Source organism: Empidonax traillii, unplaced genomic scaffold (assembly GCF_003031625.1).
Source record: "Empidonax traillii isolate 1590-97213 ecotype Southwest subspecies unplaced genomic scaffold, ASM303162v1 scaffold238:size1398292, whole genome shotgun sequence".
Classification (NCBI taxonomy): Eukaryota; Metazoa; Chordata; class Aves; order Passeriformes; family Tyrannidae; genus Empidonax; species Empidonax traillii.
This window is the reverse complement of record NW_020955431.1, coordinates 748606-820142: the sequence shown is the minus strand read 5'-3', so window position 1 is coordinate 820142 and position 71537 is coordinate 748606. Positions and strand designations below refer to the sequence as shown.

At 40.4% G+C, this 71537-nt stretch overlaps 2 protein-coding genes across 6 annotated transcripts in view; both read left to right on the top strand.

Annotated features, from left to right (window-relative positions):
- Positions 1-22243, top strand: part of TRIO (trio Rho guanine nucleotide exchange factor) — a 250107-nt gene extending 227864 nt beyond the window's left edge. The window contains 15 exon segments of the mRNA XM_027888455.1: positions 638-730; positions 1325-1375; positions 1596-1673; positions 2536-2727; positions 3642-3819; positions 4655-5424; positions 9563-9810; positions 10587-10725; positions 11055-11082; positions 11949-12111; positions 14137-14258; positions 16673-16751; positions 17353-17553; positions 17986-18124; positions 19680-22243. Coding sequence (XP_027744256.1) covers positions 638-730; positions 1325-1375; positions 1596-1673; positions 2536-2727; positions 3642-3819; positions 4655-5424; positions 9563-9810; positions 10587-10725; positions 11055-11082; positions 11949-12111; positions 14137-14258; positions 16673-16751; positions 17353-17553; positions 17986-18124; positions 19680-20222 — 3024 coding nt within the window. The 3' untranslated portion in view covers positions 20223-22243.
- A 12394-nt stretch (positions 22244-34637) lies between these two features.
- Positions 34638-64162, top strand: OTULINL (OTU deubiquitinase with linear linkage specificity like). Of its 5 annotated transcripts, none has more exons than XM_027888453.1 (8): positions 34638-34656; positions 54144-54303; positions 54412-54443; positions 54547-54638; positions 56813-56962; positions 57734-57862; positions 60535-60807; positions 61950-64162. In XM_027888453.1, exons 2-8 carry the CDS (start codon positions 54197-54199, stop codon positions 62127-62129), a joined length of 963 nt encoding a protein of 320 aa, XP_027744254.1. In that variant the 5' UTR covers positions 34638-34656; positions 54144-54196; the 3' UTR covers positions 62130-64162. The 5 variants fall into 5 exon arrangements, with proteins under 5 accessions (XP_027744254.1, XP_027744250.1, XP_027744251.1 ...); XM_027888449.1 differs by lacking the exon at positions 34638-34656 and adding an exon at positions 38214-38310; XM_027888450.1 differs by lacking the exon at positions 34638-34656 and adding an exon at positions 39646-39670.
- Positions 64163-71537: the final 7375 nt, after the last annotated feature.

The following is a 71537-nucleotide window of genomic DNA, read 5'->3' as shown; positions in this document are numbered from 1 at the left end:
TCTGAGAGAAGATGTGCCAGGTGAAGGGTGTGTGCAAATCATAAGCATTATCAGATCTGTTGATCAATCCAAAAACCAACCAACCAAATAGATGCAGCAGATATTATTGGTACTGTTGTAAATTATAATTTCTTGCCATTTCTGTTCTGATTTCTCAAATCTGATACAGACTCTCAGAAAGGAAAACCAAAGTTTAGGTATAAGATATCAATTAATCATTAGAGTCTTGTCCTTACTAGCCCTAGACCAGGCAGTTACCAGTGCATGTTATATGAAATGGCAGTTTTGGATGAGCAGAGATCACTGTTGAAAATAGGTTATATACAACCTGGGACTGAGAAATTACATTTCACTATGCAGTCTTGTTAAAAAAAAAAAGAGATGAAAGATGCTTGCTGATCGGAATACTTTGAAAACAAGGGTGATACAGATAAGGGGAAGGATTCCACCTTTTGCTAACTGAACATTAGATTCTGCTGTGACTTTTACCAATTTCTGGTATGGTTGCCATTATATCCTACCGAAATATCCTTTTATATGTATATATCTCTCTCCGTATACTGATATGAATACTGTGTTTTTAACTCAAAGTTCTTTATTACTGAACAAACAAAAACGTTTGTTTTACAACTCTCAGGATCTAAAGCAACGCCTGGGCCACAGACTTCAGCTCACGGACTTGCTAATAAAACCTGTGCAGAGAATTATGAAATACCAGCTGTTACTAAAGGTAAAGTGATGTAGAGATGAATGCGATGTGTTAACAGATATGTTACAGATCTATTAATAGATACGTTTTCTTTTTTTAATTATTGCTGATATTTTTCCACCCTTCTCCCAAGCAGAAGCCAGATTTGTAAGCAATGCCATATGATTATTTTATGAGAATATTCAGATCTAAGTATTGCAGTAAGTGGCTTGGGCAGAAATTTGCCGCTTCTTTTAAGAGACAAAATGTTTAGTCATGGAAATATTTAGAATTTTTACCAGTGTCATGTGAACGGGAGAAAGAACTCTCAACTGTTTTCAGATGTAAAATGATGTGAGTTGTTGGGACTGATCCCAGCCTCTCTCTCCATCTACATCTGCAACCATTTTAATATCACGTAAGTGTTTACTGAAGAGCAACTCTGTGTAACACATTTCTTGTATAAGCTAAATCCAAATGGTGACTAAATCTTAAACCAAGAAAAATAAAATTTTTCTATGTGTTTTCTGCAGTTTGTCATATTCTGACAAAGGATAGTAAATTCAGATTTTCTAAAATTCCTCTTTGCTGATTAATTAGAAAAGAAATATTACTTGGTTTTTTTTTCTTTTTCAGGACTTCCTCAAATATTCTAAAAAAGCTAATCTTGACACAACAGAACTAGAGGTACTTGAAACATTTTCTCTTAGTGACTTGATTTCTCTTAACTCTGAACTTCTCTTGTTTTGGCAGACTCACTTTCCTTTTCTGATCTTCTTGAGAATGTGATTTTAAGTGTTTACTTATTGTATTTCTATTCTAAAGCAACCATATCAAATTAAACAAAATGTTATGCTGCTAACTCGTTTGGAAAATAAAGCTTTGCCTTTTTATTTGTCTTGAACAGAAAGCTGTAGAGGTCATGTGTATAGTACCAAAACGGTGTAATGACATGATGAATGTTGGCCGCCTGCAAGGATTTGATGTAAGTTGGCTGGAGTTTTGCTTAGAGATTTTGTCAGGTTTTTTAAAAATTAATGTTTTGGGGAGAAATGAAGTAGAGTGCTACTGCATTATATGGTTAGCTGGTGCAAAAAGCAGTGAATGAAAACTCAAGTCTTAGCCCTCCAAGGACTTTTCCCTGGGAAACTTTACCTGGTGTGTCAGTCACACCAGGTAAGTCTTTCTGCAACATCTAGAAAGTGCAGGTGTTACTGCAGTTCCCTAGTTGACTAAAGGCTTGCAAAATAGTGAAGTAATCAGGTATCAGCAGGTGAGCAGCCCTGACTTCAGTAGAGTAGACAAAGGAGGAGTCACTAAGCGACCTCAGTAATGTACGTGAGGCAACCGTAATCCTTCTCCTCGTTTTGCTTTGTCTGGAAGAGCTGGAAATTGGCTGTTGAAGCAGTATGCATCATTCCAGACCACAGTCACAAGTTATACCTGCAAAGCCCTTTATGATCTGTGATGCAGGTATGAACTTGAATTCTTCCCCTATTCAGCACTCTGGAAGGCACTGGAGGAATATATAAGTAAATGCTGGAGTTACTGAGAATATAGAAATGAAAGACTTAGTGTTACAAGCCTCAAAGTGGAGTATGAATTGAAAAGAGTGGGAGTGGATTTTTTGGGGGTTTGGTTGGTTTTTTTATCTTCATGATGTTTGTTTTTTGAGAAATGGCACAAGAATGTCTTGTGTATAGGAGGAGCAATGACTATGTAATGATCAGTAACAGAAGTCAGGAAATGTAGAAAGCTACTTGGCATGAGACTCTGCTCAAAAAGATTGATTGGGGAAAGAAATGAAGAATTGCACTAAATGTGTTTCTGCTTCTCTCTGTATTTAGGGTAAAATTGTAGCCCAGGGTAAACTCCTGCTCCAGGACACATTCTTGGTTACAGACCAGGATGCGGGACTTCTGCCACGCTGCAAGGAGAGACGGGTCTTCCTGTTTGAGCAGATTGTCATTTTCAGTGAGCTGCTAGATAAAAAGAAAGGTTTCTCCATGCCCGGATTCTTGTTTAAAAACAGTATCAAGGTAACTGATGTGTGTGAGTCTTTGTGTCCCCTGCACAAACTCTGCTAAGGTAACAGTTTCTCATTCTGTGGGGAGTCACTAGTGACATCTAGATGTGCAATCATAGAGCACAGTGAGGTGTCAGTTATTTCCTGAAATTACTTCCTACGAAGTCTGTTCTCATTCTGATGATAAATGGAAAGCTTTGGATCTGATGCTACCTACATGAAGCATATGAAAAGAAGTGTTCTTGCACAAAGCTGGACAAGCGTTCACAAAGAATTTAGTTGTAAGCTCTATGCTATGTGCACAACACATTGCAAAGTAATTGCAAATAGATTTAATAACTTTTTATTTATTCTTTCTGATATTCAAATATGTAGATAATATTTGTAAGCAGTGCAACCTTCTTAGATGTGTCAGCTCTCCCTCAAACAAAAAGTGTTTTCCCCCACTTCAAGCTTTCCCTGGAAAAACACTCGATAACATTAGAGCCCAGCAGCCCTCCTCATGAAGAGTTTTGGGTGGACCCTCCTTCCCCTAATTCACCTTGGTGCTCTGCCTACCGGCTGAGCCTTCTGTTTATAGTGCTGGCTGAACAGCCTGGTCCAAGGAATTGCTGTATCCACAACTGAAGCCTTTGTTGTGGCCAGTGGTAGAGCTCCCTGGCAGGATTAGCATTTCAACTAACATGAAAGTGAGGATGATGGAGAACATTGGAGCATGCTGACCAGCTGGACACTGTTCCGGCAAGTGTGTCAGTAAACTGTACACTAATCCTTAGTTTACTGTAATCCTTCATTTCATACTATTACTTTACTGAAGGAAAGAATGGTTATCATTTGAAGATCTGACTCTAAGCTCCTAAGTAAGAAATTTTTAGAGGTAGGTTTCTCATAAAATGCACAAATAAATTATCTTTTTTTTTCATGAAGGTGAGTTGCCTTTCCCTGGAGGAAAATGTGGACAGCGATCCATGTAAATTTGCACTAACATCAAGGACAGGCGATGTCACGGAAACCTTTATTTTGCATTCTGCCAGTCCAGGAGTCCGCCAGTTATGGATCCATGAAATTAACCAAATTTTGGAAAACCAGCGCAACTTTTTAAATGGTAAATTATTTCCTTTCACTGAAAGTTCATAATTGAATGACTTGATTCTTTCCTCTGTTGTTTCTTGGATTGGAAATGTTTTGTAAGTTTTGTAAGTTTTCTTTTTCCTGAGCTAATAGAGAACAGTTGGGGGATATGTGCCGCATTTCTGCTTCAGAACAGATGCCAGCATTTATTATAAGAGTGGTAGTCTGAATTTACATGGTGTTCTCTTGGTGAAATTTTCCAAATGTTTTGTGGGAGTGAATCAAGATTGTCACCATCCGTTGAAGTGGAGAGCTTGTGTACCCCTTTTAAGCAAAGCAAACCTTTAAAGGCTAAACCCAAGTGGAATTTTAAGCATCTATTCAGAATATGTTTTGCTTGTGTTATTTTGGTGGTCATTGTTGTCACATCTTATTGGGGCAACATTCAGATTCTGCAGGAGAAAAGTAGAAGGTGGTAGTGACTGTTGTGACACTAGAGGGTTCTTGCTGCGTTTTCATATCTATCAGTTGTTGCCCCAATATAGATTTTTTTAAAAGAGTTATAGTGAAGAGAATTTGGAGTCACACCTGTTTTTTCCAAGCTTGGCTGCTGACCAACAATGTGATCCTAGAGGAAAACTTTTCTTCCTAGTTTCAGATTCTTGATCTTTAATATAGGCAAATGTAGCAGGTCATGAAGGTGAGCTGTAGAAAAGTGAGTTGAGGTCTATGGCATGACCACCATTGCTAAGGAAATTTATTTGAACAGCACTTCCCTTTTTGCCAGTAAACATGTCTGTTTTAAACTGTTCCTCTTGCTTTTCCTGCCCTCTCTCCCCCTGATCTCCTCCCTCCCGCCCCCATTGCAGCCTTGACGTCCCCGATCGAGTACCAGAGGAACCACAGCAGTGGTGGAGGCGGCAGCGGGAGCAGCAGTGGTAACAGCAGCGGCCCCAGCAGCTGTAGTGGCATCCCCAGCTCCAGCCGTAGCCGGCCATCCCGGATCCCCCAGCCTGTCAGACACCATTCCCCAGTCCTGGTCTCCTCTGCAGCCTCGGCCCAAGCAGAGGCAGACAAGATGTCAGGTATGTCCATTCACAATCACTCCCTGCCACACTACAACACCTCCTTAGAAATTGGCCTGAGCCAGCCAGACAGGCACCCTCCCAGTGCAGAGCCGGATGGTCCTCAGAGAGAAGCTGAACAGATTCCCAAGATGAAAGTTATTGAAAGTCCCAGGAAGACAGCAGGAAACATTTCTGGCTCAGCTGATGGAGCCCAGAAAGACTCACGTGGAAGCTCAGAGGACAGTCGAACAAGAAACAGCATAGGATCACTGACGCTTGGGAAGCCAAGGCCAGGAGCCATCTCACCAATGAACTCTCCTCTCTCCACGACTTTCCCTTCTCCTTTTGGCAAGGAAACCTTTCCACCCAGCAGCCCCCTGCAGAAGGGCTCCTTTTGGAGCTCCATCCCAGCATCCCCTGCCAGCCGCCCTGGCTCCTTCACTTTCCCTGGGGACAATGACTCCCTCCAGCGGCAGGTCCACCGCCACTCTTCACACAGCAAGGACACAGACCGCATGAGCACATGCTCCTCGACCAGCGAGCAGTCAGTTCACTCCACCCAGAGTAATGGGGTAAGAGCGGAGCACCTCTGTCCTGCGAGCTCTTCTAAAACCTTCCCATGCTCCCTTTCTGTGCGTTGCCATCATTCTCCATACTAACTTCTGGCTCTCGAGTGCTGTACTGCTCTGAAATAATCAACTGTTCAAATATCTTCTGCACATTAAAAAAAACAAGAGTGTCTACCTCTCTGTGTATGTATACATACGAACATAGCTATGTATACAGACACAAAAGCGACTGCTAACGTTAGATGCAACTTCTGCCTCTGCTGAAAACATAGGTCACTAAGCTGATAACTACTAACTCGCTGTCCTTGCTTTTCTCGTCTCTAATTTGAAGGCACATAATTAACATGCTGAAGCGTGGCGGCCAGAGCACCTTGGGGTATGCGTTGCGCCAGCACACTTAAACCTGACTTCAAGATTTTGGCAGATTGCCTTGGGGCTTTTTTCCCTTTCACGCACAAATTCGCCACCATTGTTCTGTTGAGTTTTGACTTCGTGGAGACGTCTTCAGTCCCTGGGCCGCTTGATTTTTAATTTTTTATTAATTTATTTCCCTCCCCTCCTTTCAGCTTTAGTTGTTGTACAAAATTCTCTTTTTAAATCTGTGTTTGATCAAGGAAGCTTTCTCCAATCCACTCAAAATAGACCAACAAAACCTAGCTAAAGTAATCTTCCTTCTGCTACAATCAAAACAAATACCCGCTCCACTTGTCTTTTCTCCTTTGTAAGAAGAACTGGTTTAGGGTATCTGGAGATTCAGCCTCTTAGAATGCACTTGGTGTGTTTGTGTGGAAATCTGGGTTATCAACAGAATCTACGTTACCTGTAATAACGTCCACCAGGAAAGCAACACAGCAATCACAGGGGCATGTGCACATAAAAGCAAAAATGTGGAGGCTCTTGCCATGGATGTGGTAGGCAGGTTATGGTGCCTTTCTTTTTAAATTTGCATTTGATTTTTCTCTCACTAAGTGTTGTGTTCATGAATGTTTGTTTTTCCACTCTCTCACAAATAGTATGCAATACCAATTTTGCAAATCACCTAATTTGCTGGACCTTTTTTAAATGCATGCTTATCTTTATAGAACTGTTTAACATACAATGCTTTCTTGACTTCTTAGTTCTTATACTTACTTTTATAATAGCTTCAGAAGAAAAGAATTATGCTTTGCATGTTTTGTATTTTTATCCCAATCTTCCTTCACCCTTTTTTTTTTTTTGTTTAGCTCTGTCTTGTGTTTATTTTTCATCTAGCAAAATATGATGTGATATAATGTAATATAATATCTGGGGTAATTTGAGTATTTTGCACTTAGTGCATAGTGTGTGAATCAAGATGGTGGTACTTTTTATATGCAGAGAAGACTTGCATAATATTAATTCAGGTTGTTCCATTAAAAAAAGAGAGAGGGAAAGATGGGCTGGCACTGAGTTTGCAAAACATTTGGATTTTGATACTATCTCAGCAAAGACAACATTGGTTGGTTTTATCTCACTGTTAGAGGTAATCATGGAATGCATACTTCCGCTTCACAACTGTCTTTTAGTTTGGTAATTGAGATGGACCATAAGTCCTCATTTATAACCTCATTTATAGACCTATGAGCAAGATTTCACACCACACTGAACAAGGTAGAGAAAATAGGTTGTGAAGGTTTATTTTGATTTAACCACTTGTGTGTGTATATTTACATGTGCATATGGTTATGGTTGATTACTTACTGAAAGTTACTTCTAAGAAGAAGAAAATGGAGTAGGTTTTGCTAATTGAGGAATATGGGAGGAATTTTTTGTATTTTATTTGTAGCTCCTCCTCTAATCCCATAGTTGAGGTCAGTGATGACCAGCAGAACTTGAAGCAGAAAAACATTAACTGTGCAAGAATAATGACTTCATTGCAAGGCAGAAGAGAAGGCTACCTTTCTGTGGTGAGAATGAATGCTGGTATAAACACATTCTCAAGAACATTTGTCATTTAATAGTTACCAGACACTTGTTTATTTAACAGATTTAACTGTCCTTGTTGAAAACAAGAAATATTTAGAGTTTAATGTGATCCTTCAAGACTTAAATGTTGAAAAGGAATACTATGTAGCTGAAAGGCCATTGTTTCAGTTACACAAAATCTGCTGCATGCTAAGAAGCAGTTATGACCAGGAATAGTGTGTGGGGCAAGGTTTGATGCTTAGGTTGAGATTGCATCTTCTCTTTGTCTCTCCCTGTAAATGTAACAGGAGGAGTTAACAAAAGCAGCTTTTTTGAATAGAGTTGTTTTTCATCTAGGTAAAAGAATATAGAAAGTTATAATTTAATTTAAATAATGACTGAAAATTAAATTATTTTGTTTGGTTTGGCTATGCCCAGTTTGCCTGAATTGTGGAAAGGGCTTGCAAATACAAAAGGGCATGCAGGCAGTCCTCTAAACTAGAAAAAACAAACTCTCCTGCTGGAAATGCAGCATCTGAAATTAATGTAAATATACTTTAGTATAATCCATGATAAGATCTTTCTCTCTGAAGTAGCATTTGCTTCATCATCCTAATAAGGCCAAAAAAAGGAAGACTTGAATCACTCAGTTGAATGTAACAATCCAGCTAGAATAAAATGTACAGTCACTGGAAACCCAAGCCTCAGTGTGCTGAATGTGCTATGAATGAGTAATCTGAAGCTGTTCCTTTCCAAATGTCTTGGTTTCTCAGCCAGAGTACTCATAGGGAAGCGCAGGCACAGAGAGGTGGAGTGACTTGTTCAAGACCATTAGCAGATGGGAAGAGAATGTTGTGTTAAGGCTTCCAGTGTACCACTCTGTCCACTGACACCTGCTGCATCTCCTCAACACTGAGGGGAGGAATATTTGACAGTTTAGAGAAAAAAGATTACACTGTTTAAATCTTGTGTGCCAAGCTTTCTACTAGCACATACATGGTGCTAACATGTGGTTATGCTATATAAGCAACAGGAGTCTCCCGCTATATCTGAGCACTAATTTCCTTCTTCAGCTCAGCTACTACTGAGCAATAGTGAGCCCTCACCGCTAGTGAGTGACCTGAAACAATTTGAAATAAGAACAGAGACGAAAGACAGGCACACACATACATACACACCTCATGCCACATCGTTAATTGACCATCCAGTTTGTTTTTAATTTGTTTCAAGAAGGAAATAACTTATCGAGGGAGTGGATTGTGTAATCTTGTAACAGATTTCACACTTCCATTTTTTAAACCTCATACACTGAATACATGCAAGTTGACAAAATAAGTCTTACTTTTAAAAAATAATAATTTCTAGTGAATTTATAGTCAGGACAAGGATTTTTGTTTTGAAAGTAGTATGATTACAACTGATCCACCATAATTAGCTTTCTACAAATACTTAGTGAGGATTGTACACAGTAGTTGAAAGTGTATGATGAACAGCCTACACCACTCAGCTATCATAATCACTAATCAGTCAGAAGTGATTCTGATAGTATAGTTGGCCTGTTTCAACCAAGAAATTAATAATTTCTTATTTCAGTAATTTACCTCATCCTTTGCATTTTAAGGAATAAACCTGATCATACAGATTCAACCAGAAATAAGCCATGTGGTTTTGAGACACACTGTCAAAAGCCTGTTTTGTTCTTTTGTACCTTGTCATGTTTTGTGTGCAGAAGGCTGGTGTCTGAGATCTGACAAATAGTTAGGAAAGAGTATATGTATTTTTTGTTGTAGGAATTTCCAGTGTTTATGAGCTAATGATTATGATTTTGAAACTGTAATTTTAAGACCATGAAAAACTGTCTTACATGCTTCTAAGTTTTGTTGCCTGATGAAGATGCGAGGTTCAGTGTCTAGGCTTGAAAAGAAGATGAGATCTATGTATAAACTGATTCTTAGTTAATGGAAATAATCTTAAGTAATGGGAATCAATTTATGCAGCAGTGGTATGTGAAGATATTCAAAGATCAAACTAATGCACAAGAAAATTAGACACAGGCAGCTTTAAAAGAAAAATTGTTGCTCTTTTCTTTGACTACAGTTTAAACTTTGTGGGTTATACAGGTAATGTATCAGGCCAAGAACAGTTAGTCTTCTTCATGAACTTTAAACTTGATTCTCTTTTTTTCCCCTTTCTCTCTGCTTCTGACTGACACTTGCAGAGTGAAAGTAGCAGCAGTAGCAATATCTCCACCATGCTGGTGACACACGATTACACGGCAGTGAAGGAGGATGAGATAAATGTCTACCAAGGAGAGGTCGTGCAGATTCTAGCCAGCAACCAACAGAACATGTTTTTGGTGTTCAGAGCCGCCACTGATCAGTGCCCCGCAGCTGAGGGCTGGATTCCCGGCTATGTCTTGGGGCATACCAGTGCAGTCATCATTGACAACCCTGATGGAACCATCAAGTGAGTGCCTGGGTGTGTGTAGAAGGGGAGGAGAAAGAAAATCTTCCAATTTAGGCAAGGCTTTGAACCTTTTAAACCAAAAGTTGATGTGATCATTGAGAAATAAATGAACAACAAACAGAATGAGTACTTAAGAGGTCCCTTAGCAAACTTCAAAATACAAGCTAGTAAGAAAGATCCCAGAAGCACATATTCATTATTAAAAACTTCAGTAACCCAGTCGTATGGGAAAGGAATGCCTGATCTAAGAGCATTAAATGGTTTGTTTAATAGAATGAGTTACCAGTCTAGACATCATTGTCTAGGAAAACAGGGAGGGGATGTTTGTTCAAGTGAAACAAGATTTCAGAGTTCCTAGATCTCCACTTTAGGCCACAAAGGAAATGAAAATGACTGGTTGTGCTCAGAAGACCTCTCTCAAATCTGCAATGGAAGAAATTATGTCAAAGTTCTTGGTATTGAAATTTTATATAAAGCTCCTGTAGGCTGTATTTGGTACCAACCATTGCTCAGCTTGATTGACAGTTTGTATTTTCACATAGCAAGTTTACCATTTGAGCAGTGATTTCAAGAAATACTGAAATACAGACTACATGACTAGCTTGCTTACAGTTTTAGCCAAGGATGTCATCTCTTACGTAATACTTAATGTATTTCATTTCACTATACTGTAATACATATAAGTAACATTTCGACATACTTGTCCAGTAACATTTGAAAATAGTATAGCACATAACATGAGAAAAATTGATCAAAGTTTCATGTTCTGTGTTCAGGAAGTCAACGTCTTGGCACACAGCACTCCGATTAAGGAAGAAATCTGAGAAAAAAGATAAAGACGGCAAAAGGGAAGGCAAGCTAGAAAACGGTTACCGCAAATCCCGAGAAGGACTTGCCAACAAGGTTTCTGTGAAGGTAAGTGTTACACACATGTGGTAGTTGCTGAAAGTTGTTGGGTTGGGATTTCTTTAAAAGTAACTTCTGTCAGAATTCCACAGGAAAGAATCAAAGACAACAGTGGTTTTAATGGACCTTTCTGAAAACAGGAAGGTATAATCTTTGAACCTGCAAGCATGATACAACAAAAGGATAACTGCAGAAAAGGAAAAGAGTAATGCAGAAATAATTGAATAACGTTCAGATGTTTCATGGATTTTGAACCTATCACTGTGCTTGGTTTTGTACCATTCTTTAAGTTATTATACAGTTATCAGGACATTAATTCTTAAATTTCTTCTTTTCAGCTTCTCAACCCCAATTACATTTATGATGGTAAGTTACTTTAATTTTTTAAAAGTCGCAGCCAATATAATTTGATTAAAACATTATTTGCTTGATATGAGTTATGTTGGGAACTGAGGGCATTGTATCAGAATGTACACAGGCACTTTTTGGATAAGGTAGAATGAAATAACATCATATTTATTTTTTAAGATGCAAGGAACTTTTTTTCCCCCCCCACAAATCCAAAACAACATAAAACACAAGAACCATAGTATGTGTTCTGTGTGGAGACTGTATGGAAGTTGGGCCTTGCTTAATTTGCAAAGTAAAAAGGCCAGGAGTTGGAACTGCTTTATTTTTAACCTTGCAGCCTAGGGAACGTTCAGGACCTCTCGAGTGCAGAGGCTAATCAGGACAAAGATAGTGGCCCCTTGGGGTTAGGGCCAAACTGAGTTTTTGCCTTAATACACAGAACCAAACTTTCTGAGTTTCACCTGTGGAAAAGGGAAACCACTACAGTGCTTCAGTGGATTAAGTGTTTTGTGTTCCCTTTTGCAAACTTAGCTGGATATAAAGATAGCCTAGCTGGGCACATCCTTAAATACTGTCCTGTAGAGTTTCCTCAGCTTGCCATAAACAGGGTTATTAGGTTCACCATGGTAGGTTTCACGGTTATCTGTGGCATAGCAGCAGCATTGTGTCCAAGTTCACGTAGAGGAAAGTGTAGTAGCTCTGCAGAGCCTCAGCAAGTGGCCTAACCATGGATCTGCTCCAATGGTAGGGGGATAGATACATCTTGGAAATGTAAAGTACCCTACTATTTTGTCTAATAGAAAAGAAGGAGCACAAGGAATAGAAATTAAATTAATGAATTTACTTCAGTTGACCTAATGCCATTAATTTTCTTTTTCCAGTTCCCCCAGAGTTTATAATTCCATTGAGTGAGGTAACATGTGAGACAGGAGAGACCATCGTGCTTAAGTGTAAAGTCTGTGGTCGCCCCAAGGCTTCAATTACTTGGAAAGGTCCTGATCATAACACACTGAGCAATGACGGTCATCACAGCATTTCGTACAGGTACAGTAATTTGTGCCATGTTCAACAGGAACTGCTGGAACAGTTGTATTTTCTGTCTGTTCTGGTGCAGGGCAGCTTTGGCTCTGAGGCATGAAAATAGGATTGCCCTCAGACAGAGAGGGGGATTTCACAGCTGAGATTTTCCTGAAATGTTGTGTAACTTCTGTGTAGGACTGGGGTGCCAAAATATCATATTCACTTGATTTTTAAAAACAAAAGAAAATTAATCTGTTATTTCTGATTAACTACTGCTGCAACTGTTGTTCTGTCACGCTGACCTGGTGCTTGAAACAGAACAGTATGTTGTGACATGCCAGATGCTGTGACAGTGACAGATCCTGCCAGTCCTTCATTTCCTTTATTAGCTTTCGGATCACACTACAGTAATTTGCAAAGAAAAGCCTCTGTTTCCTACTGAGGTGGCAGTGTCACTCTTTATTGTTGAAGCATGGATATTAACATTTTTGCCTGGGTTTAGCTTTGCTGTGATAGAACTTTACAGAATAACTGGTAACTCAAACACCTGATTAATAAGAGAAACTGTTATTTTGGAATGGGAAATTTTTTTAAATGTTAAATTTTTTTTTCTGAAAAAGCATTCTTTTACTCTTTTATATACAGGAAATGTTGTTTATTGAGTAACTTCAGTGTGAAGAAATATCTTATGTATGAATTATGCTCTTAATTCAGAATCAAGAGCTCTTGTATGAAAACTGGATGGCATATTATAGTGTTTTTCTTTACTTCCTGCTGCTCCTACTTTTTGTTTGGGTTTTTTGTTTGGTTGTGTTTTTTTAACAGAGTGTCAGAGTTAGTGTGATGGCTTTGCTACTGCATCCAGGGCTGTTGTGAGATGAGTAAGAGTTAGATTTGCTAGGTTTAATTCAGTGTTACTCATTCCTCTTACAGAACTATATCCAGTAAATCACGTTGTCTGTGGCTGGCAGATTTTTAGAAATAGTTATGACACGTTCTTTGAACTGGGGAAGGTGGTCATCTTCCTATGTTCCTAAAACGTACCTTCTTTTTTTCTCCTGAAACTGTGTGGCGAAGACCATGGCAAATAGTTTTTAGTTCAGTCAGTAAAATGGCTGGTAGTAACTAAGATGAATCCAAAGGAAAGCAATAAGAATGATAGAAAATCTTGAAAATATGCATTATTGTGGAAAAAAATAACACAATGTTAGAGTTGGTTTGAGCCTAGTAAAGTGTAGGTAGGACTTGCCAATTGTTGTGGTTTTGCCACGACACCAAGTACTCGTAAGAGACTGTTGCAAATTAAATGACCTGCTGTTCATGTCAGATAGTCAAAAGAGTACTAGAAATAATTTACACAGAGTAAGATTTAAGTAGACATTTAAAGACATCAAATAAAAAGTGTGATTGAAAAGTGAGAAAGATTAGGGAAGAGTCTGCAGAATCTTTGTGATGTGGTCTTACATAGCTTATTGCTGTTGCTGACCTGGAGCTCAGGGAAAACTTAAGTCCTTTTTAGTTACCTCCCATCCTCATTCTCCCAGACTCTGAGGTCTCCAAAGTTGTGAAGTGTTGAAGAGGAAGCTCCCTCTTACAAGGAGTGAATGCTCTGAAAGTACAAATGACAGATCAGCTGATATTTGCTGGGAGTTACGGATGGAAACAAACCTTTCAGAAAGAACGATGATAGACATTTGTCTTGATACAGCTTCTCATAACTTCAAGAAGGTAGAGGAAGCAGGAAGAAACAAGGAAAGCACTTGAGTTTTCAAACACAACGGAGCCTGGGGCATGCTGAGACAGAATGTCAATGAGGATGTTTTTCTAATAATCTGTAGGACATTCCAAGATACTTGATGAACACAAAGTGCTCACATTCTGAAAGACACTTTTGATATGGCAGGGACAGGGTTAGTAATGTTTGTCAAGAGAGAGATACGGGCTGGAGACTAAGAAGTATAAACAATATCAATCTAACTTTGTCTAGTTTTCATATCCTAAGGTCTGCAAAATTAATGTAAAGTTAACAGATGCCGTTGCATTTCCCAGTGACTTAGGAGAGGCTTCGCTGAAAATCATTGGCGTCACTGCAGAAGACGATGGTATCTACACGTGTATAGCTGCAAACGATATGGGTTCAGTTTCATCTTCCGCCAGTCTACGAGTTTTAGGTAGGCCTGTCTCTTTGCTTTTTTTAAAAAATGTAGTTACATTCAAAGTGTCTGGTACCCACAGAACAGTAAAAAGAAAAAACTCAGCTCTTGGGCATCCCTTTGTTAAAGCAGTATCATAACAAGCCTTTTTACCTGTGATATATTGTTTGTTTTAGCAGAAATAGAGGAAGTTTTAGAATGTAACTGATTAGAGGTTCATACATAAATTATGTACTATCACATATGCATTTACTTGGCCAATATTAGTTCAAACGCACTGATAAAATCATATTTTATCATCAGCATTCTTAGTTTAGTCTCAATGAATGTTACTGTGCTGACTTATAATTTCTGAAGTGTACAGATGAGAAAAGAGTAGCATTACTCTGTCTTTTTAATTATCCTTTACTGGAATTGTACAGCCACAATGTTTAGGAAAATATATAATGAGTTCCTGTCTTTGCATCATTGATCTACATTTAAGTTGCATGATTTCAGTACCTGAAGCGAGGCAACCTGATTGTTTGTGAGGAAACAAAAAGGAGACCTGCAAAGATGAAAAATGCCTCTGTTTTGGAGGCAGACAGCAAAGGGGAAAAAAAGATTTTAATTTTATGTGTTTGATGACATAATGATAAGCTTTGGTGCATGTTTGTATGTTTAGTTATTCTTAAGTGTTCAAGATTCTCCATTTTATAGAAACAGGTAAAACAGAGACAGAAGGATAGAAGGCTTTCTTACATGCAGGTCATAATAATTGATACTAACTGGGTCCTTTAATCCATGGAGAGGCCCATATATTTATCCATTGGTGAGAATTAATTCATAGATTTTAGCTGCAATGGCTCTGTCTCAAATTGACTCATACAAAAGAAAACAAGAGATGAAGTGCTGCCCTCTGTCTTTGTACATCTGTCCAAGCTAATATGGGGACTTCCAGTTGTCCTGTACCTCTCCTGAACAGTCTTTATTGCCTTTTTTTCCAAGAATTTTGCCGTTTTTGTAGATTGTTAAACTAGACTGTGAAAGCTGTGTCCCTTCCAAATCTCATCTGAAATTTTGGGGGGGTTATATCCAGTGCTGCCATGCTGCCTATTGGTAACCACAGTAAGTGCCTTACTGCCAATATTGAGGTGGTGATTATTCCAGGCACTTCCTGCCCACTGACCAAGACAGACAGTAGTTAAGCCCTAGGATGAATGTGCTGCAATATATAAAGGAGTCAGAAAATTGTCATCTTTAGACTAACGTTTCATGAAAAATGGTGTTACTTTTTAAGGTAGCTGTTACACTGCCAGGTCACTGTTTTTTTTCCACTGGCAGGTGTATTGTTGATTATGAGATATAGTGTAAAATGCCTTTTCTTTTTACAGTTTCTCTCACTTTGCCAAGGCTACTCATTCCTATACAGATAGTTACCACTGTACCTGAAGTAGTTCCACTATAGAATTTGTTCTGCTGCATTGGCCAGACCGCTTTGCTGTGTAATCCAGTTTGTCTTGCTGCCACCCTATGTCGTCATACAGGGATTAACAGGATGGGGTGATTCCTCTCATAGTATCTCAGCGAAGGAAACTTTCTAGTTAGGAGAGTAAAAAGCTCCTGATGGATAAGAATCACTGTGAAACTGTGTGCTTGAAGGACATCAGTTCAGAAGCCTAAAACTGATTTGACAAGAATCAAGAGTCGCGGAAGTCTTGTAGACTAAACTACTGTCTTTCAGACACAGTCTTTGGTCTTACTGACCTTATCCAAAAGCACTTACAAAGTGTTTACTTTTCCATCAAAACTAAACCAGAATTTGGTATGTCATAGTTACTCTGCAGCTAGACTCCAAAGGACAGGCAGCTGTATTTTGCTAGTCCTTCTCAGCTCTACCACTACTTTTATGAAGAAGTTCTGGCCCCAGTTTTTCTGGGACCATTCTTCCCTTCATTTCCCCCACCAATAAATGCAAAATGAAAACTCTGAAGTCTGGATCACTAAGTAAGGTTTCAACTTCAAATTTTGGAAATATTTTTTAGTCCTTCAGACTTGAACTGACTTTCCATTTGATTATATTCAGCTCTTGTGCAAAGAATAAAGAATACTCTTCTGTTGCTGTAGCAGTCATTGAAAACTATCAGTGAAGTAGTTGATTACAGAAATAATTTTCTTTCTGAGCTCCAGGAGGATGGATAATATGAGGCCTTTTTTTGAGGCCTTATGAATTGTTTTTTAATATGGACAGAGCTTCAAAAGAAAGATGATAGAGCCCAGTCTGACTGAGGCAAATTCTTCCTAAAATCTATTCCCTAACAGGATAAGAAATCCAAATATTTCTCCTTCTGCAAACATTTGAAATAACATATTTCAATGTTATAATGACAACAATTTAGTTTAAAATCTGAGTATAATAAATCTTGGATATACTGTTCTTTTTTTTTCCCTAGGTCCTGGAACTGATGGGATCATGGTAATCTGGAAAGACAACTTTGATTCCCACTACAATGAAGTGGCTGAGCTTGGCAGGTGAGTTCTGTATCTCTGTGTCAAAATACTGTCTTGTCTTTCAAAAATTAAATTCTCCTTGAAAAATACTTGTTGTATGAGCCTAAAAGGCCAGAATTGCATTGGATTAAATAGAAATGAGGAAGCAAAAGTTTTACCAGCACTAGATGGCACTGCATAAACAGAATGTAGTTAGGCTAAAGTGGTGTCATAGATTAGGAGATTTTATTTTTTTTTTTTAAATGTGCTATACAGTGACTGACACTGCTTCTCCAGTGAAGCTCTCTTAAACTTTTTTATTTAGGTTATGAAAAAAGTCTGAAAATGGGCAAAATTAGTCACATAGAAAACACAGTTGTCCAATTTAGTGGTAACCTTTGAAACTGGATATTACTCTGACTTGAGTTCTGTGCAGTTGTGATAAAACAGATCTTTGTCAGGTTTATACAGACACAATTTGTAGTAGATGCATGCACTGAAAACTCTTATGTTCAGGAATTGCTCTGTAAGGGTAGCTTATTAGAGATCTAAAGTTAGATTCTCTTGCAGTATATCTTTCAAGTGAAAGTATGTCCTCATGGCATCTCTTGGCTAATTCTGTCCTTTCAACATTGTATTCCAGGGGCAGATTTTCTGTCGTTAAGAAGTGTGACCAGAAGGGAACCAAGCGAGCAGTAGCCACTAAGTTTGTGAATAAGAAGCTGATGAAGCGAGACCAGGTTACCCATGAACTTGGAGTCATGCAGAATCTCCAGCATCCCCAGCTCATTGGCCTTATCGATACCTTTGAGACCTCCACCAACTACATACTAGTATTAGAAATGTGTGTGGACTCTTAATGTTATCTGTAAAATCTTCTGAGTTTCTGGGGCATTTATAGTGGTTTATGAATAAGGAGCTCTAAGATTTCATGGAAGTTTGAAAGCACATAAGTAAAATATTGCAGTTGTCTAACGCTGTTACTAAAACATTTAGTTTATTACTCAGAAGGAAACAAGTTGAGATATTAAATTGATATGTGGATGATTATCTTAGTCTGAAGGTCCAGCTGTTATTTTGTATCAAGTGGCTGCACAAGTAAATTAGAAATGTTGTGATCTGGTAGCTTGATATGAAATCTCCTCTTCATACCATAGTCCTTTGTCTTCTAGCTGCTGCAGGCTACAGTTGTTCCTGTAGTCTATAGCCTGTTAGGTTTTTCTTTCAGTTCTCATATATGGATTTATCCAGAATATAACCCTTGTAATTCCAACAGGGCTGACCAGGGTCGCCTTCTAGACTACATCGTGCGATGGGGAAACCTCACAGAAGGGAAGATCAGACTCTACCTGGGAGAGATTCTGGAAGCTGTGCAGTATCTTCATAACTGCAGAATAGCACATTTGGACCTAAAGGTGAGATGTGAATGGGATTCCTGGCAGTGTGCATCATTCCAGGCATAAAAATCTCCCTCTTCTAGGAAACTCACAGCTGGGAACATAGAACTGTGAATTGCTTTGAGACTGTATGAATGATACGGCTGGGGCTCCATCCCCAAATTTTTTAGATCACTCTTAGCCAGCAAAGCAGAAACTTCCAGTTCCCTGTGCTCTCTCCTTATGGCTTGCTGGCCCTGTGTGGTGCTTTCTGCTGGAAATAATTGCTGACAGGGACAGTTTTGTTTGATTTCTATTTATTTATTCATTTATTTATTTACTTTCTGATAACTTGGCAGGAGCAATCTGTTTCTTTCTCGAGAAGCATGGAGTTTGTTGCGAAAGAGACTACTTTTCCTCTCTTGCTGCAAATATGTTTCTCATCTTTGCACTTTGAGGGCTGTGATACCTATGTGAATGGTACCTGTTTTGCTTTTGTTCTATGCTTTGAACTTTACTTGAGCCACAAGGATTTGATGCATTTTAGTAGGAGAAGCTATATGACAAGTTCTTAATTTGAATATTAATTTAAAACTTACTCTTTACACTTTTCTTCATTTTTATATGAATAATAAGGAATTTTAGTATTGACAAGTCATCTTTGTAGGCAGAGTCTCTTTAGACAAATGGGGTCATGGTGAGAAAAAGCAAGAAGAGCCTGAATCTTCCCTCCGTGTAGTTCTGTTTTCCAAGCAGAACCAGTTTGGGGCCTTTATACCATGGAGACCCAAAATTTAAATTTTTTCTAGTGATATTCAGAGTTCACCAGTACTTTTTCTGGTCTCACGGTACATCCCGATAAACTAATTAAAAACTAGTTGTGCATAAGTCACTCTTACTTTGCAGAGATTACTGCTACAGCCACAGTAGCTTCAGAAATAAAACTGTAGAAATAATTCCACTCCAAATTCAGCTCACCAGTAGTGGGGCAGTTCTCTTGAAGTCATGTACATCCAGCAGGATCTGCTGCTGCCATAGTCTCCTAACAGTGCTTGTCTTCCATCTGTACAGCTGCATTCCGTTAAAGAATCGCCAAGTAAAACTGAATTCTGTTGAAAGCATCATGCAAATTCCAAAGTTTTCCAGTCTTGAAATGCAAGGGTTTTGTTGTCTCTGTCATAAAACAAGTAGATCAGTTGCTTTATTCACCCTCTGTTTGTAATTGCTGCTCTTAAAGCTTAAGTTCCCAAACACAGGTTCCCGTGAAAATTTGCAAAGCTGCTGTCATGAGCAGCTGCAGTATAACCTGGCAGAACTATACTTCCTGCAAAAACTATAGTGCCAGCAGCTAAAGCACACTGATTGCATGGTATAGTAGGCAAGAACCTGCCTGTTAGTTGGTTTGGGGGAAGCCTTGGTAAGACTGCCTCAGAGCTTTGCAGAGCAGGCCTTCAGCAGTAATCCCTGTGGCATGCAGTTCTTTGCTGTGTTGTAGAGCTGACCACACTGGTTAGGAAGCTGTTATGTTGGAGCATTAAATGTGTGTTAGACCAACTTGAAAAAAGACATTTTAACTTTTGCTTTTGTTTTCTAGCCTGAAAATATTTTGGTGGACCAGAGTTCCACTAAACCAACAATAAAACTGGCTGATTTTGGAGACGCAGTCCAGCTCAATACCACATATTATATCCACCAGTTACTTGGAAACCCAGAGTTTGCAGCTCCTGAAATTATTCTTGGAAATCCTGTTTCCCTCACTTCAGATGTTTGGAGCATTGGAGTGCTCACGTATGTCCTTCTTAGTGGCGTCTCTCCTTTCCTGGATGAAAGTGTAGAGGAAACTTGCCTGAACATTTGCCGCTTAGACTTTAGTTTCCCAGATGACTACTTCAAAGGAGTTAGCCAGAAGGCCAAAGATTTTGTATGCTTCCTACTTCAGGATGACCCAGATAAGCGTCCCTCGGCTGCACTGGCCCTCCAGGAGCAATGGCTGCAGCTAGGGAATAGCAAAAGTGCTGACAGCATTGATATATCCAGACTGACTTCATTCATTGAGCGGCGAAAACACCAGAATGATGTTCGACCCATCCGTAGCATTAAAAACTTCTTACAGAGCAGGCTCTTGCCAAGAGTTTGACCTTGCTTGAAGTTCTCTCTCATTCTCTTTCACCTGCCAATCAATCAGACCGGAGATGGACTCCTTCTGCCAATCAATCAGACTGGAGATAGACTCCTTCTGCCAATCAGCTGTTGACTTGAATTTTGAGGAAAGCAAACCCCAAGCCAACCAGCTGCTAGCGAATGTTCGTGTGCAAATGCATTCCACAGAGACCCGCGCAGGGCGGCGTGGGGGACTGGTGATGCAGACTTCACGGGGGTGGAGGACAATAGCACTGTACTCTGCAAAAAGCAGTCACAAGTGATACAGTAACAGTATTTTATTCAGGTTTCTGCAAAAAAAAAAAATAGTTTTTTTAATAAACAAGAGTTGAATTTTGCAAGTGAACTTAGCTACCGTTTTCAAGATTTATTCAAGGAAGAAATGCCTATGTTCAAAGCACTGGTGTTAAACAAAAAATCAAATCATGCCTGGAGAAGACTCACCAAAATGGCTGCCCGTTGGTACGGCCTTCATTTATAACATCTGATTTTCACTTGGTCTTAGAGCTTTCCAGTTGCCTCGGCTGTATGTATCTCACGTAGCAGTGCACTGAGATCAGACTCTGCTTTTAAGTGCATCCAACCTCAAAGTTTTTGCATACAAATAGAAGGAAATGTTTTGCTCTGATAAAATGTAGGCCTTACTTGTATATAGACTGTTACCTGCCTTCGATCTGTAATTTTTTTTTTTCCCCTCCTCTTATCCATTTTTTCCCCCCCTCCTTCCTAAATGGTGGTATACCACTGTGCGGGTCTTCAGTTTGGGTCAGTACTCACTGTCCCCCTAGAAAAGGACTTTGGGTTGGTGCCCAGCTTGCTGACCCAATTGTCAAGCAGTATACAGCAGGATGTAATACTGTAAATGCACTCATTTGGGATTTTGTTTTCTTTCATATCATGTGCAATGTTGTGGCTTTAACATTTTATGCAACTATTTATGAGGACCTCTGTTGTAACTGTAATAAATATATAGAAAAAGCACATACTTAGTACGGCGAGCTTTATGGTTTTGTTTGTGTGATTGGGGGTTCTGGGTGGGCAGGGGAGGGTGTGTTGTACCACACTGTCATTATTAGTTTAAGATGAGGCTTAGCATAGAATTTAGTCAAGACTAGTAAGTTTTAAGGATTGTTTGGAAAAAAAAAAAAAAAAAAAACAAACTGAGAGAGAGATTCGTACCCCAAATGTCAAACTGATTAAGAAGTAGGGTGACACTTTTTAAAATGTATTATTATATTTAAAATGCCAAAGTCTGACTTTCCCCAAATCAGTCTCAATACTTACTACTTTTTAGAATTTTCAAATCTGTGTTTACTTCTTTCTGTGAAATGAACAAATTAATTTTGTGCTCTTTGGTGAAGATTACATTCAGAAAGTAGTGGTCAGATGAGGAGAATTGGATACGTAATGTAATTGTCTTAGTAACTGTTTTAAAGGTTGAAGTAATATTAACGTGAGATATTTAAAAAGACAGAGATGGTTTTCTGTGCATCACTGAGTTCATATGGGTGTGTTGTCACCTATGTTTGTGTGAAATGCCATGTTTAAGGAAACCACGCCGACATCCCACAATAGTTAGATATATGGGTCTTAAGCCATAACTAGCTTGGGTTAGTTTTGAGCTTTGTGGCTTCCCCTGTATCCTATTTATTCTTTTTTGTTTGTTTTTTTGGTTTTTTTTGTAAAGTTGTACAGAAACTTTTTAAAAGAAAACAACTGACTTCAAAACTGGATGTGTATTCGTACCAACCTCATATCATTATGTTTGTGTATTATTTTCCTTTATTGTTTTAGTTAAATTTTTTGCTTTATTTTGCATGTATATTTCTTTGTACAGTTACATGTTTACACAGTATGACATGATGTAAATATTTTATTTTGCCATCAGTTACTTTGAAAAAAATTAAACATATTTGACATAATTGTCTGATCTCTTGCTTTAAGGAGTTTGACAGTTTAGGTTTGGCTATATTTTAATTGGGCTCTGTATTTTAAAAGGAAAAAGTATGTTATTTTATTGCCATGAAATTTATTTTAAATTGCAATAATGTATCTTCCCTTCATGCCTTACCAAATAATATTTGCCTTTGCTCTAAGTGCTGAGTGCTTTGTAGTGTCATGAATTCTTTTATATAAAACATGCGTAACTGTCTAACTGTGGAAATTCATTATAGTCTTTATTAGCTAATAAATTTTGACCAGCAAAGTTTTCTACCAGATGTTCCAGTTTAAAGACCAAAGGATCATATTTCAGTTTAATATTAAGCTGGGGAACAGATTTCCCACATCTTTTAGGCATTCCAGATTCATTATGAAGAAAAGTTACTTTCAGCCATAAAGATTTGGGATTTGCAACTAAACTCGTGAAGCAGAAAAGTTTTTCTTTGTGTATATTTATCTCCCTCCCTTTTCTGCTATCAGTAACCATTTGTAACTCAAAATTAAGTGAATGGTCAGGGAACAATACAGAGTGTTTATGCTTGTTGCTGCATTTTGTACATGATTATTTGTTTTGCTCTATTACCTGTCAATTGATGAAACAGTCCCTTTGTTCCACAAAATTTACTTACTGGGAGAGATGTCTTATATTGAGAGAGACAGAGGATGTTCAGGAAAGACGTATTGACAAGGGTGAGTAACTGGAAGCTTTTCACATGACAGGGGAATAAATGGTCCCATGCTTCGTGGAAGAGCTTGTATCTTTCAGTTCTCTAAAATGCTTCTTAGCTGAAGATACACTGATCAGGGGGAAAGTTACCCTACTGCTATATAGTCAGATAATGCACTTGCAGGTGTTTCAAGTAGCAGAGATGATTTCTTCCACTTTTACGTAAACAGGAGCGTGCTGTTTCTGGCCCTCTCTGTGAGCCCCGTTCCTTGGTACAGTGGAGTTTTGCACAAAAACCTGCTGTTTGTTGCGAGAACTTGCAGCTGAACAAAGCTTGAATGATGAGCTTGAGATCTTCAACTTGGATATCTCTGCTTAGAAAAAATAATGTCAGGTCCCTTTGTTTTGCCAGATTGTGTAGGTGGGGCTCCAAATGCTGCTTGGACTCAGTTGGACGCAGTTCTTGTTGACTGTCTTGTATACCACCAACCAGAATTTCAGGCTGATAGAGTGTGGAGACCAAAAGCATGGGTGAGGGCAGTTGGTATAAGGTCATTGTGGGAACACTGACTGCCATTTCCTATGCTATATAACATCATAGCTATAAAGGGTGGAAGATTCAAGGGAGATTCAGGAGAAGACTGTCTTAAGTGTTTCTTTTTGATAGCATACCCAAATCACTTCTTATTTAGGAAGAGGTTGCCAGACATTAAAGTCAGTACATGAGCCAGTAGTTTTCAAATTGAGTTTGGGAGCACAGGAATTCTCGGTTGCATGTTTGAGGAACACATTAACTTGAAGACTATTGTGCAACTGCTAAGCAGAAAGCCTGGCTAGATAACATTTTCATGGTTAGAAAAGCAGCCTAGATTGTCTTCCTAATGGGCAGAGGCCGAACACATACCTATGCTCATGTTGACCTTAAGTCATCCTCATTCTCAAATGGGACTATTAATGTGTTGATGAATAGAAGAAAAAAAAATAGTTGAGTTTTTTTTCTTACTAGTAAGTCCAAAAGTATGTTCAGGCCAGGGCACAACAGACATCCTCCAGAATGACACAGCAAAAGCATCTGGCTTCTTGAAAATATTTCAGTAACCATGCAAACCTGACTGGTAGTCAAAGATGCCTGAAAATGTAACAGGATGTTCTTTGCATGTAACGTGCTGCATGACATTGCCAAGAAAGATTAAAACCCCAATGCAGAGGGTGTCAAAGTAGGGCTAAATTAAGAACCAAGGATGGCTGACTTAAAGTTAAGCCCCATGGTTCCCAAAGATCTTAAGAGAAATGAAGTCCAGAATATACTTAACCACTGGCTGTTGCTAGTAAAACTGATGAGTAGCTGGTATTTGGTGAAGTATCTGGACAGCCAATCTTTGCTACAAACAGCAGTGTATTTGTGTGCTAGGGATTAGTGTAGGGAGTGTGAACATGTCTGATTCAGTCCAGAAAATGAGCTAAGATTTGTATACCTTTTCCATGTATGTGTAGACTCAGTGTGGAGGTGTTTCTAATTTCTCTGCTATAGGAATTCAAGTGCATATGGAGGTAGGTAGAATCAGGTAAAACCAACTTTCTGTATTTGTTTAAACAGTCTCCAGGTATTGTGGTGTTTTTGTCAGAACCACTGCTTTATCCCTCAGGCAGACAACTTTGAATTTCTTTTTTCCTAAAAAATTAAATCTTGGTGGAGGTTATACTGGAGAGTAACAGACAGATTTTGCATCTGTAGAGGTTGTGCTGCCAGTACTTTCTGCTCATTCTTATCTGCTCAAGTGGTCAAGACAAAAGGCTCTTCCTTTGTGTACTATAATGCCAAAGCATGATGATCTCTCACTGCTGCAGAGCAGCTGTTGCCCACTGTTCTCTCTCCATCCTGGCAAGCAAAAACAGATACCCAGCACCTCAGGCTTCACATGCACCTCAGGCTTCACATGCCTGGTAGTCACCTCAGCATTTCCCAGGCAACTGCACTTAGTGGTCCTCAATGTGATGCCATAACGCTGAGCATCAACACAAGAATGGGATCTCCCATTTAACTGACCTGTCAGAGGGACAAGGAGCCTGATGCACAGGAGCAGAATATACTTATCTCATGAGGTCTTTGTGCTCAAACAGGAATGCTTCTCATCTCCTCTAATTTACTCCCCTTAGCCCTACCCAAAAAGCTTTAGGGGAATGGAGGTGGAGGGACAATTGGGGATATTGAGAAGAGCAGTATGATCTCCCCCTAGTTAATGTCAGGACGGTCAACACCAAGCCTGCTAATAATAAACACCCATCAGCCAATCTATGCCTTCCAGTAAAAGAAGCCATTAGGAGCCCTAGCATGAGAGAAGGGCACCAAGCTTCTAGTTTTCTTCACGGATTGCAGGTTAAAACAATGCAATGGGCTAGAAATACATCTGAGATTTTGTACATGAACTCTTCGAGCTGTATACAGGAAAGATGATAATTTCATTATCTAATTGTCATGAGCAGTAATCTCAAAGCTGCTTTCTTCATATTTTTTCATCTTAATACGTGTGTTCTCATCTGCTGGAAGCACTCCTTTTCTTTGTTGTTCAAGGAAATCTGTAGGTGAGGTACCTCAGACTGCATCAGTTGCAGGGGATAGAGCTGCAGATCCCATCACTATGTTTGTGGTAATGTATTGGTTCTGACTGCTCAAAATTTCTGGGTTTCTGAAGGAAAGTATTTTCTATCCAAAGATGACAAATATATTGAACTATAGAAAGGATGAAATCTTAACACCAAGCAATACTTCAGTCTCTGCAGCTGAATTTTCAGCTCCCAAAAGACAAAAGTATTCTCTTCCATCATACTGAATAGTCTTCCCACAAAATTATGGCTGTTCATCTCATGGAAGAAAAGTCCATAGAGGTTTGCTTAATACATAATTATTAGAATAGCAGTAAACCATTGGTAACCATAACTTTGTGTAGCAACAGGTTATGCAGTTGAACTCTACGTTGTGTCAAGAACCCACTGAACTCTTTCTTTGATATCTCTGAAGTTTTGTTTTAAAAAAGACTATGAGCAGTTCATCTCCTCAACTTTTATGGCCTACCTTTGATTTTACAGTCTTCACTTTTCATTGGGTCATCTGTTTACCAAGCTAAAGAGTACTAGTCTATTTATTCCTCATAGGGAAGCTATTTATCATCTTAATTGCCTTTCTCTGAACCTTCCCTAGTTCCAAGTTGTATATTTTCTGTGATGGAAGGGGACAAAGCTCTGGTGGTGCATCTCCCCTCGGCCCCACAAAAAAAAAAAACAAACAAACAAACAAACAAACAAAAAAAAAAAAACCTCATACAATATATATGATACAGGTGCATCATAAATTACACAGCTGGAAAATAGCACTTTGTTCTCTATTCCTTTTCTAAAAATTCCAAGTGTTTGACTTTTGAGCTGATACTTTGTAGACTAATAAATCCTGAGATCACGTTCTCAAGCTGAGCTGCAATGGTTCGTTTAGAGCCCATGACCACACGTGTAAAACTTCAATCCCCCTTTCAACACATCCCTCATGAACAATAATTTTCTTTTGTTGAATTTTCTCATCCGCTTTACCTCCTCGACAAAGCTGAGGGAGACAATTGCCTAGACAATTAATTGCCTTAGGGAGCAATTCTTCTGGTGGAACTGAGTATGAAGATCTCTTATATTAAATAGAAGCTGATTACTGCTGCCTTCCTTCTACTATTCCCCCAGCCTAGCTCCCCTGACTTTTTCAAGAACTCTTTTTGCAGGAGTTTTCTTTCCAGCTGCTTCAACCATCAAACTCATTTCCTCTTCTTCTGAGGGAGGAAACTGTAACCTGCCTTGGACTTCATTAAGCTGAAACTCTGCACTTTCAAATTAAATGTCAAACACTGATTTTACTGAGGCTTGCACCCTCACTTTAATGAAAGGATTTATTTGGGTCTCAAGCAGGAGGCTTTTTTCTCCACTGAAATCATGCACCAGGAGTATCTCCAAACATAACTTGCAGAAATTTCACATTAAGCTTCCTGAAGATTCAACAGGCAGTAGTCAGCAACATGAATTCACTTAGCACACCCTGAACTCAGTCTCTGTGAGGGTCTGCAATCCCAAGCGTTATTCCTAATACTGAGGAAGAGCTGGCAGCAGCTAAAATCTTGCCCTTTTTTACCTTTGGGAATCTGTCTAATCACTTCTGGTCAAGTAGCAATTTACATCACGTATCTTGCCTGTTTTTACACATCTTTCTGTGTGTTTGTGAAGACCATGGGATCCCTTGAGATTGATGGTTCTTGAGGCTCTCAGACTTTCCTTTCAGTGATGCCAAGATCCACTGAGTATTTGCAGAATGATGTCATTTAATTAACCATCTCTCAAGACTGAGGGTGAAAGAATACTTCCTTCTTTGGTGATGGAGTGCTCTCCTGGGACTTGGAGGGTTCTGGTCTCTCTGCTTGCCAGAAAAACTCAAAACTGGGAATCACTGCTAGTCCCGGTTACTGGAGTTAATGCATCCGTTGGTTTGTTCTGATATTGTTGCTGTTCTTGGGAGCTTTAGATGCTACTGGCTGTTTCAAAATGGAAAACAAGAATGTCATGATATATCATGAAGCATTAAGGGGAGACTTTTAATGGGGCATCATGAAGGTAACTTGATCACCACTAGAATGTGCCTGAATGTGAAAATTACAGTGTCTGTGGAGGCTTAGAGTCATTTTTTCCAAGGATCCTTCACAAAAAAAAAAAAAAAAAGGAGGATGTAAACCTGGTGATGATTGCTGCTTTTATCCTGGTTACTGGTTGTGAATGACAACTGGGGATCTTACTTTGCTTTTCAGACCTGCATGCTCTTGTACTTCATCCCACAGCTCAGCTGTGTAATGGTTCTCCAGTCTAAAGTGAGTCTAGCCTTTCTTTTTGGAATAAGTACTAATTTTTCTAAGGGGACCTGATTTTTCACTTAATATTTAGCCATCCATTTCCTTTTCAAGACCTCCAGCTGTTTAATAGTCTGTTATTTTTTAAAATGTAAATATGATGGTCTCTATTTGATGAAGTCTGGGTATAGTATAAGTAATTTGATATGTGATACAGTACAAGGTTGCAATATAGAGATCAGCATCTCTACTGCAGAATTTATCTGCTTGCTGTAAGAGCCTCTGTTTTCTCTCATTCTGCTCTCTAGGGAATTTTTAAGAATGAAAATCCTAGCTGAGTTCCTATTACACTGGTAATCATGGATGAGACAAGCATCTGAGCTTGTAACAGCTTCACCTTTTAACAAACTTTTTTTCTTTCAGGAGCATGAGAGAGATTCTGGCCTATTAACTGTTCCTTCTAATGTTCTCTTCTTCCAACTAACTTACTGGGGTTTTTTAAGAGCTTATGCTGGGACAGTTCTCTGTGTTCTTTCTGCCAGGAGTCAAGAAATTATTGTAATTGTTTTCTTTTCCAACTAGCACATTTCTGTGGCCATGGTGTTGCTTCATAACTCACTCAAAACTTTAGCTTTTGCTTCATTATGCAGAAAATCAAACCTTTCCGGGGAATCTTCATACGTGGTGCTTACCAAAACTAAATCATCCAATGGTGTGATCCTAGGGAAGTACTTTCACTGGTTATCTGGCGATGCAGATGTAATAGGATATAATGTCCACAGTGCTAAAATACATTGGCACAGATGGATAACGTTGTGCTGTAAGGGGGGGCAGCTGCAGTGGAGTGCATGCATGCTGCAAATACTGCAAAAAGTATGAAAAGTGTATAGATTTCTTCAAGGTGTGTTGACTGCACATACAATTCTTGGTGGTTCTTTTTTCTGAATTTCACGGGTAGCAAACTAATGTCATGCATAAAATGGTATTTGCCCTTCCTTTGCTTTCTCTGTAAGTAGAAATACAGCAGTGATGAAGAGAGACACAGGTGGTTATTTGTATGCACAATGAAAGGAAACTTCACTTCCTAGGGTCTGCCTCAGGGTTGAACTATGTGGTAGTTCATAGAAAAGAAGTTAAAGCTTTTCCAAAACATGAGTTACTCATGATAACAGCATGACACGGTAACAGCATAAGCTTCTTCTTGCTGATGTCTTGGAGAAGCCAAGGGTGCTATGTCCAATTCAAGACATTCAGCAATTCAAAAAGTACTCAGGAAGGCCAAGATAGATGGAGACTGCCTGCTGTCTTTCACTTATTTCTCCCCAAACACAGAAGGGAGGTGAGTGCACTTGTCTTACTAAGATGCCACTGATAAATTAACCTCCTTAGGATTAGGCATGCACAACACTGGAGTTTAACTGTGCATCTGATCCACACCACTGCCTCAGAGTCTGGAAACCATGGCATGGTTGCCTGCACATCATCTGCCTTTTGATGTGGAACTTTACAACGAATACACAATTTCCTTGATGTCTTTTTCTCCACGCTGATACAGCGCTATTTGCTGCCTCTTTGTACTGGCTGTAAGTTCTCTGTTACTCGGTCATGACTGGCTTTAGAGGGTGCACTGCCATCCACCAACACATGAGCAATACATTGCAGCCAACTTTCAACATCTTTGGAGCAGGATGGGAGAAGAGCTGAAGAGGATGGTAAGCCCTGGAAAGGATTGGCTTGGAAACACGTTCAAACATGTAAAATAGTAATCAATATGTTTACTCTAAAAAGTATTTCCAGTAACTTCTGATAAGCTAATGGGTCTAGTGGAGGAAAGATAAGAGTGTACTGAAAATAGATGGCATCCCTCCAAAATAACTCACTGTGTAAGTTAAAAGCATTCCCCTAGAAGTATCTGCCGCTTGTCTTGGAAGGTAATGTCCCAAAGAGACTGCAGAGATAAAGTTCAGAGAGAAGAAAATACCTTTATTTGGTATTTAATAAAGATATTATGTTTGAGTAAGAATGTTCAGGTTTAGTCAGTACATGGCCGACAGGCCTATGACTCCTTTTCATCCTCCAAAGGATTTATGCATGGCTAGGGATGGCATTTGTTTGTGAAAGCAAACATTTGTTTCTGTTTGCATGCTGTGAGTTTTCCAGTTGTGCGTGGTTAGGTAAGTAGCGCAAGTACTCGATTAAAGCTGAATCTTCCTCTTGAGTTTGTAATGTTTGGTTTTGACAAATAATCAAGAAACATACTTTTCTCTGTTAGTCAGTTGCAAGGGTTGGAAGGAGTAACATTTTACAAGGCCTAAATACCATCTGTTGGTTTAAAAAAAAATGATGAGGAAATGGTTATGCTCTTTTCCATTAGTTCAGATGTGAACAGTTTCTGTCCTCCAGTGCTCCACAGAAACTCTTTATCTACTTTACAAATCTATTCCTAAATAACTTGAGTATTTTTTCTAACAATCTTGCCTTTCTGGTCTATAATTTCTATCACACATCAGTCTCTGTATTAGCAAGTGACCATTGTGATTGAAAAAAAAAAAAAAGGTAGTATTGAAACTACATGGTTATGCTGTGGAATCTAATAGTGTGAAAGCTGCAGCCGAAGTTGTAAAGGTGGGGTTTTTTCAGAGCTTTGGTATTACTGTCCTGTGTAATGTAGCGTTTTATTTTCCATGGTTAAGCTTGCTTGATGTCAAACATTGACTTTTTGCACAAGTCAGACAGAGAAGTATTAACTTCTACCACGTTACTTGAGCCTCTCCCTCTGTTGTATTTTAGAGGTGCAAGGGAAAAGCTTTCCAGTTGGATAAAAGGGCATTAGATGAAGAATACATCTCTGTGGAAATACTGGAGGTCTTCTTTAACGAAGTAGTATAAGGGTGGGTTGTCTTAAGTATCAACAGTTGTTGTATTTCTCTTTTATGCTGTGGTGCTGCCACATTGCAGCTATTTCTTGTCAATGAAGAAGTTTGGGGTTTTTTTTGTTTGGGTTGGTTTGGAGGTTTTTTTGTACATTTCTGAGTTTCTCCAGCCACTGGAAGTGAAAATGATGTTATTTCATTGTAGAGAAGTGCTATACTGAAATATGTTACCTTTAGCAGGGATCATTTTTCTAATCTTTCTGCTGGAGAACCAAATTCCCAGAACTCTGTTTGTACCACACTAGGGAGCTCTGCACCAGCTGTTTTCCCAAGCTGTCTAATTGTATTTCTCCACCTTCTTCCCTTCAGTGCAGACTTACAGCTTTCCTACAGCACTCTGTGAGAGGGAAGGTAAAAGGGCTCTTTGCTAATTATGGAACAGTTAAAAATGTCTTTCCGAGCTGCTCCTGGCAGAGGGAGTGTAGAAACACTTGTGCTGGGGGAAAAAATGAAGAGAGACAAATGGCGAATCATGAATGCTGTGTGAGAATTCATGCTCTTCTGCTGATTGCTTATCCTTACTTATGGTGGTGAACATCTGACAGACAGGAGAGGTGTATTTATCACAGGGACTCAGGGGTGCACATGCCAGAGGGACAGAGCTTTATGTCCAAAGCACCCTGTTCTAGAAACAAAGAGCTCAGGTGTAGAGCAGTTTTGTTGGGAAGAATCTATACAGAGATAGATAGATAGATAGATAGATAGATAGATAGATAGATAGATAGATAGATAGATAGATAGATAGATAGATGAAATCAAGCACTTAAATGAGTTATGTTGTTGCACACTGTATAATCTGGCCTTCCTTTGAGGCAACCGAGCAGGCATTACATCCTAAATCTGTCATTGTGACGGGCACACCTCAGCTTCCTGTTTCCAGCATGACATTTGACTCCACACTGTGGAACTCTTACATAAAAACTCAAAACTGCTTTAGTTGTTTGTGACAGTGGTGCTTGTCAGAGCAAATCTGTCACAGCAGTCAGGCAGTGGAGGGAGGATGGTAGCAGAGATCTCTGCTTAGTTGTGCTGTGAAGTCCCATTGTTGATTCTGATGAGGAAAATACGAGGTATGACAGCTGCCCAGCATGTATTTGCCATTCACTCAGCCACACCTGGGCTGCTTTTTTAAAATGTTTTGATTTGTCCCATAGACAGGACAAATCTAATGTTACAGTTAGGTGCAGGTGTCAGGGAGAGGAGAGGAAGCTTTCAAAAGCGGTAGGTCCACGTATGGAGACCCAGGGTATTCAGTTTGCAAAACCTATGACCATCTGCAGCTTTAACTTCAGCATTTGAGGCCTCCTACTAGTTTGACTATACAAATGTCCCAGCTTCTGTCAAATTGCTCATTTGCAGCTGACATATTGCCACTTAAAAGTAGTGCCTCAGCTCTGGCTGAGCTCCATGTTGGACTTTATAACATCTCTCTGTATTTGTTTATTCAGCATAAATTATTTTACTACTGGGTGTAGCTCTTTATGAAGCCTGTCTCCTGGAGATATTGCCAGTGGAAGGAAGTATAACTATATGATATTTACCTTACCATGATGCTGTTGTAGTCACACTATTTGACTCATGCTTAGTACAGTCTGTTTTATAGTAATACTTGAAGGTCAGTGTAGGAAGGACTGTTCCTACGTTCACTTGGAAAAAAGCAAATGGAGCAAAGCACAAAAAGTCATCTGCTTGGGGTTTTTTCACTTGTAATACACAACTGATAGCAGAATGGAGCTATGCATTTCACAGTTATGTTAAAATAATAAAAAACATAAACAAAAAAAAATATCCAGCAACATTATGCTTGTATGACCTGTAGAAAAGTGCTCCGACACCTTCTGGAACGACTTCCAGTAGATGATTCAGTTTTTGAAATGTCCTGAAGGTGAGGTGTCTTGAACACATGAGACACCTGTTAGGAGAAGAGATCCCAAGAGCAAGGCTCTGCAGTGCCTCAGAACTGGGGATCTATATTTAACAGCAGCAATAGTTGTGCATTCTGTTCCTCATTTGTTTCCTGTTGTGCCCCCAGCATGTCAGATTCCTTCCGTCACAAAAATGGAAGTTTAGATGGTCTCCCTTTCATTTCTCCCCCAAGACAATTTGTCATGCATTTGTGCTCTCAGTGCTAAAATAAGTTTATTAACATATGTAGACACCATTTGAGCTTTTCAAACAAAACCTGTAGCATAAGGATCCAGTTATGTGATTGTATAGTTAATGATCCTTTTAAATTTAAAACTCCCTATAAAATTTTACTGGAAGCTTCAGGAGTCTTCAAACTGTCATCTTGAATTGCCACAGAAAGTAGCATTTTTCTGATGTAATGTAAATCCAGATTGTTCAGAGAATATGATTAAAAGTAATTCTGAGGAAATAAAGGCAGAATCCAAGGCACAGTTCTCCTAAGCTTAGAAGAAAGACTTCTGCTTTGTTCTTCTAGTACTACTGAAAATCCACACCTTCCTTTTGTAAAATGGATGCAAGAAGCTGAAATGAAGAACCAGCTCCTGACTCCTCTCACTTGTACTAATCATGCTTCGAGTCCAACCTGCCAGGGATGGATAAGACCTTCTGAACTATGCTGCATTGTCTGCTTTGTGCATACCCATGGGTGGCACCTGGGATCTCTGCATGCCTGACACACTGAAGGAACCATTTCTGCAGGGGCTTAGGGTCTCCTACAGAGAGAATTCTCCTACATAGAAATCCTATAGACATCTAAAGCCAAATTTTACTGAGACAAAATTTCTGTGGTGGAAGGTGGGTCTGGGGGAATTTGCATGTACACAGATATTTGAGAAGAAGCCATAAGGGAACAGCCAGGAAATTTCATTTTAACATTGTCAACATAGGGAATTATTTTTTTCATGAACATGTATGTCATTTATTTGCCAGAAAAGTAGAAATCCTAATACTTGCAGCCTAAATAGCAAAATGTCAAAAGGGCTAAGATCCATAAAAAAATTACAGAAAGAGAAATCATTGAATCCTTTGTCAGGAAGGTACTGACATCCCTTGCAAGTAGAATTCTGTCTTTATTGGCACTAACTTCAAAGGGAGATGAGTACTGCTTATCTTCTCAGCGGGGGCTGTATATTCAGCTGAAGAGTCTCCGTCACCATGGTATTTTCAGCAGGTCTCAGTTTTAATCATCAAGCTTTTAGAGATGAAGAAAGCTTCTTAGTTCCCTTCCCCCTCTTTAACAGGTGGTGAAAGGATTTGCTGAAGATGCATAAAGTTTTGGCAACTGCAAAAAATAGATGTTCATCCTCTGAATTCCTGTCCTGTATCCTAATTAAAAGAAATCAATGTCATTCTTCCTTCTGTGTTGTGAAATATATAGTTAAGCAAAGTATAGCATATATTAGTTTGGCAGCAGGTTGTTTATACCTGCTAAATGAAGAAGCACATATAATAATTTCAGCTGTAAGCATGGATGATGATTCTGTTAGGAGATATGAGAAAGAAAATGGCAAATAGAACCAGGATGTTTATCTTTGCAATTCAGCATAAGCCATCAGCCACACAAAGTGTCTTTCAGAAAGGAACATCTGTTACTGTTTCTGTTAATCTAAAGGACATCTAGATCAATAAGCTGCATTATGAAAGGGGGTATGTGCACGCTCAAGCCCTTGTCTCTCCATGACTTTTCCGTCAGCACTTTTGTTCCTCAGTGTACAGGCTACTCTTTCCTTTAGTGGCTTTGGGTTTTATACGTGTTTCATTTTCCTGCTTGTTACCAAGTCTCCCTCTTAAGAAAGTTTGTTCTTTTCACTGATGGCATTCCATGTTTTGGGTTGGAGTAACTATTTCCTCTGAAAAGAATGAGCTCCTTTCTTCCCCTTAGTGACCCTGTTTTGCTGTTTCAGTACAAAACAAGCCATTGCTGATGACTGCTGCGGTTCTTAGTGAAGATGGCAGAAAGCAGCTTGCTCCTCCTACTTCAGAAGAGAAGCCCAGGGAAGGAGGTGCTCTAATCATCACATCTTATTCTCAGTGAGTCACTCATAGCACCTGGGTCTTCAAACGCTAGCTTTGGTTTGCAACTATGCACTTTTGGCAATGAAACATAAATATTTAGTCACTGTTGCAAAGCCAGGGACTGACACTTAACACACACTCACACAAAAGGCAAGTGCCTACAAAAAGGCTGTGTCTTGTTTCTTCTGGCAGTAACATCTTTCAGCACGAAGGAGTAACAGCTGAACTCTGAGCCTCTGCATGTTGATCTCTAAAGAAATAGAAGCCATAGTATGGACTCTTATTCCAAGTGTGAAGTATCTGATCTTAAAAGAATTGTCAAAAAGTAAGGCTCATCACAGATTTTGTAATGGGAATTCCTCTTCCCAAGGAAGTTGATCTCCTGTGCCCAAACCCAGGCACTAGAACACAATTCTGCACTAACAATGCACTTCATGCTTCCAAAATCCAGAAAGCAGATTGTATTGATATTGTTCCCCTTATTAGTCTTCAGAAGAGAAGATAAATCAGAAAAAGGTACCCCTGGAGCACCTGCATAGGACAGCACCTCTCCTGGCCCCACCTGTCCAGCTGCAGCAGAAAGTTGTCAGCAATAAGGATAATTGTTCCTAAAAGAGTGATTTTTCTTCCAGGTAACAGACGAGACAGCAGGACAATTTGTTAGAGCAGAACAAAAAGAGACTGCATGCATGTGGAGGTTGGGGATGTTTGTAATCTCAGTCTGCTCCCGAAAGAAAGGGAGAAAGCATGAAGAAAGTAAGAAATTGGCTCTAGAGCTCAGTAATGGAGATGAAACTGCCTGCAACTCCGGGACAAACTCAGGTGGCCATCTTGTGCTTACAGCTTTCAGATAGCTGGGTTGATGGTGTGCCACGTCACATTTAGGTTTCCCAGCTGCTGCTGAAGACCAAGACCTCTCCTGTCACTGGTGAGCATGGAAACAAGCATACTGAACGGTGGTGAAGTCAAATGCATTTGCTACATCTCACAGAACCACAAGGGAATGCCACGGGGAGGAGAGGCTTTCTGATAACACCCACCCCACCACAGAAGTGTGGGGGTGGACAAAGGAAATTTCCTTGTCAGCTTGTGAATGTGATAACAGTACAAATAGGCAGGCATGCAAACACTAACTACTTAGGAAAACACAGCTATCCTTAGTTTGTGGACTCAGTCAACCCAGGTGGTCAGTGCCTCCAGCATGCTAAGCTCATCATCTCCACCTTAGGTTTGTCTTTTTCTTCTCCCTATGACCTTGCATAGACCTCTTAGCTGTTTCTAATTGGGAAAAGAAAAAAAAAAAAAAAAAAAAAAAAAAAAAAAAAAAAAAAAAAAAAAAAGGTTCATGGCTTATGTGAGGAATTTATCCTGTATTTTTTGTAACTTAGTCCAGTTCCAAAGCTCAGCTGAGGCTTTCTGGCAAGGAAGAGGTACAGAAGGCCCTTCTCCCTTTTGGAGCCTTTTTTTGCCTGTCACCTAATCCTGTTGGAGCAAACACAGCATCACTTTCCAAAACTTCTCCAAGTTCCTAGATCTCTGCCACACAGTGTCTTCAGATGTGCCAGCATTTTTCACTATGCCCTAAAGATGCTCACTGAGCTATGGAAAAAATACAGATCTTGGGCAAATACTCATGCTCCAGCACAGCAGGAAAGGGAGGTAATCCATGCTTTTTCTGCTTGGATAAAACCTAAAGAGATGTTAAAGAGTTATCCAGGTGAACCAGCTATGCTTGGTTGGGAAATATGGTATATGGGTTAGAGCATGTGGAAACTGCAAGGAAAGAGGAAGAGCAGGCAGTGTTAAATGTCCAGAACTGTTTCTGGAGAGGGCAAACCAACCTACCAGACAAAAGATCTAATAAGTAGTAAAACAGAGGAATTTAAGGTGATTAAAGGGAATTGAATGCAGAAAAGAAAGTTAATTTTCATTGTATAATTTAAACTAAACAACTTGGGTGTGTTTGGTTGGTTGGTTGGTTTTTTAAATACAACAAACAAAAGAACAAAAACCAGAGCTGAGCAAGGAAGGCAAAAGAGGGCATGTGCCATGTTTCTTTCTTCTGTCTTACTAATTTTCTTTCCAAATCTCCCCTTGGAGATGCACTGGTCCTGAAGCCAGCCCATAGGTTTATCCTTTCAGAAGTATCTTGTTCTGTGAATGGAAACTGAACACAAAGACACAAAAAAAAGCCCATATATACATAAATGCCTATATACATATAAACGTGTGCATGTGTATGTATAAACATATAAACACTGTTTTTCAGCGTTCACTGGCTGCCTTGGGATGCTCACTGGCATAGAGCCTGAAGAGCATGAGAGCATTCAAAGGCAGCAAGTGAACACTCAAAGACAGAACATCCTTTATTGTTCCTCTCCTCCTTCCCCCACAGTCAGTGGTGAAATAAGAAGTGTCTGCAGGTTTGCAGTCAGGGGGCCCAAGGTTTAGATTGGAGCAGAGAGAGCAGATTACACCTTCAGCTCCTGAGGTGCCAACAAACAGAAGGAATAATGTAATATAGGTAACAGTTATCTCCCCAACTCCACCTTTCCAAATTTATTGTTTTTAACAAATGTTCCTGATTCAAGGGTGATAATGGAAAAATAGCATTTTAAAACTAATTTGAGAAAGAATAGTGGAATAAAAGATGTAGAAAGGGAAACCAACATTCTAGTGAAAGGGAAAATGTGAGTCAGTAATTGTACTGTTTGTTTTTTTTTTTAAATCCATGTGTAACGTGGAGCAACAGTCAACAGAAGAGGAATCTGGCAGGGCAAATGGCTGCTTCTGCCTCTGAAACAAGAACTTGAGGGTATTTTCAGAGTGGGAGACTAGTGAATTTGTAAGCTAGGGTATTGGGATTTATCTTCCAACAGTGTAATTAAGAGACAATTAGTAGTCTGATACTGTAGAGAAACCACTTGTCTAATTTAATTTAAAGCAACGAGTGAGGAGGGAAAAGGAAAGAATGTCTCAAAGGACCCTTTTGCTTATTCCTATTAAAAATCTATGGAAGTGATTTAACCGTATCTGTGTAAACTTTGCTTTTACATAGCACAGTGTATGTCTTAATATGAAACGGATGCTTTTGTGGACCACCTGTTTGCACTTCATGGCCAGAGCGTTCCTACAGAAAGCACGCTGATTGCACGATAGTAATGTTAAAAGCTTAGCTATCAAACATGACATTGGAGTTGAAAAGAAGGGGCTGTGACTCTCTGTGGACTACCACTAAGATAGAAAACATGTATGGATGGTACATCACAGTTCGAAAATCGGCCTGCAATCTCCATCCTGCAAGCAACTTGGAAGATGTAGAGAGAGGTAGCAATGTGACCTTTAGAAATAGCTGAGTTATGCTTTTTTTTTTCTGTTGTTGTGGCTTGGATATGGAGAAGCATAGACAGCCTGTGTGACTTTGAAAACTTTAACGGAAATGAAACAGGAAGCCAGATCCTTTCACGGCTTGTTGATCTGTGAAGACAGGCTGAGTCTGTAGAGACCCATTTTCTAACCCCAGCAGAAGTCAGGGGAGAGAAATCCAGCTGGGGGGATACTCTGGAGAGGAGATGCAGAGGCAACATAACAGAAAAGCGAGTAAGAACAGAGACCAGTTCACTGAGCAAGAAAAGCAAAGCAGAATTAACCACTCAAAGAGAAGTGTCGGTAAGTTCATACAGCTGTGCTCTAAATTTTAGCTTGTCAACAACCTGGTGGTCAGCTAGAGAAAAATCCTGTGCTGCTAATCACAGCTGCATGGGTACTACTTTTACCTATGTGTTGGGCTACCTGACCTTGGTAGTTAGAATAAATTACAACAAACAAGGAAATGGTTCTTGACTGTTAAAAATGGACTTGAAAAACTGAAGGAGGAAGCTCTCACTAGTTCTGTACTCAGGTTTCCTACTTTTACTGGGTTGGATGCTGTTGCCTTTGTCTCAGCACTCCTCTTGAACTGTTTATAGTCTTTGGGCCATGGTTATAATCCTGCTTCTCACCTGCAGATGGGAGCAAGAACACAGCAGTTGCTTTGGCTGCTGATTTGTGGGTTTTAACAGACACTGTTAAAATGTCTTCACATTTCCTTAGCATGGGTTTCAGTATAAGCTTCTGCTGTAACTGCTATGCAGTCTCATGTGGGTACAAGCAGAGGGAGGTAGTCCCACTCGTGGCTGCAGCTTGGAAATGTCATGACCTGCAAAAAAACCTGGAGGTTCATGTTATACGAATGTTCATAATGCTCCCCTAAAGGAAGAAAGTATCATAAATATCCCTAAGCAGTAGAAGCTTGCCATCAGCACATAGCCTTCTTTGAGTGTCACAAACATGTGCCAAATCCCATGATCAGGATGTCTAGAGGAAGAGTATTAAACTTAGGCTGCATCCAGTCTGAGCTCCCTGGAGCTCTCTCTTTGTCCCCATGGAACTGCTGCCTACTCGGAGGCAAAGCAGAGAATGCATTATTTCTGCAGAAACCTGTTGAATGCATGCTCTGTGCAAGGCCTTCTCTAGCTCCCTACGTTGTTCCATTGGAGAAAGTCCAGAGGAGGGCCAGGCAGTTGGTAAGAGGACCTTCTCTACAAACTCAGGCTGACAGAGTTGGGGCAGTTTAGCCTGGAGAAGAGAAGGTTGCATGGAGACCTCATAGCAACCTTCCAGTGTCTGAAGGGGGGCTAAAGGGAAGCCGGAGAGGGACTCTTCCTAAGGAACTGTAGTGAAAGGAGAAGGAGTAACAGGTACAAACTGAAAGATGGAAAATTTAGGTTAAACACTGGGGAGAAATTCTTTACTGTGAGGGGGGTGAGACACTGGAACAGGCTGCCCAGGGAGGTTGTGGATGCCCCAACCCAGGCAGTTTTCAAAGCCTGTTAGCGGAATATGAGTGCAGGAGGTCTGTGTGTTACCTGGCTCAGTCTGGTGTCTTCACCTGAAGCCAAGGAGGGAGGCAGGTGGAGGCTGTCCCGTCTCGCTGACTTGCAAGGAGGAGAGACAGCATTCTCCTTGAGAAGCCTGCAAATGGAAAAAGGTAGTAGATAGTTCTTCATAGTGACTTAGAGAAGAAGGTTAAGGAAGAAGAAAGGGCACAATGGAAAGTCTCAGTTAGAAAATTATCCCAAGAGATTTCAAATAAGTGATCTCTTATTGATTGTCTTGTCCCAGGGCTTATTCCCACACATAGAGGAGGGCATAGGGGCATAGGCCATTCTCCAGATTGCATTGAAGTGCTGAATAAATGCACTTTATTCAGGAGGAGAGAACAGAGAGCTGTGAAGTGGGAAGGACTCACTGATACAGGGATTGATTTGGAGTGTTTGTACTATGCATTATTCTCTGATGAGTCAGGAGCCAGATAAACACTAACTTTCAGGCCTGTCTGCACAAGGAAATCACCCATTGAATCCTAAGATCTTAACAGGTTAAGAGAGGGAAGAAAGAGGAATGCTAAACCATCCAATGGCACCAAGACTGGCCTAGCCAAGGCAAGAAAAAAGTTGGAAAGGGAAGCTGAAGTCTATGATAGCTGCAGACAAGATATATCTCAGAAATAAATCCCAGATACCTTGGAGTCTTTGCGGGTGGATGCCATGTGAGCTATATCCTGACAGCATCTCTCTCAGCTGCAGCTCCTGAGACACAGTTATGTTAAACCACAAACTGCATGTCCACATGGAAAGCACCAAGTAGCTAATGCTACAGAAAAGTACGGAGGTGGCAATTGGGAAATTTTTTTTCCAAATGGATTTTTTGATGCAGCAGCACACAGTGCTACACAACTGACAGCTTTGGGCCTCCTAAGTCAACTATTTACTTTTGCTATTTTTAGCTGGTCTTTAAGCCTAGATTTTGTTTTACTCAGATAAATGTGTTCATGGCTTTCTCTGTAAGCGCTCCTAAGTGAGCGCTTGGCACCCAGATATTTAGCAGCTTTTGCCTATTTTGTTCCTTACCCAATTAACTGAGATGGAGGGAGAAACAACCTGATATTCATGCCAGGCATTACAAATCTCTTCACTGTTTTATGAAAAGTCTTGATTTTTGATCTTCAACTATTTTAATATCTTATGATATTTTAGGGAGAAATATCCAAACAAATCCAAACAAAACACAATAACAAAAGACCCTTTAAGGTCCTCTTAGCTCTGTATTGGAGCAAATTGCTTGTAAATCTGTAAAAGATTTAAGTCCTTGTTTGGACCATTACAATTCCTCTCTGTTTTTCTTGCAATGTCCTAGTGATATGGAAGAACATTCTTCTTTAATGTGTAACCAGAAAAGAAAGTACATCAGTATATGCAAATTTTGTGCATACAGCTGGGAGAAATGACTGAAGAGAAATAACTGAAAGACTTATAACAAAAGATACCCGGCAAAGGGGAATTTCTTTTTGGATGACTGCATGTCAACTTGTTAATCAGTGAATTACTGAGGAAATCAACATTTAGTGAGGGAAAAAAACCAAAACCAATCAACAATTTTGAAGTCATTAAGTTGTGTTGCGTTTGCAGTTCATGGCTAGATTTCAGACAGATGCTGATGACGTTGGTCTCCATTAAGGGAACTGGAATCCCTGGAAGTGTTCCAGGCATTCCCTTGCCTGAAAGTGTTCAAGGCCAGGCTGGATGGGGCTTTTAGCAACCTGGTGTAGTGGAAGGTGTCCCTGCCCATGGCTGGGGGAGGTCAGAACTAGATGATCCTTCCAACCCAGATCATTCTATGATTCTATACCGCCACAAAATGTGATGTAGTGTAGTCTGACACCTGAGGACAAACTGTACCTAACCGATGGAGGAGCGGCAGAGGCTGCTGGGGAAAACTAACTCCGCTCGTTTGTAAAGCTGAAAGACAGGCCAAGAGATGACGGACAAGGGTTACCCCTTCTCCCCGAAATGGGGTCCGCGCCCACCACGCTGCTCGCGGGAGCTCCCTGAGCACGGCTGGGGCCGCGGGCGACAGCGGGACCGTGACCGTGACCGGGACCGGGACCGGGACCGGGATCGGGATCGGGATCGGGACCGGGGCCGGGCCGGGCGGGGAGCGGGGCGGCCCCGCAGCATCCCCGCCCCGGGCGGTGCCGGCGCTGGTTCGTAGCCGGGGTTGGGTGCCCGGGGGAGGCGCAGGCGGAGCGCGGCGGAGCGGGTGAGGCGCTGCGAGGGGCTGGAGAGGGGGGGGGGTCCCGGAGGGTCGCGGCGAGCGTTTGCCTTTCTCTGTTGTTTCTTTATTTTTTCAGTTTTATTTTTCCACTTGGCTCTTTTGGGGCCGTTTTCCCGAAGTGGCGGCGACGCCCGGAAAGCTGCTCCAAAGGTTCTTCGCGGCGCGACCGCCGCGGGTGTGCCTGCCCCTGCCTCGGCCCTGCCGTGTCGGGGCCGGGGGCTGCGGGCACCGCCTGGGCAGAGACCGGCCGCGGGTCTGCGGGGGGAAGTGCTGGGTGTGCGAGGTGGGTCTCGGTTTCCTTGGGGAACTGGTGTATCCTGAGTTCAGAATTAACGCTGACCTGCGTGGAGATCGTCCTGGTTGTAAAGCAGCAGCGCTTGCCGGTTTCACATCGGTGTTCGTCCGGGGTTTGGCTGTTTGGTTGGGAGGTTAAATTTATTATTTTTTTTCCTTACTGCGTGCAATACAGTGTTGTAAACTGGCTTGTATTCCTGTCAGAAAGCGAACTTTTAGAAATAAGGAGATCATAAGTGCAGATGTGATTCAGGACCCGCAGGAAGATGGACACACACCCCTCCTGACCTACCTGCCAACTGCAGGTAGTCCTTGGCGTCAGGCATGGCAGAACATGAGCCAGCAGTGGCCAAGAAGGCCAGTGGCATCCTGGCCTGTATCAGTGTGGCCAGCAGGACCAGGGCAGTGATTGTCACCTTGTACTCAGCACTGGTGAGGCCACGCCTCGAATTCTGTGTTCAGTTTTGGGCCCCTCAGTACAGGAAAGGCATTGAGGTGCTGGAACGTGTCCAGAGAAGGGCAATGGAGCTGGTGAAGGGTCTGAAGCACAAGTGCCATGGAGAGTGACTGAGGGAGCTGGGATTGTTTAGCCTGGAGAAAATGAGGATCACAGGAGACCTTATTGCTCTCTAACAACTACCTGAAAGGAGGTTGTAGCCAGATGGGGGTCAGTCTCTTCTCCCAGGTAACAAGCAATAGGACAAAAGCTTCAAATCACACCAGAGGAGGTTTAGATTGGATATCAGGAAAAATTTCTTCACTGAAAAGGTGTTCAGATATTGGAACAGGCTACACAGGGAGTTGGTAGAGTCACCATCCCTGGAGGTATTTAAAAGATGTGTAGATGTGGCACTTGGGGATGCAGTTTAGTGGTGGACTTGGCAATGCTGGATTAACAGTTGGACTCAAAGGTCTTTTCCAACTGAAATGGTTCTTCAGTTCTATGATCTCTTATGTTACTGAAAAGGGGCCTTTTAGATTGAAAATACTGTGCCCTGCCAGCTTACTTTTTGGCTGTACATTATGTGGCACATGATACGTTTCTGCTTTGATGATTACTGATCCAGCTTTCATTTTGCCCTACCTGTCATACTAAACCAACTTGTTTTCGTTTTGGAGGAGCTGTACAGACTGTATCCAGCTTATACTTTCATTTTCTGCGCTGGGGAAAGAACCAGATTTCTGTGTATTTAGTAAGTGAGTTTAAGCTAGAATGCTGCTGACTGCTCCATTTGTAGTATGTGCAAGTACCGTTATTCCCACTTCCGTCCTTTGGGCCACTCCAGTTTCTGCAAGTGATGAAACAAGGAGGCAGAGTGTGTGAAAGAGGAAGAAATGGCAAGCTCAGAAAACTTCTTTGTAGTCACTGAAATTTTATTTCTTTAGTAGTGGACAAATAATTCAATTAGAAACTGAAAGGGAGTCCATACAGTAAAAGATGCCATTTTGCAACAATACCAGGTGAAGGTTGTTAGAATTGGTTTTGAAGGGCAAAAGCAGTATGAAAATGCTAGTCAGCATTTAAATCTAAGTGCTTTTATGGATAAGTATCTGTATATGGATTTGGAATTTTGAAAAAAAAAAAAAATTGTGTTTCTGGGATTATTTGCCACTTTTGGATATTAGCATTTTTTCATTTTGTTTAGCTGTTTGGAACATATTGCCTGCTGAGATGGTGTTCATTTACCTTTCAGCATTAAGACTTTCTCTCCACCTTGTTTCTTAGATACAGCTCTCAGGTTGAATCCTTTCATCCTGTCTACCAAGAGTAAGACAACAAGCATTAAAGGGTTTTTCAACAGTGTAAGCAATTTTTCTTGAGCTTAGTGTCTTGACCTTGCAGGATTACCTAGGCAAATGAGTTTGAGTGTTCAGAAATACCTCTGCTGCACCTCCTGACCCTGCGCAACCTGAACCATCAGAGTCACGGCGCCATACTGTCCTAGGGGAGATGAGTATGGTTATAATTTAGTTGTTTTGAAAACATGGGGAATAAGCATTGCTCAGGAGTCAAAAGGTTGTATAATTATGCTGCTTTCGTTACACTTGCATAACTAATTTGGGTGTGATTAGAATGGCATAAAGTTTACCTTAAGGATCTTCTTAATCTTCTCGTATTTTAGGCTGTGAAATTATTTTTTTTTAAATTATCATTGGACCACATAGGTTGTATTCTACTGGCATTTTTATTCAGGCAATCTGACTTCTAAAACAGTTAGAGTACTCTTTAGAGTCAACACTAATCTGAGTTGCTGTCTGACATCTGATCCTGAATCACTTCAGGAGGTGTTTTCTGCTTTGAGGGAATTTGGGAAGGCACAGTGAAGACACGGCATCCTTTCTGCACTCCTGAGGTGACAGAGCTGGCGTGGTGCCAGCGAGTAGCAGTAACAGGGAACTTTGCCCATGTGTTCAGTTGCTGGGATTCCCAGCATGGCAAACACCAGTTCCTCAGTGCGTGGTTGCAATGCTGTGGATCGGACACAGTAATGTTGTACCTTCAAAAAAGACAGATAAATAGCTATTTATTAGTGAAAATGTCAATGTTCCATGACAGAAGACGGTCAGGACTTGTGTACTTCAGCCACAGCAATGTAAAGGCAGTCACTGACAGTTTTAAGAGGGGAGTTTGTCTCTATCGATCTTGTACCAATTCTGAGGTGCTAGAGAGAGTTTAGTTTGTAACTGAACTTGGTTTGATGGAAAGTTTGGGTTTTTTCTATGAACAGTGTGACTCATGGTTGGACTATCTGTTGCCTGATAACAGAAAAGCATGTAAAAGTTGTGCCCCAGCATAAGTAAGGACAAAAAGGGAGAAAGCGCACTTATTGAGAGGGCTCCTGTGAAGGCAAATGTGAAATACTTCAAAACTTCTGCAGCCTACTTCATTAATTTTCTGAGAAGTGTTCAAATCAGCAGCTTTTACTTTCTTTTCAGCCTTGTTCTGTGCTTTTATCTTCTTCTCATTTTTTTCCCTGCTGAGGAGTGATACTGTACCTTTTTGGCATCCTCAAGATCCATACCCCAGTGCTTGAAATTTCTCTGTATCCTGTGGGGAGGTGCTGCAAGCTCCTGACAGAGGGGAGGTTTGTCTCTAGCTCTTGTCCCCATGTTACCAGTGGGAACAGATGCCACTGACACTATGTACCCATGCAGAGGGATGTGGCAAGCAAGGCAACTTGTGCTGCCCATACTTTCCTTTCAACAAACAGTTTCTCTGAGGAGAAGGCTGTAGACTGAGCAGAAGACTTGTGTTGTCTTATTTGAGCCATATTGTGTGAAGATGGAGGGCTAAAAATATGAGATGATGTGCTGTGTATGCTCAGTCTCTAGTCCTTTCACTAGTTCTACATGTGGTCTTCGGCAAGACCCCATTTCAGATTCCTTGTCCATAATATGTTGCTGAGGTTTTCTACATATTTTGAGCATTTAGCATTTATTTTTCCAGGACAGGGTCAACACATTGGGTAAATGATGCTGTGAACTGGGAAATATGTACCATAGCATCAAACTAATGCCTTGATATGATTCAGTGAGGCTTTGACTGTCATCAAGTCTGCTGCATCCGTGCAGCAAAAAAGCATCAAGGCCAAGTGCTTGTCACTGCCTCAGGTGAACTGCCACCAGGTAAATCATAGAATTATAGAATGGTTTGGATTGGAAAGGATCTTACAGATCATCCAGTTCCAACACCTCTGCCATTGACAGGGACATCTTAAACTAGACAAGGGTGCTCAAAGTCCCATCCAACCTAGCCTTGAACACTTTCAGGGCTAGGGCATCCACAGCTTCTCTGGGCAGCCTGTTCCAGTATCTCACCACCCTCACAGTAAAGATTTTCTTCCCAATATCTAATCTAAACCTGCCCTCTTTCAGTCTAAAACCATTCCCCCTTGTCCTATCATTACATGCCCTTATAAAAAGTCCCTCTCAACCTTTCTTGTAGGCCCCTTTAGGTACTGGAAAGTGCTATAAGGTCTCCTAGGAGCCTTCTCGTCTCCAGGCTGGTTTGTGCAAAATCAGTCTTTCTGCAAACTTAAAATACTTGGTTTGGGTCTGCCTGTGTGACAAAGAGAAGCCCTACCCATTTTGCTCTGAGCACAGCACCACACCATGTGTGTGCCTGTCGTGTTTGTCTGGGAGCAGCCTGGGGATATGTTTAGTGTCCTTCAATTCTGGTTTCATTTTATGTCATTTCCTGTGCATGAATTTCACCTGTGATGTGCTTGCCAAAGGCTGAGGCCTTAAAAACAGAGGGTTTCATATAAATGTAGAACTTTAAAAATTTTGGTTCCATAATTTTTAGAGTTCTACATTTATATGAAATCCATGGTCTCAGTACTCTGTATTTAATTTTCTTCCAAGTTAAAGTAAGCTGTGCCTCTGCCAAGTGCCAGCCCCTCAAGAAGAGCTCGATATGCAGGGTTAGACTTAACCCTGTTCTACAGGGCTGCATGATTTGTATTTTATGTAGACCTTGCCATGTAATTGTCCAGTTTTTAGGCAGTTTGTGCAAATGCAGAGGTGTGAGGGAGCTCTGGTCTCTTGGTCCCTGCAACCGATGTCTGGAATGCTTGAAAACTCTCTTGCATCCATATGTCTGTAACAATACCAATGTGCATTAGCAATAATAATAATGATGATGATGATAATAATAATAATATGTTTTACAAGCAGAAAGCTTCCACACAGAATATTTTGGGTTCTTGAATCACATTTTTATGAAATGTTTCTCTTAGCTATGACTTTGGTATCACACTGAGTGATAGTAACTGAAATGAAAGTTCTCTAATGCACTCAGTTTTACCTTTCAACTTGCATTTTTGGTTAAGATTTTAGGCAAGAAGTGCCTGTAATGCACTCTCACAAAAAGGCAGAGGACTCCTGTGTTCTTGAGCTAATTAAAATATGCCAGTTTGAAAGTGTTGCCTTTGGACTTCATGATCTCAGAGGTTTTTTCCAACCCCATTGATTCCATGATTCTAAATGATGAAGAGAGAGCAGGGTTTAAATATCCCAGCTGCTTCCATACAAATTGCATGAGCTCTGCAGAATAAAGCTGAAGTTTTGACTTTCGTCAGATTCGACATTGAGAGGCAGGGAAAAGAGATGCAAGACCAATTTCTGTCATTTGCATTCAGAGTGAAGGCTTTGATATTTTGCTTTCTGTGGCCCTGCTTTCTGCTTCTAGTCTGTCTTGGAAGGAGGGCAAGACAGAAGTAAAACTCTCAAGCAAACAGGTATCACTGCAGGAATAACCTCTGCCTATACCTCCTGAGAAAGCAGAAGCTTTGTGATCTGATACACCATCAGAAGATCTGAATTATTTGTGACTATTAATCATAAATTATGTGTGATTATTAATCATTGTGAAAAATACACAGCTCTGCATGGCCTGCACACAGAATTAGGTACACTTGTGGGGAGGGTCACGCTCTGAAGACAGACATAAAATCTGTGTTGGGTGCAGCAGTCAGACCCTGTATGGAGATGGGAATGAGAAGCGACATGGATGCACCTTGGTGAGAAGGGGCTGGCCTTTTGCCTAGACAGTAAACAAGCTCAGAAGAGTTGGTTTTTTTGTTTGTCTTGGGTTATTTGATCCTGCTGTTTGCCTGGCTATCACTTGGGATAACTTTTTATCATTGGGTAAAAAGTTAAAACTCCTTGTACAGCCCTGCAGCGTGTGCTTGCAGAGTGGACTGGCATTTCTTTTGCTTTCTCAACAGGGCTACAGCACTTCAGCAAAGGATACCTCAAAGTGTCGAACTGCTGTTTGGGAATGAGCTGGCTGGTGACCACTGAGGGGCTGGGGAGTCACCCAGGGCTGTCCAGCGGGTGTTGTGTCCCAGAAGCACTGCACATTGCAGGCCAATAAGCAGCTTGTTTCGTTGCTTGCATCAAGATCTTTCCCACACCATTGTCTGTTGGCATTCCCGCTTCCTCAATCCAGGTGGTTTTCACACCAGTGTGTGCAGCTGGGGCTCCTCTACTTTACCACTTGCATCCCTCCTCTGGTGCTGACATGGTGGCCACTGCCACGGATTGAGCTGGAGTCACAGAGCCAACCAGTCCCTTCCTTTGGGGCGACAGGTGGCTGGCTCAAACAAGTCCTGCTTTCTGGGATGGCAATGACCTTGGTGCCTGCATTGCCAGGGGATCAGGCTTGCATCCAAGCAGGGCCAGGGGCACTTCCCACACTGGGGAACCCCAGGGAGGGAGCAGTTGCCACTGGACCTCTGCCTGGAGAGACCAGGAGGGGCATTACCTGTGGTATCACCAGCCTCCTGAGCGCCTAATGACTGTGCATCCTTGGAGGCTCGGGTGGTTTGAACAAGTCTTGTGCTATCAAGCAAACAAGATTTTAAAAAAGGAGGAGGAAAATAATTGCTATTGCTAAATAAGACTTCAAGCTTTTTTTTCCCCCATAATCTAGCTTCAGTTATCTAGACATATCAACATAAAAAACCCAAGGTGTTTATACCTATCAGCTAGAGTTAAGTGTAAGAAGGTGTTCAGGAGATAAATATTTCCTTTACTCTGCCAGTTTGCATTCAGTACAGCAAAGGAAAAAAAATAAAAAAAGAAAAGCATTTTGAGAATTGTGTTTGCAAATAGGTAAACCAGAAGCAAATACGAGCACATTAGGGATGGCTAAACATGTGACTCTGCAGCAAGCATAATAAGAATCCTTAAAGTGGGATAATAGATTTAGTGCATTTACATAAGTTCTGTTTGAGGTTACAGGCATTAAACTGCAATTCTGAATGAGAACAGATTTTTTTCCACATTAAGAAAAAGGCAGTAGCAGAGATTTCAGAGACTCCTTCTTTAAAAGGAGGAGATTTTATTTTTCAAATTTTTTTTCTTTTTTTTTTTTTTTTTTTACTCAGGAATAAGAGTTTTAGAGGGATACATGTTTTTTTTGGCATGAAATGCTTTTCATGTATTTCTGGTCCAGTATTCTGGACTGTAAGTTCTTCAAAGGCTTCTGTCATGTTTTTTCTTACTTAAATGGAAGTGTGCCTGAGCATCATTCTTCTGAATGTCCTGGATGAAGCTCCCTGTGCCTTAAAAAAAAAGCTGAATTATATAGGAAAGCAAGAACTGAACTTTCCTTTTGTTCTTGTAGGCATTTGTAGAGAGGAAAATGGTATGTGCAGGCTAGGGCATGCATTATTATCTTGGTATAGCTGAAATTGGTTTTGTAAAGGTAACACTAGTAGAGTGTATTTTAGATAATCACACAGTAGGTAAGAACACAGTATGGTTGTTACTGCACAGTAGGAACAAGGAAATGTCACAACTGGATAGGTATGTTTGAGTCCTGTTGATGATCAGGTCTGAAGAAGGCTGCCAGCCTTGATGCCCTGTTTTTCTTCTGGAAGAAGATTGAGAGAGCTGAGAGAGTACTTGGGACTTCTACACAGGACAGCTGTGTAGGTAAAACCTTTCTTGCAAGTGATGGGTCTCAGTGCTACCAAAACTATTCCATTTTCTTGGTAATTACGTGATGCTAGTTAAGGTTTGGGGCTGGGATTCTGTTTTGTTATTTTTTTAGAGTGGAAACTGAGATCTGATCAGCAGGCATGGTTGAACTTTTGATGAGTCACTGATGATTACCATCTTTGCCTGTAAATTATTCTTTTTTCCTTATTATACCAAGGAGAGATCCTCATCTCTGGCTGTTTGTTAGAACAGGTGAAGGTTTGCTTAACAAGCTGACATTGCTTTGCTCTGTAAAGAAAGGGTTTTGTAATGAAATAGTTATTGAATTAGGCAGTACTTCCCACATATCTTGGTATGTGTTTGATCTGTTTTAAGTATTTCTAAATTCTGCTTGGTGCAGCACTGATAATAAACTGGGAAATCAAAGAATTTGTACTGTCTTGGCACCACGCAGAAAGGCACATTTCTCTCTTCTAAGCTGTTATGGGATGTAATCTTTTGTAGGTATTGAATTTGTATAAGCAGTAGCTTTTTTTCTGTGTCTCCCTCTTGGTTCGTTGAGTTGAGGTGTATGTGCACATGTGTGCATCATGCTGGTGCTTGCTCTGTAAGAAAAAGATTGCTTGTTTTACCTTAAAAGAGGGACTTAGCCTGTTCTCTAGCATACCTCAGTACTCATAGTATATAATCTGGAAAAAAGCAATATGCAGCTGTGAAGAGAACTCTGCAGGCACACAGGGAACACAAGCAGACTTGCACCTCCATGCCAAGCCTTGCATTTCTCAGTTGAGGGGTCTCTCTTCCTAGCTCTGGATCCAACAGAAGAGGGAGAAGGAGGGGTACAGGTGGGCAGCAGAAGGGTTAGAACACAGGGGTCCTACATTCTGTCTCTCTCTTTAAAAGAGGGAATACCTGATTTTTGGGAACTAGGAACATTGTGTTGTGTGATGGGAGTATGAAACTTGATCACTTTATGGTGACAAGTACTATGTCCTACTTTCAATACCAAAAAGACAGTGAAGAGGAATGTCCTGAAAAGAAATCACTGTCAGGTTTAAATTTGGGAAGACTGTTATCCTTCTGATGGCCTTGCCACAGGGATGGAAGAAAAAAGTAAAATGGTGAATATGCCATCAGACATGCTGGAATATTGGGTTGTGCTTCAGTAATGCATACAGTGCTGTCTGCTAGTTCCCAAGATGATCTCTTACATTTTGCATTTCATGGATTATGCATTTTTTAAGGTGGCAGCCTTCAAAAATGTTGTGAGGGAATGAAATGTGAAGCAAGTCTTTTAGTGACTGAGAAAGAGGCAGATGTTGTAGATGTCTCTTACCTTTCTTTTCTTCTGGCCTTTTTTGTTGGTTTTGTTCTACTGCGTGTCTCTCCTGCTGACTTTGTGGGTGGTAAAAGCTGGAAGTGGTGGTAGCAGGAAGCTGATGTAGCATGAAAAGAAAACATGATGTACTGCTTGCATTGTCAGATAAACACTGCCATCAGCTCCTACTCCAGTACTGTTCAGCCTTTGTTCATCCAAATTTATGTGTGGGAGAAGAGTCAGGCCTCCCTGTCTGCATGGTGATGCTCGTGCTCAATCTTCAAAAAATGTGAGCACGGGAGCTGGTGGCAGCACCAGTGGGTTTTCACTGCCTCCTGAGGAACAGGATGAATTGTGTCCACATCACAGGGAATGGATTTAAAAATCTGTGAGCCTATTTCACTCCCCCCACCAGTGTGTTATTTAATTGCTCTTCAGTTTCTGAGGGGGCTGGGAGGGGGTGGAAAGACCTATTTTAAACTGCCGCCTTCTTTAATTTATGTTCGTGATATATTTTTACCAGCAACACTTTGCAATCCAACTGCCATTTCTAAATGTCATTTACTTGAATAAAAAATGTAATTATGTTTCTAAGTGTGACATAAGCACCAAAAGTAGTAACTGAATCACAAAGTGCTGTTTGAACCGCAGCTTTTCCGTGACAGGATGGAAAGTTTATGAAGTCCAGGGTATGCTGTAATACAAGTGTAGCAAAAATACTCAAAATCACTTGTTTGCTGGTTTTCCCATCTCCCATTAGGCTTTCTAATAGAGAAATACCTATTTATAAATTCCCCATATAAATAAAAAGGGGTGAACAATATTTGGTTATCTCATGTTCTCTGACGTGGATTTGTGGTTTTGATGGGAATCAGTAAGCCAGTGCTTCCCAGCGCTCTTTGAAGGGCAGTTACTCATGCACCTATTAGCCATATGCATTGAAAAGGGGGCTTGTTGAACTCCAGTAGGATTTTTTTAGGATTATTACCATCAAAAGCTTTTTCAAAGATTGCTTGATTCAGTTCAAAAGCTGATGCAGACCTCTTATCTTTCTGCCTGTAAAAGGTGTAAAGGAAGATATTTTGCATTCCCATGTATTTCTTGGTACTCCATAAAGAGAAGTATATAATTTTAACAAATGAACCAGCTCTTGGTTTTTATAGACCAGTTTGTTCAAAATCAGAAATGGGAGTGAACCATACACTCATTTTAAGTAGTGAAATGAATGTCTGCTGCATCTTCCTTTTGATACTGTATATTTAAATTGGTGTTAATAAATTTAGTTTTAAACATCATTGTTTTGTATGCAACAGTGTAAATCCAGAACACCCACTGATCCATGGGCTGAATGTTTGTAACCCATCAAGTTCCATTCTAGTTAGCAGAAGGTTCAGTTATTCACAGTCCACTGAGGTTTTTTTAATACTGATGTCTTCATCCTAAAAAAGAGAGAGAAAAAGTTGTGATGGCTTGATTGTGCTGATACTGTCATCTGTTACTAATTCTCAGCTGTTGCTCTCTAGGTAGAAATCTGTGTGCTTATTGAAAATGTACTTACTAGTGTCCCTCAGCAAGATGTGTGAGTGTGTGTATACGAGTCTGTGAGCTCCAAGTGGGAGTGTCCCAGTGTTTCCATGAGGTTTTCCATTTCCAAACCTTACAGCTGATGTTTTGCTGTCTGTTACTTGGCATCAGTAATAAACATTTCCTGGAGCTTCAGGTTTTTGATCTTCTTGGTTGTGCATGAATGCATTTCCTGCTTTTTACTCATCAGTGTGTGCAGGGAAAACTCCCAGTCACGCTACATTACGCACATTTTGGTGCAACCTAGGAGCAGAAGCTAAGAGAAGACCTGTCTGTCATCTTGTATGTTCACAGCATACAGTTTTAGTGTAAATGGGAACTAGCAGCCCAACCCCACCTCGAATTACCTCTTTAAAGTTTATTAAAACCTTTTCATTTACAGCTCTTAACCCGGCTTTTATTCATGGGAGAGATGAGGTCTGTGTCTTGCCACCGGATGACTTGCATACGGCATCCTGTAATAAAACTTCTTCAAACAACAGAATATTTGGAAACGCCAAGTATCAGCAGTGCTCAGTATATATGCAACAGTGCTTGTAAAATGCATGCGTTGCTGTTTATCTCGTTGCCAAGGTTGGGATTCGCCTGTAACTCTTTGACTGGATAGTTGTCGACAGTGCATGGGCTTAACTTTCTTGGAAAACTTAAGCCCCTCTTAAATTTCCTGTTAAAGCCAGGAGGGGCAGAAGTTCAGCTGACACAAAACTATGCTGAATGAGTAATTCCCTCTGTGGACGCTCCGTAGAAGGATCTTTACAGCCTTCTCTGGGGATGCCTTTATAAAAAGTTGAGCTCTCATAAAGTTTTGTACTAAATAAATAAGTTAATAACACAGCAGCTGTTGATCATAAATTCTGGGAATTTTCTATACTCAAATTTCATCCAGAGGACAAATTTCTCACTTAGGGAGCAGATACTGCCTTTGTCAACGATTCAGTCCCAGGCCCTCTCTCAGTTGCAGGTCTTCTTATCAACAACAGATAAGCATAACCTTTCCTAACCCTGTCTGTAATGCCAAGGGCATGACAGAACTGTGTCCTCATTTATGTCTGTAAGAAGAGTGAGAGTGCACCCCCTTTGTGATGATCTCCTGAGCTTTCTACCAAATCCCTGAGGAGTTTTAAAATGACCCTAAACTTACCCAAATTGAGGCAGGAACGTTCCTTTAATTCCCCAGGCAGTTGTATGATGCTCAGTCAGCTAATATTGCCTTATATGGCAAGTAAGTCCTAGGAACTCCTGGTCTTTAAAGCCATGACTTAGAGACAAATTAATGACAGTACAGGGCATCCTGAAGTAAATAAATGAATAAATAAATTGGTTTTGTTTGTTTGTTTGTTTGTTTATTGAACAGTTGCTTTGATACCAGTCTTCCTGTGACTCCATTGTAATCATATATATAGTTACAATACTGTAACTATGTATATAATTACAATACAGTAACTATATATATAGTTACATCCACTGTGTAGGGGAAAGCTTGGAATCGTGAACCATGTGCAACCAAACCCATAGAAACTTGAAAAACTAAGTATATAAAGTATGTATTAAGTAAAATATACTCATCTTTTACACATCATGTTTTGTTTCATCTGAAGTGGTATCATACTTGGATGATTTTTCTCTTTGTAAGAGAACAAATCAAAACAAATATTTTGAAATAGTGATAACATTTTTTCCTCTCTTTTTATGTCTCTTTTAGGAAGGCATGAGGTGTGGTCCTGGACAACAGCCACCAAGGAATCCTTGTGTCTCATGTGGCAAAAAGTGAAAGTGCAGCTAATGCTAAGCATGTCTTTCCTTGCTGCTGCTTTTTGGTATTGCAGAAGGCTATACAGCTTTTTAGCACAGCTACTGAAATGGTAGGTTTTTATTAAGCAGACTTCAATCTTCCACGCTGTTGCTTATTTCAGTAAATACTGACCTCTGACACCTCCTCACTGACACCTGTTTTATCATTTATATTTCAGGTGGAGCAACTACCTTCAGACAAAACTCATAAGTAATCTTTTTGTTGTCATACCACATTCATTAATCCCCCTGCAGCTCCCCTTTAGATGCAGAACCGCAGAAGGTAACTAATCTATGAATCAATCTCAATTTAGGGAATCTCAGTGTGCTGACAGAAGTTGATCTACTTGGTTATAGTGCAAGAGAATGGAAAGGAGAAACAAAGCAGGCCAAACACATGAGGGAGGTAAGAATTAAATTTTAATCTCTGCATGAGGATGGGGGGAACTAGTACCTGGGAAAGGAATAGCACTCGCAGTGCAACCAGCTGCAGAAGCTGCCAGAGCCTGCTACACTGGCTTGACAGATGAAAAGCAAAAAGGGCAGCATGAATATAGGTCTAAATAAAGGCTGCAGCAGCATGGGCCAAAATGTTGATGAAGTTTTAGTTTTGCATATTCTTTGAATTTTCCCCTCTAGCACCAGCAAGACACACAGCGCCCTTAAGAAAAATCATTCCCAGTGCTAAACCCCAAATAATTTGGTCTTAATGCTCTCGCATGGCCAGCCTTTGATTTTAGGTAAAAACTCTCATTCCGTGGAGGAATGAAGCACCATATCCACTTCTCTTCCAAGCTCTGAAGGTCCATGTGACAGCAGCCAGTGCCTGGCAGCCTTCCCAGCAGCCGCTAAGGCTCCTTGTCTGGCGCCATCAGCTGCAGCTGGGGGCAGGCAGGGCAGGAGCTTGCATGTGACCTGTGCCAGCTTGGGTGGTGCCCAGAGGGCACGGAGCCAGTGTGCTGGGTGGTGGCCATCCCATGCCTATGCACACCATCCCTCTGCTCCAGCTCTGTGCCGGCATCTTCACCTGCGGAAGGTGCTGCAAGCAAAGACACACACAGCGTAACTGCACCAGTGTTTCTGGCATGTATGTAGCTGTAGGTCATGGTATTGGAATCGCAGAGCAAATGCTTGCCAAGAAGGACTTAGGAAAGGGTAAAAAGAAGCTGAAAAGGCTAAGCAGCAGCATAAGGGAGTTACAGAAAAAAAGATGATAGTTTTCACAAAGCTGGAGTTGTGTTCAGTTGACTAACAGAGAAAAAGATCCAGCTTTGCCACATTAAATGCAAGAACACAGCAATGCCAGAAGTTCACAGAACAATACAGAAGTCCAAAAACTATTTGGAGGAACAAGTGACAAAAGATAGCAAAACTTCTAATAAATTTGCAAGCACATACTGGGCAAAAAACCTTTCAGAAAATCCATGAGCTATCTAGGTGATAAGAACTGAAAAGGAAACTCCTCTATATGGAGCAGCCAATGGATGGCTGGTTAGGTAAGGGAGAAGTTGTCACTGTAAGGAGCACATTTTAGGATGAGATCTCGTGAGATCCTTAACTAGCATAATATGCTTGCTGTCCCCAGAAGGGCCAATCCCATGTTTATCTTGTTTGTCCCTCTTTCTCACCTCATTCTTGCTAAGCAATCCCTCTCCCTCTTTTGTGCTGGCTCTCATGTCTTCTCTTGGATGTGGTCCACCCAGATAGTGAGCTGATAGAGTAGGTCATCCAGCAGGAGCCTTCTCGGAGCCCCCCAAGCTTGCTGAAGCAGCAGAAAGTTACCCCAGCAGGAAGATTTCAGTAGGCTTACTATCACAGCTGATAAAGTAAGAGTAAGGGGAGACAATGCAGCTGAGAAGTGGTGGTGGGATGGGGTGAGGAAGGGACAGAGATGAAAGAGGACTAGGGATTGAGAGCATCCTGCTGCCCCCTTCAGGAAGGAAACTGTAAGAATGATGCAGCAGCCTGTGGAACTCTTCCTAATTCCCTACCAGTTTATTGCTCCACATTGTCCCAACAAGTGCTCAGAGAGGAGCCAGAGATAATGCAGAGGAAGTGCAGGGAGTGTGTAGCTGGAACAAGGGCTGTCCGCTTCAGCACAGAGCTGCCAGATCTGCTCAGCCTCAGGTCACCACTGCACAATGGATTCAGGTCAGTGTCAGGAGATGTTTTTGCCAAAAGGAGATTTTTTCCAGATATCTGTTTCTTGCTTTTTGCTGCTGCATCTCATGTGTCAGTGCAAGTTGCAAAGTGGCTGAGGTTAAAGCTATTACGGCACAAAAATCTTTGCTGATGTGCTGTAATTTGGTTGACCATGTGAATGTTTATGCCAGAAGCAGTGCAGAGACTTGAACAAGTCCCTGGGTTTGGAGAGGGTGCAGAGTCATTCTTAAGGGGCAGTTCCAGTTTAGGGTGTTTGCCAAAACCATGGTGTTGTAACAGTTTTGTGTATATAAAACTTAAAAAATGTACTCATTCCCCTAGCTCTCTCTTATGAGTAGTTTGGAATTGGACTCCAAACAAGATGGGTTTTGTCCAAGATTTAAAATTTTTTATTGCTAATTTTTTTTCTTTTTCTAGGCTTATGAAGAATTGTTTTGGAGCTGTCATATCAAATACCTGAGACAAGTCAGGAGAGACAACTATAGTGCAGTAAGAGCGGTGCTTTTTCAAATATTCAGCCAAGGCATTCCTTTTCCTTCATGGATGAAGGAGAGAGATATACTGAAGGTAAAATTCGTGTCCTAAATGAACATGATTCAGCTATCCTTGCACAGCAGAAGGAAGCGTTGTTCAGTCTGGAAACTGATGTGTTGGCTGTTGAAGTAGAGAACCATTATCAGAATTTAAAGAGAGGGTTTTCAAACCCGTTGAACTGATTAACTGAAAAACTGTTCTGATCTAAACATACCTATATAAACATGAGTCTAAATGATATGAAAAAAAAAATAGAAAAGGAAAGATAAGAAAAAGTGGATGGATAAATTTTACTGCCACCTTGATAGATGTCACTCCCTTAACACAACAGGATATTTGAATCCTCATCATCCACATCCATACAAAGTCCAGTGGCTTACTTGGGAACTGCTGTGTTGCTGGAGCAGCAGAAAACTGCCCTGGGCTCCAGATAACGGCAAGGAGGTGGGATCTATATCTGCTGCCTGTAAAGATGCGTGTGCAGCCTGGAAGGTGCCTGTAATCTTAAATACCTCAGTGAATTTGGAAATACCCAGCTTTTCCAGAGTGTGGGTTATTTATTTTGCTGAGAGCATATTTTCATCTTTTTTTTTGACTGGTCCTGTTTTAAAAGTTTCTTAAGGAGTTGGCAGTCAAATAGATCCTCCTTCATAGCAGTTGAGTTGTGAGGCTAATTTTTTTTGTTTGAACTGTACAACCAGACGATAAAACCACATCATAAATTCTATGTAGACAAGTTTATATAACTTTATATTCTAGTTCTTGTTATGATTATGATTAGCTTGCCTTTTGTTTTTATCCCAGCTTCCCGAAAAGCTTTTGTATTCTCAAGGTTGTAACTGGATTCAGCAATACAGTTTTGGGCCAGAAAGATACACAGGTCCCAATGCCTTCGGGAAATTGCGCAAATGTATGGAGGCATTAAAGACAAATGTGAGTATTTAGGAAATGGTTGGAGGAATAAAAGCCCTGAGGAATGGGTTGCGACAGAGTTAGGGAACTGCTCCTGGTTATACATTTCTGTGGCAGTCGGCCTCCCTCCCAGGTTCAGACTGCTGAGCTACTGGCCAAGCCTTCACCTCTCCCGCAGGGGCATCCAGCTTTTGGGATTCTACTAGGCTAAGTACTCAGGAGTACCCTGCAAGTTAGGGAGGCCATTCTCCCCACAGCTGATACTGTGTGGCTGGTCCTTACCATCAAGTGCAGTATTTCATCATTTTGATTAAAAATAAAGATGCTGTATGAGATGCTTCAGGATTCCCTCCCCAAATGGGAAGGAGCAAACAGATGGTGCATTTTATTTTCAAACTATTGTATTTCCTTTGCTTCCATCACCATGAAATGTTTTATTTATCCATTTTTACTGTATTTTCTCTCTGTAAGCTTAAACACTTGATTAAAAAGACCTGTCAGCCTCTGCTCAGCATTGCCTGATTGCCATCATTCCCAACCAGGAGTATAACTCTTATTTACGTAGTTAAAGCTTGGGGGTTGTAGTAGCCCCAAAGCATTCTGAAACAGAGATAAACAGTTAGCCTGTCAAGACCTTTCACTTTCCTTGAGCTCCTCTGGGGTTCCTGCATGTCCGCAGTGGTGTGAACTCTGGACTGTTCCTGTTTGCTTTGTCACAAACTGTCCCTAGCACACCACCAGCCTCTTCTCCCTCTTCCTCCTGCCTGGCAGTTGCTTCATGTGCAATCCTAGGTCACAGCCATGAAGGGGATGCTAGTATAGGCTGGACTCCAGGCTTTTGGCCAGTTGGGTTGAAATGCTTCTTGGAAGGCATCCATTATCCAGCATATCAAACTTTAAACTGTCATTTTATATTCTACAAAACACCATGGTTCTGGGTTGTCTTACTACAGTTGTAAGATCTTACTTTACTAGCACACATTGAAGATAATTCCTTTCATGTGGCCCTGTGTTTATGAGCCTCAACTCTGTAGTTTTAAATGCTATTAGCAGTGATAGTAATTGTTACTTAAAAAACCCCAACAAACTCCAAACAGACATAGCTCTAGAAACAAAGCTATAATAAGAAAAATAGGGAATTAAGATAGAGATTTGGTCCTTGTCCCTTGGCTGCACCCTTTCACACGCTAACATGACAGCCTGTCTTCTTGAGATGTGCCTGGTGGTTCTTGTGTGCAGTTACCATTTTGTTCTGGTTGCTCTTTGCATTTGCCAGTGTTAGGTTGTTTGGCTTTTATTTTTAACTTGTAGTTCTTTTAAGTTGCTGTTAGTGCACAAAGCATTTAAATTGGATTTTTTTTTAAAGAGAAAAGTTTTGAGTCAACAGAATGAATAAATCCTTAAAATTAACAAATTGTTTCAGAGCAAGTCTGTGATGCATTATGCTGTTACTGGGAATGAGGTCTAGCTCCCAACTTCATTTTATTTTTACAAAGATGGTGTTTGGCCAGTGAGATGGATTTTTGCCTATTTTCACTAGTAGGAGTCTCTGCTGTCTTTCCCAGCTCCATTGTCATAGAATCATAGAATCATTTAGTTTGGAAAAGACCTTTAAGATCATTCACTCTTTACAACTACCTGAAAGGAGGTTGTAGCCAGGTGGGGGTCGGTCTCTTCTCCTGGGCAACCAGCAGTAGGACAAGAGAGCACAATCTTAAGCTGTGCCAGGGGAGGTTTAGGTTGAATATTAGGAAAAAAATTTTACAGAGAGAGTAATCAGACACTGGAATGGGCTGCCGGGGAGGTGGTGGATTCACCATCCCTGGAGGTTTTTAAGATGAGACTGGATGTGGCACTTGGTGCCATGGTCTAGTAACCACATCAGTGTTGGATCAAGGGTTGGACTTGATTATCTCAGAGGCCTTTTCCAATCCAGTTGATTCTATGATTCTGTGATCAAGTCCAACCATTAACGCAGTGCTAAACCATGTCCCCAAGTGCCATATTTACACGCATTTTAAATATCTCCAGGGACAGTGACTCAACTGCTTCTCTGGACAGCCTCTTCCAATGCCTGACAACCCTATGGGTGAAGAATTACTAAATAATATCCAATCTAAACCTCCCCTGGCACAATTTGAGGCCTTTTCCTCTTGTTCTATCACATGGGAAAAGAGACTGACCTCCACCTGGCTACAGTCTCCTTTCAGGTAGTTGTAGAGAGTGATAAGGTCTCCCCTTGAGCCTCATTTTCTCCAGGTTTTCAATGTGAGGCCTCACCAGTGCTGAGTACAGGGGGACGATCACTGATCCTGATGGCCACATTATTCCTGATACATGCCAGGATGCCATTGGCCTTCTTGGCCACCTGGTCACACTGCTGGCTCATGCTCAGTCAGCTGTTGACCAGCACCCTCAGATCCTTTTCCACTGAACAACTTCACAGCTACTCTTTCCCAAGCCTGTAGCGCTGTCTGGGGTGGTTGTGCAGGAACGAACACTTGGCTTTGTTGAACCTCATACGATTGGCCTTGGTCATCTTGTGGGTTGCTGCCTGCAAATGCTGTTCTGCCTGGGCTGTGTTAGTTAACAGGTGCTATACGCTTAGAAAAGGTACCTGTTTCTGTTGTGCTATCTTTCATGTAAAAAGATTTCTTATTAATTTTATTAATATTCTTCTGTGTGCTTTCCAGTGGGCTGAAATAAATGCTATTAAAGATCATGAGGAAAGAGGAAACATGTGTAATACACTCTTTTCTGATGAAAGCAAGGAACACAAACTATATGAGGCCATAAAGTTCATCATGCTCTATGAAGTTGTTGAAGCCTATGAGCAGATAAAGAACAGGGATGAACCTGTACACAACCTTTTTAGCCTTCTTTTTGCTCGTGATACTTCCTCTGATCCTCTGAGTTTTATGATGAATCATCTGAACTCCATAGGTGACTCTCTTTGTCTAAACCAGGTAAGGATATAAATGAAATGCAAATCGCAGACCTTACTCCATCTTTGATGTGATTAGGTGATCATATCAATACATCATCCATGATAGCTGGCCCATTTACCTCTTTGGGATGCGAGGAAGTGGACTGAGGATAGCCATTTATCTTCCAGGAAAGAAAATGTAGTAAGAGTGGACAGTTTTCTTGCTGGGACAAAAATAAATGCTGTGGGCTGTCAGTAAGACATAGTTTAGAACAACAATACCTTTGATATGTAAAATAATTTTAGATTATGCAGTTTTGACCTGTTGTTTTACTTTTCCTATCTGTTCCACTATGCCAAACCCTATATCATCCCTCTGTTTTTTCCCCATTCTTTAATTCCCATGAGATCTAATGTCTGTTAAAAGTACGTAATGAGAACTCTACTGCTCACCTTTATATGTTAAGGTTTTTGCTTCCTTTTTTATATTTAGTGAGGAGTTAAGTACTGTCATCTAAGCTCCATGCTGCCACTCGGCAAGTAATTTCCCTTTCCAATGGCTGCAATTATTTTTTATAATCAATTTCAGTCATCAACTCAACTGTTACACGATGCAGTCACCTTTAGGAGCAGTTTGATTTTAACTGAACAAGTTCTGCTCTGTCTGGCTTTGTCTAAGGAAATGAACTTTTCCCAAAGCATTTTTCCAGATTAGGCAGTCCTTTGCAAGAAGTGTCAATGAAGATGTCAGTTCTCAAGTTTCATATATGTGAAGTACAAGAAAATTTTCTCCTTTTGCTATTACGTTTTCGTTATGTAGCAAGGGATCACAAGGTGGCAGGCTTCCCATTTTTCAAGGTCTGTTAATCTTTTGATAATAGCTAGTCCTTTCTTGCTCCCTGCTACATTGTGTGAGCTGGTTTTGGGAGCAGGTTATGTATCCAGTCAGGTTGCGGAGGGATGTTTCCAAAGTGTCAGGCATTAACCAGAATATCCTCTGCATGCAAAAGAGCAGTGCTGAGAATCCCTTCAAACTTTTAATTCTTACTCCACTTGTAAAAGGGCCCCTTTTATTCCTTGTCTACTGTTTTGAAACTAAATTATTTCCTGTAACTTGGATTATCTTGAGTTTAGTTTTTTACATCTAGAAATAAATGTCTTACAGACTTCTTTCATTTTTAGGTTGAACTGTTTCTTCTTGGATATGTGCTTCAAGTAAAGATAAGAGTTTACAGACTGCATAGGTTTAATACTGAGGAATTTCAAGTAAACTATCCAGATGAATACCGAAGGGAATGGAATGAGATTTCTCTCCTGACTGAGGATGACCGCTACTATCACATCCCCCTGTTCAGAACGTGAAGGACCAGTGACTTCTTTTTCCTTTGTAAAATATAGTGAGTGACCAGATCCAGTGAATTAAGTTTCTAATCATCAGCAGTAAAATCTTGAGAATGCTTGTTAATGAATACAGAATGATTTATGAGTTTATTGTGTAAACATTTTGCTTTCCCATTGCAGCTCAGTTCACCATCAGTCAGCCATAAAACCGTAAAATATATTGCTATAGTGTCTGGGGAAAAGAAATGTCACATTTGAGGATTGTCAGACAAAAAAAAAAAAAAAATTGGACTGCCTGACAAAGAAAGCAAAGATAATTCTGGGTTTTCCACTGGTAGCTTAAGGGTTTACTCTGACATCCATGGATGGGTTAAACTCAAGTGCCTAAAGCAATGAAACTGCCTTTCCCTACTGCCTGCCTGTCTCTGGCTAGGGAGGATGAATCACAAAGGAAGCAACTCTTGGGGTCCCACAGTTTATACTCCAAAGTATTTAACTTGTATTGACTTGGGGCTGCCTGGCATGGGAGGATGTAAAGTGGGGCCTCTATGTAGCTGCTTCAAATCTCACTTGGCTTCCCTTGTTGCTAGAATGCCTCTCTCCAGGGATGGGCAGAGCAAGCAGCTGCCAGCTGTACTTTTTTCAGACATGAGAAATTAAGCTGTCTGCACTCAGCAGAGATACCTGAAGGTGAAGAACTTTTACACAGGGGAAAAAAATGAACGAGAATACTGTGCCATATGATCGATCTGCTTTATAAGTGAGGAAAGTTCATAGCTTTCTCAAAGTTAAAAAGGGCAGTATTAATCAGTCACAGGCAACAGAGTTAGACCCAGTAGCTGCATGTGGTTTTTGTCACCTTGTTAATCCTTTAAGGGATGATTCCAACATTACCTGCCAAGATTTCCTTTGCAATTCATATGAGAAAACTGTGCATGGAATACATTTACAAACACCATATTTTCAGAAAATATTCATTTTCTATGCATTATGTTATTTCAGCGGTGTTGCATACAGGTTTCCCCTCTGAGTATGCAATGAACTCTTTGTTTAAGATTAATCTTACTTAGATCTCCATGTTTGAAGAATTCTGTCCAGGACAACTAAATGAAATTTACCTTACTACATGGAATATTTTGCTCAGTTCTGTTTTCTAAAAGAATCAGTTGTGTTTTGATTACTTTAAAATAAGGGACCTTAACTTGAAGAAACCTTAGATCTTACAAAATATTTGTGAAAAGCTTACAATGCCATAGGCATACGGTTGTATTGAAGAAAGCAGGATTAATTAAGAAACAAAGCCTGTTCTTTCCTTATCCTGGAGATAAGGGGACAGGCAGGTTTGTTTTTCAGTTCCTTCAGGAGAAAATGCAAACCAGTAACGAAAATGTGAACAGGGCCTGCAGGAGCTAAAGCAGTTGCATGAGGTATTTAAATGTAATGCTTGGAGTGAATGGAGAGCACTCAGTTCCTTTGTGTAAAGGAAAGAAATTTTACCCCTTACACTCCTTTTATTTGTATGTTCATGTATATATATTTATAAACACAAACACTTGAATTCTGTATTGTAGCAGTTTTGTTTCCTGGAAGTGTTTCTGAGTTCAGTTTTGTTCAATAACTTGTAACTTTTAATTAAGAAGTTTTGATAGTTGTAATAATTTCATCTCATCAGAACCTGCATAGAAAACACCTTATTTATTAAAAGGAGCTCTTTTTCACTGAATGAAATAATTTTCTTAGTTTAGATTTGGTTCTGCTTTGCATGGGGAAATGTTATAATGCCTGAGTGTAGAATATTGCTGTCTATTTTGCATCAACAGTAACATTTACAGCTATCAATAAACTTGCCTATATTTTATTCTTGTTTTGGTACAAGCAGACATACCAAAAAAAGTATGTATTTTTATAGTGGGCTTTTTAATGTTTTGCATATTATTTAAAAATAGAAATAAAAGCATTACAGCTGAAAGTGGTAAATTGTCAAAATGTAAGTTTTTGTGATCTTGAGCATATTAATAGCAGGTGATTATAAAGATCTAACACAGAAAGTGGAATTTACCTCACCAATTTGGATGTCTCCATCTGAATTCAGTCACCTTGGGCTCCCTGCCTTGTCAGTGGCACACAGACAGCCAGAGGATGGGGTCTCTACCAGGGTCTGGTTCTCCTGACTAACTGTAGTGGGAGCTGGAAGTGGTCAGCATAAATCTCTCTGCCCCAAATATTTGAAATTAGGTGAACTTTTGTCCCAGTAATCCAGAAGGGACATATTGAAACAGATCTGCTGGCTTATCAGATGTCAAAGGTAATAGCCAGATCATAACAGGAACAGAAATGGGAGGTGAAGAAAGGAGCTTCAGGTGAGAATAATCACAAAGAGAGAAATGCAGACAGAGCTCTACACAGGATCTTAAGAAACATAAAGACAGGTTTGAGGCTGCACTGAGTTTTCATGAGTTACTCTGATAATATATTTTACAGGTGTATAAAACAAAAAATACATATTTTTTGTATATAATGAAATACATATGTAACATTTGAAATGCATGTGCAGATATATATAAAAATATATACAAGAAAAATACATTAAAAAGAAAATCATTCTGAATAAAGGGCATCTGGAACTAAGAGGTACTATGGAAGTGACAGGTGCTGCATGATCTGTTCCAATTGGTGGCAGAGACAAATCTGCTGTACAAATCCAGAAGCACAGAGTCATTACCAATTTTTTTTTTAAATGCATTGTTGTAGGCAGCTAAAGGCAGGATGTGTTTATTATTTATTGGTTTTAGTTTAGCAAGAAGAAGAAAACATACTGAAACCTCCACGTTGGATTTGGATTTTTCCCCAGACTTGAAAATGTGTGTTAAGAATTTAACAGGACAGCTGAAGAAATTTATCTCTTTTATGCATAATGGAGTAAAATGTTCTGTGGTTTGAATGGAATCTTTTGTTCAAAACTGCATCTCAAAAAATGTATAAACCACGTTACATATTTCATTTTATCTTCAAAAGAGATACTGGCAATATTCATTCTTCAGCTCTTAACACTGAAATTGCTTCTTGTCTAGTTTGTGGCTACTAAGGTGAAGCTAACTAAAAATTGCCCAGTGTAGGGTTTTTTTGTTGCTGGTAAGTTCACCTGTTTAGGCCCAGGGTATTGAGTTCAATGTCTAGGAAGCAGTTTTCAAATGCAATTTTTAATTTGCTTAAACCACAGTTTTAAGGAATATGTATGGTTTCAAAACAGTTCGTTTGTCCAGAAAAATGAACATTTGTCCATTCAAAGCACAGAAAGGACCTGATGATTTTTTTTTTTTTTACTAGCTAGTAGTTGGACTTCCCTGTCTCTCTATACTTCACCAATCTTACAGCTGTCCCACCAGTGACCCTGTTACGTTAGTGCCATTACAGCGCTAATTTTTTTTGGAGTCTTCATTTTTGTGAAAAGCTCCTGATTTTGAGGAAGAGGTCAAGCTAGGCTTTTGGTGCCACAGAAGCCTTGGTCCTTCCCTCTTGGCTTGTGAGGGTTTCAGGGAGCTTGAAGGCCTCCCTGGCAGGAGACAAACTTCCATATTGGGCCTCGTTTTGTGAGAGAGCAGGACCTGGGTCTTTGAGGGTCCCTTGAAATTATTTTGGAGAGGAGCCTGGTGTGGCTGTTGGGCTGGGAAGGTGCTGCCTCAGTAAGTGGCCTTTGTTCATGTTCACAGCATCCCTTGTGGTGTTAGCCCAACCCTGCTCTTGGCCAGCGATGGAGCAGGCAGCCTTGCAGAGACTTTTTTAGAGATTTATCAGCAGATTTCTGAGGCAACTCACATGCCCCAGAGACAGGAGGTGATGATGTAGCACGCACAGACAGGAGATAAATGCAGAAAACTTCTCTTCCTGAGGCTTGGCTGATTTGCATCTCTCTTCACAAACCACAGAACTTTGGGTCAGCTCTGTCAGCCAGGGCTAGTTAGTGAGGATGACGGCTGGGGCATTGCTGGGAGCTGTTGCACTGTTGTCCAGATGAACAGTGCTGCTGGGAGGGAAAAATGAAAAACATGAAAGAGATAGAATGGGTCCTGGATGCTTTCATCTTCTGATGTATCCCAATTTTGCATAATTTAAAGGTTAATGCCTTGGGAGGGCAATTAACAAAAGTCTTCCTCTCTAGTGAAGCACTTGGCCGTAGTTCAACTCTATTGAAATGAGGAGGCAACTAAGTTGAATGCACTTGTGCAAGTTTGTGTGCAGTAACTGCTGAAGTCTGTAGCACATATAGCAGCTAATAACTCTCTGTGTCTTTGAGTCAAGTTTGCATGTTCAGCTGAGTATTTTCCCCATGGTAGTAATTTACAGGATTGTGATATACTGTGTCTTGAGCAACCTGGTCCTGGGGAAGGTGTCCCTGCCCATGGCAGGGGGATTGGAACTAGATGATCTTTGAGATACTTTCCAAGCCAAACCATTCTGTGATTCTATGGTCCTAAAAATGTTGAAAATTAACATCCTTTGAGTTTCAGATGACAAATACAGCGTTTAGCTATGAAGGATTTTGTGTCTTTTTTTATCTATCCAGTAGATGGCTTCCAAGAATCAGAAAATGTAGTTTAATAAGGTCTGTTTTCCTTGCAATTCCTTCATTGTCACACTTGTCCAGATGACAGTGGTGGGTTCACTCCAGCCAACAGTCAAGTACCCACACATCTGCTCGCTTGCTCAAGTCCCACACCAGCAGGACAGGCAAAACCAGGAAGGACAGGTGCAAGTAAGCTTTTAGGCTAAGATCAAGATAGGGAAATCACTGTCATGGGTGAAATGGACTCAATTCACAGAATAATTTATTGTCAATTAGCATGAGTACTTACAGATTTGGGTATTGGGAAACTTAAAAAAAGACAAATGTTAGAACACTTAGGGAAAAAACATTTCTTCTTTCCCAGGCTCAACTTCACTCCAGGCTCCTCTCCACACCCTTGTTATCACCACAGGTCACACTCAGTCACATCAGTGAGGCAGTGAGCAGCATGAGAGGGTGTGTGCAGTCAAGACGCAGTGATTTCTCTTTGCCCTTCCTCATTTCTGACTCTTCCAGTGCTTCAGTGTGAGTACTTAACAGGCTGCAGTCTCTCCCTCCTAAGGTATACCTGCTCCAATGCTGGCTTGGGATAAGTTAAGTTCTAAAATACTTGGTATGTTACATGTTAATTACCGATTTTATAAAAATCTGTTTAGCTTAATATTCTATCCATGCTACTAGAAGGGGAAAAAAAAAAAGTAAATCTATGTTTCTGTTGTCTTCCCTCTTTGCTTCTTTAATGTGCTAACACATGAGCCTGTATTTCTACAGGACATGGATTAGAACAGAGCGAAAGGGCCTAAGAGGAAGAGGCTCAGAAGGTATGGAATTAGAATCAATCCTGGAGTGATTCTGGACCTCACACAGGAGATACATGGGAGTTCAAGCGATCAGCTAATGGTTAAGAAGAAGATATGGAAGAGATATGGTGAGGAGAAGTAAGCAAATTCATGGAGGAAGACGTAGCAAGTTCATGGATACTACATAGAAAGTGTACTTGCAGATTTTCTTGCCCTGCAGCCTAAAATATGATACATGACTAGATGATGCCTACTGTAATTTAAGCTTTTCTCTGCTGCCCTTTCAAAGCTGTGAGTGGAAGCAGGGATGATACAGCCAAGAAACCCTTCAGCCACTTTCTGCAGAAGTTCTGAATGGAACATGAGTAAAACTGTATGCTTTTGTTTCACAGGTTGTGAAAAGCCCATCTAATCAGGAAGTATGGCCAGCCAAATTGGACCACATCTCTGTCTTCAGGGTCACCAAAGGTATATCAGGGAAATGTTGAACTCTCTCATTAGCCTTCTCAGATTAGCTTTGAGCATAGGAGCTTAAGAGTCTTCAGTGACAGACATCTAGACCTCAATACATTATCTAAGTAAAGGAGAAAAGTGGAAGTCAAACTTTACAGCCTGAGCATACCCAACAAGGTGAATTTCTTCACATCCCAACATTTGATGTGAGCGTAACTCAGGAAAGCTGCAGATACAGGTATCTGGAATTGAGATATTCCTTAGAGCTTCCACCAAAGTCATGGAAACAGAAGCAAAACTGTGCAGTAACCACCATGGGATGTTCTATCTGGGTTAGTAGCACAAAGCGTCCGTGGGTGTTGGACAAAAAATGTGAACATGTTGGCTGGTTGTTTTTTTTTTAAAGAACCCATGCAAACTACACAAGGTTTTGGTTCTGTTTCGGGCAGCTCCATAAGCCTTTCTATTTAAAAATGCACTTTGAATTACTCAAAGGCAGGAAAAAAAAAAAAGGTGTGACAATTCAAACTGTAGAAATGGACATATTTGAAAAAGGGATCAAAGACATTTTTCCAAACTGTAAGAGTGGTGTAATTAATGGACTTCACAGCAGCATTAGCCAGAAAAGCTAGTTGTATCATTTAATTCAGCAAGTGTAACTGATTTAGAGGCACTGAGTACTGCACAGAATAAATATTATACAGTTAGGAATCAAATTAGGGCTACTTGAGTTCCAGCTGCTGGTAGCCCTGTACTTCCAAAATGCAAGAAGGAGAGGTGAATAAAGTAAGGGACATTATTTAAATAAAAATAGAACACCATTCATGTGGAAAGCCACCAGCCTATTTATTGGTGGGTATTTTATTGCCCTTTTCAAAAAAAGACATATTCCAGCACAATTAAGTGCTGGAATACATAAAATACTGGTTTTGATGAAGGGTTTATTACATAAATGAACATCAGTATGTTGACTGTACCTTTGTGAGTTCCAAATGTGAAATATTAATAGAAAAACACATTGATATTAATGGTTTCATGACAGCTATATTTTTGGAGCTGGTTAAAAACAAAAAGAATTAGAGTTGTAGATAATTTTAGTGCCCTAGATGCATGTAATTTACTAACAAAGCAAATGATTCCTCTGAGATGCTGCCAGCAAAGAAATACCCAGTTTCTTGCCAAGTATTAAAATCTGCAACCTTTGTGTGAAGTCACTTTTCCTCCTACACTTCTAAATTCAGTTAGGCTATAGAGTTGACCCCTTTTTATTTTTTTTCCTCTGCAGTTTTTGTGGAAGCTGAATTGAAAAGGGAGTACAGTAACTACCCTGTGGTCTCAGTCTATACCAAGGGCATGAACAGGAGGAGAACCACAAGAATTTCTTTAATTTTTGTCTGTGAGACAGAAAAATTCTGATGCTGCATTTCAGTCCTGGCATATGAACTGTGAGGCCTATTTTTGTATGTTTTTCTTACTAAAACGAGCTAAGTAGAGCTAACACTCAACACTGTCTGTCTTGCTTCTCATCCAGGGCTGCTTGATATTTTAGATTTAAACCTGCGGTTTAAAACACAATTTAACTGTCATCCAGTCTCTCTTCATGCATGGAAATTGCATTGGGTCTGGACAGAAGGTTGCTTGCTGCCACAAGGTGCTGGAAATTGGGATCTTGGCTATCCAGCTTGCTTGACATTCTTAAACAAAACTAAGCAACTAATGCTTTCATAGAAGTAGGATTAATTAGATTATGGAGGTAAATTAGTATATCAATATTTTACCATTTTTGGCTGTTTAGAACATTGATATAAAGTAATTTTGAGACTTTTTATTAGAAAACGAATGAGGAAAAAGAGTTTGGTCCCATATGTCAGTTGCAGCACACATTCCATATATATATGTCATCATCTCCTAGGTGATACATGTCCAGATTTAGCAGTGCCTAGTCTCTTCACGTACCCCTGGTAAACACGCCACTTGACTTGCCTAGATGAGCTCTTCCAGCTGGGATTGGATGAAAAATGGAACCCCAGAACCTGGGGCCAGAATGGGAATCTATGACATTTATTTCAGGCCTGTTGAATCAAGAGAGCAAATGCCACTCTAGCTCATTCTACAGACCTAACCAAGAAAACATCCTGTGGATGTTACAGGATTATGTCAATTAGTGAATAAAGGGGGTTTCCATCTAGAAATACCTCCTTAGACAGGAAAGCACCTAGCTCTGAGTTCACCACCTCTTCAACCTGTTCTCTTCCTCCCATTTCATTCTTAGTGTGTTAAAATTCACTGGTCTTTGAGTCGTGAGATTTAAAGTTTAAGAACGGACACTGTATAATTTTATTCTACTTCAAAGGAGAGCATGTTTTTCAGGAAAGGTATTACATTTAATCTTAAAATCATTCAGTGAGCTAATCCACCAATGAATTATCTGTACTTTTAAAAGCATATGCCTTTTTTCATCTGTCTTGCTACATCTGCCTGTCAGTGAATCCTGATACGCCTTTCTCTGTTTGACTAAAAGGCCAAATAGCATGTATTGATTTTCCTGACAGAATGTGATCAAATCAACAGCTTTCATCTGGTAAAACTTACCAGATGCCACTCATTCTAAGGTTCATCTTCTATCTTCTAATCTCTCCCTTAATGTGATTATGAATTCCTCCTTCATGTATTCCAAATATTAGCACAGGGTTTAACCACATTTGAATCAGTCTCGCAAGAGCACTGCGTAAAGAGAAAATAATAGAAAAACTTCTTTTGTGTCTGGGATTCCTCTGTCTCTACACCTAACAAATGTAACAAGATCTATCTGTTTATTCCCCAAAGTCCTGGGTTTTAGCTGAAATGTAAATGAACATTTTCCACACTCTGAGGCAGAATCTATCCCTAAGTGCAAGGTTGGTCTGAGATGCAGAAGACAGACTTGCCAGCCAGTGTTGTCAGGCTGGTACGATGGGTAGAGGAGCACTGAAAACTTACAGTATTTTAGGTCCAGGATGCCATAAAGCCTATGGCAAATTCTCTATGCACATGTGCAACTGCAAACCATTGGGAATTGAGAGAATTTACTGGGTCCTAAGGCTGGTACTATGGCTGTTTTTAAGCCTGACAGCAGTACCTATACAGCTTATCTACTTGGTGTAGTTTGTGTCTCCAGATGATGTGTGTTACCATAGGACCTTTCCTGTAAATACCTGCAGAAGTCTGGACTGGGTAAATTAAGGTCAGCAAAACAGAACCAGATTTGCACGTCCGTGGTGTGATAGTGCAAAAATCAGGACCAGAAATGTTATTTCGCTTATTCTATAATCTGAGCAAGGGAATCACACTGTAGGTTTTGGTTTGGGTTTTTATGATTAACTGATTCAAATAAAGATACAAATAAGCCTCATATAGAAAAATTAACAGACACTGGTGGTCAAAAAAAAAACACAACAACCCTAAAAGTCTTTGCACTTCCTACACTTGGCAGGCTCCTGGACAGCTATACTGCTCAGGCTCATTCTGGTGAATCAATGTCAAATAACAAGACAGTCTTTTCAGAACTGTTATGATCTTTTTTATACTCAGTAATGTGAGCTATATGTACCTTATTTTTTTTGAATGGCAGGG

Bases quoted from the DNA above. Each gene is read 5' to 3' on its own strand.
- OTULINL (XM_027888449.1), top strand. From the start codon at position 38,214: ATGCAGAGGCAACATAACAGAAAAGCGAGTAAGAACAGAGACCAGTTC. The intron at 38,311-54,143 runs GTAAGTTCATAC...TGTCTCTTTTAG, and splicing joins CCACTCAAAGAGAAGTGTCG to GAAGGCATGAGGTGTGGTCC. The intron at 60,808-61,949 runs GTAAGGATATAA...TTTCATTTTTAG, and splicing joins ACTCTCTTTGTCTAAACCAG to GTTGAACTGTTTCTTCTTGG.